At 48.1% G+C, this 64,677-nt stretch overlaps 1 protein-coding gene across 2 annotated transcripts; it reads right to left on the reverse strand.

Moving 5' to 3' along the window:
- Positions 1 to 9,601: 9,601 nt before the first annotated feature.
- Positions 9,602 to 35,684, reverse strand: LOC129856001 (protocadherin-18-like). Of its 2 annotated transcripts, none has more exons than XM_055924132.1 (4): positions 32,620 to 35,684; positions 31,861 to 31,949; positions 31,115 to 31,284; positions 9,602 to 11,446 (listed from the first exon to the last, which is right to left on the reverse strand). In XM_055924132.1, the coding sequence occupies exons 1-4, from the start codon at positions 35,113 to 35,115 to the stop codon at positions 10,659 to 10,661; spliced, it is 3,543 nt and encodes a 1,180-aa protein (XP_055780107.1). In that variant the 5' UTR covers positions 35,116 to 35,684; the 3' UTR covers positions 9,602 to 10,658. The 2 variants fall into 2 exon arrangements, with proteins under 2 accessions (XP_055780107.1, XP_055780108.1); XM_055924133.1 differs by having other exon boundaries at positions 31,861 to 31,916; positions 32,620 to 35,683.
- Positions 35,685 to 64,677: the final 28,993 nt, after the last annotated feature.

The raw sequence follows: 64,677 nt of genomic DNA on the forward strand, positions 1-64,677 counted from the left end.
CACTGTTGACCAGGGCCCTATTCCCTATATAGTGCACTACATTAGACCAGGGCCCTATTCCCTATATAGTGCACAGTGTCAGACCAGACCATTTAACTACAGGCCCCGGTCAAACCAGATCCTAATGGGTTTAACTACAGGCCCCGGTCAAACCAGATCCCAATGGGTTTAACTACAGGCCCCGGTCAAACCAGATCACAATGGGTTTAACTACAGGCCCCGGTCAAACCAGATCCCAATGGGTTTAACTACAGGCCCCGTTCAAACCAGATCCCAATGGGTTTAACTACAGGCCCTGGTCAAACCAGATCCCAATGGGTTTAACTACAGGCCCTGGTCAAACCAGATCCCAATGGGTTTAACTACATGCCCTGGTCATGCTGCATTATGTAAGACACAGGATGCCATGCATTATTTATATATAGGAGACAGGATAATATGTAGTATTTATATATAGGAGACAGGATAACATGTAGTATTTATATATAGGAGACAGGATAATATGTAGTATTTATATATAGGAGACATGATGCCATGTAGTATTTATATATAGGAGACAGGATAACATGTAGTATTTATATAGGAGACAGGATAACATGTAGTATTTATATATAGGAGACAGGATAACATGTAGTATTTATATAGGAGACAGGATAATATGTAGTATTTATATATAGGAGACAGGATAATATGTAGTATTTATATATAGGAGACATGATGCCATGTAGTATTTATATATAGAAGACAGGATAACATGTAGTATTTATATTTATTTATTCGTTATTCTACCAGGTAAGTTGACTGAGAACACGTTCTCATTTGCATCAACGACCTGGGGAATAGTTACATGGGAGAGGAGGGGGATGAATGAGCCAATTGTAAACTGGGGATTATTAGGTGACCGTGATGGTTGAGGGCCAGATTGGGAATTTAGCCAGGACACCGGGGTTAACACCCCTACTCTTACGATAAGTGCCATGGGATCTTTAAGGACCTCAGAGAGTCAGGACACCCGTTTAACGTCCCATCCGAAAGACGGCACCCTACACAGGGCAGTGTCCCCAATCACTGCCCTGGGGCATTGGGATATTTATTTAGACTAGAGGAAAGAGTGCCTCCTACTGGCCCTCCAACACCACTTCCAGCAGCATCTGGTCTCCCATCCAGGGACTGACCAAGATCAACCCTGCTTAGCTTCAGAAGCAAGCCAGCAGTGGTATGCAGGGTGGTATGCTGCTGGAGACAGGATAGCATGTAGTATTTATATATAGGAGACAGGATAACATGTAGTATTTTGATATAGGAGACAGGATTCCATGTAGTATTTATATATAGGAGACATGATGCCATGTAGTATTTATATATAGGAGACATGATGCCATGTAGTATTTATATATAGGAGACAGGATAATATGTAGTATTTATATATAGGAGACAGGATAACATGTAGTATTTTGATATAGGAGACAGGATTCCATGTAGTATTTATATATAGGAGACAGGATTCCATGTAGTATTTATATATAGGAGACATGATGCCATGTAGTATTTATATATAGGAGACAGGATAACATGTAGTATTTATATATAGGAGACATGATACCATGTAGTATTTATATATAGGAGACAGGATAATATGTAGTATTTATATATAGGAGACATGATACCCTGTAGTATTTATATATAGGAGACAGGATAATATGTAGAATTTATATATAGGAGACAGGATAACATGTAGTATTTGTATATAGGAGACATGATACCCTGTAGTATTTATATATAGGAGACAGGATAACATGTAGTATTTGTATATAGGAGACAGGATAACATGTAGTATTTGTATATAGGAGACATGATGCCTTGTAGTATTTATATATAGGAGACATGATACCCTGTAGTATTTGTATATAGGAGACATGATACCCTGTAGTATTTGTATATAGGAGACATGATGCCATGTAGTATTTATATATAGGAGACATGATACCCTGTAGTATTTGTATATAGGAGACAGGATAACATGTAGTATTTTGATATAGGAGACAGGATTCCATGTAGTATTTATATATAGGAGACAGGATAACATGTAGTATTTATATATAGGAGACAGGATAACATGTAGTATTTATATATAGGAGACATGATACCCTGTAGTATTTGTATACAGGAGACATGATACCCTGTAGTATTTGTATATAGGAGACAGGATAACATGTAGTATTTGTATATAGGAGACATGATACCCTGTAGTATTTATATATAGGGGACAGGATAACATGGAGTATTTGTATATAGGAGACAGGATGCCATGTAGTATTTATATATAGGAGACATGATACCCTGTAGTATTTGTATATAGGAGACAGGATGCCATGTAGTATTTGTATATAGGAGACAGGATAACATGTAGTATTTATATATAGGAGACATGATACCCTGTAGTATGTATATATAGGAGACAGGATACCCTGTAGTATTTGTATATAGGAGACAGGATAACATGTAGTATTTATATATAGGAGACATGATACCCTGTAGTATTTGTATATAGGAGACAGGATAACATGTAGTATTTATATATAGGAGACATGATACCCTGTAGTATTTATATATAGGAGACATGATACCCTGTAGTATTTATATATAGGAGACATGATACCCTGTAGTATTTGTATATAGGAGACATGATAACATGTAGTATTTGTATATAGGAGACAGGATAACATGTAGTATTTGTATATAGGAGACAGGATAACATGTAGTATTTGTATATAGGAGACATGATAACATGTAGTATTTGTATATAGGAGACAGGATAACATGTAGTATTTGTATATAGGAGACATGATAACATGTAGTATTTGTATATAGGAGACAGGATAACATGTAGTATTTGTATATAGGAGACATGATACCCTGTAGTATTTGTATATAGGAGACAGGATAACATGTAGTATTTGTATATAGGAGACAGGATAACATGTAGTATTTATATATAGGAGACAGGATAACATGTAGTATTTGTATATAGGAGACAGGATAACATGTAGTATTTATATATAGGAGACAGGATAACATGTAGTATTTGTATATAGGAGACAGGATAACATGTAGTATTTGTATATAGGAGACAGGATAACATGTAGTATTTGTATATAGGAGACAGGATAACATGTAGTATTTGTATATAGGAGACAGGATACCCTGTAGTATTTGTATATAGGAGACAGGATAACATGTAGTATTTGTATATAGGAGACAGGATAACATGTAGTATTTGTATATAGGAGACAGGATAACATGTAGTATTTGTATATAGGAGACAGGATAACATGTAGTATTTGTATATAGGAGACAGGATAACATGTAGTATTTGTATATAGGAGACAGGATAACATGTAGTATTTGTATATAGGAGACAGGATAACATGTAGTATTTGTATATAGGAGACAGGATAACATGTAGTATTTGTATATAGGAGACAGGATAACATGTAGTATTTGTATATAGGAGACAGGATAACATGTAGTATTTATACATGTTTATAAATGTGACAGGGGGCTTTAGTTGGGTCTTTGACTCTGTAATAATACTGAATAATTATGTTTTTATCTTTTTTTCATTAAAAATATTGCTTGCATGCATCTGTGTGTGTGTCTGTATGTGACACGTAATGTAAACCTCTGCTTCTGGTAGATGTTTCTTCCTTCCTCTGCTTCTGTTGGATGTTTCTTCCTTCCAGGTGTATTGTTCCTTCCTCTGCTTCTGGTAGATGTTTCTTCCTTCCTCTGCTTCTGTTGGATGTTTCTTCCTTCCTGTCACGTTCCTGACCTATTTATGTTAGTTGTTATGTGTGTTAGTTGGTCAGGACGTGAGGTTGGGTGGGCATTCTATGTTTTCTGTTTCTATGTTGGTTTATGGGTTGCCTGGTATGGCTCTTAATTAGAGGCAGGTGTTTGGCGTTCCTCTAATTAAGAGTCATATTTAGGTAGGTGTTTTCACAGTGTTCGTTGTGGGTAATTGTCTCCTGTGTTTGTGTATGTCGTTGCGCCACACGGGACTGGTTTCGGTTTGTTTGTTAAGTGTCATTTATGTGTAGGCTTTTTCCCTGTTCGTGCGTTCTCGTGTGTTATGTGAGTCCGTCGTTCAGATCTGTTCTACACCGTTTATTTGTTTTGTTAGTGTATAGTCAAGTTCGTGTTTTTTCGTCTTGTCAATAAATTCATTATGTATTCAAACTCCACTGCGCCTTGGTTCAATCCCTGCTCCTCTTCGGATGAAGAAGAGGAGGACAGCCGTAACAGAATCACCCACCACTCCAGAGCCAAGCAGCGGAGTCGACGGAGAAAGGGACGGGAAAACAAGGATTTCTGGACATGGGAGCAGATAATGAATGGAGAAGGTCCCTGGGCTAAGGCAGGAGAAAATCGCCGTTCTCAGGAAGAGAGGGAGGCAGCTAAAGCCCAGGAGCGGTGGTTTGAGGAGGCAGCAAGGAGACGTGGCTGGAAGCCCGAAAAGCCATGGGAGCAGCTGGAGGCACTGGGGAGTGCAGAGGCTACCGGAGAGAGGAACCGGAGCTATGAGGGAACGCGTCTGGCACGGAAGCCCGAAAAGCCCGTAAGTAATTCCCAAAAATTTCTAGGGGGGGGGCTAAGAGGTAGTGGGCCAAGGGCAGGTAGGAGACCTGCGCCCACTTCCCAGGCTTACCGTGGAGAGCGGGAGTACGGGCAGGCGCCGTGTTACGCAGTAGAGCGCACGGTGTCTCCTGTACGAGTGCATAGCCCAGTGCGGGTTATTCCACCTCCCCGCACTGGTAGGGCTAGATTGGGTATTGAGCCAGGTGTCATGAGGCCGGCTCAACGCGTCTGGTCTCCAGTGCGTCTCCTCGGGCCGGCATACATGGCACCTGCCTTACGCATGGTTTCCCCGGTTCGCCTACATAGGCCGGTGCGGGTTATTCCACCTCCCCGCACTGGTCGGGCAACCGGGAGCATTCAACCAGGTAAGGTTGGGCAGGCTCAATGCTCAAGAGTGCCAGTACGTCTCCACGGTCCGGTATTTCCGGCACCACCTCCCCGCCCCAGCCTAGTACCTACAGTGTCTACACTACGCACTAGGCTACCAGTGCGTATCCTGAGCCCTGTTCCTCCTCCACGCACTCTCCCTGTAGTGCGTGTATCTAGCCCGGTGCCTCCAGTTCCGGCCCCACGCACTAAGCTACCAGTGCGTCTCCAGAGCCCTGTACAAACTGTATCTTCTCCCCCTACTAATCCTGATGTGCTTGTCCTCAGCCCGGTGTCACCAGTGCCGGTACCTCGCATCAGGGATAGAGTAGGCTTTGAGAGTACAGTGTGCCCTGTCCCTGCTCCCCGCACTAGTAGGAAGGTGCTTATCCTTAGCCCGGTGCCTCCAGTTCCGGCACCACGCACCAGGTCTACAGTGCGCCGTATCCGGCCAGAGCCATCCGTCTCCCCAGCGCCATCTGAGCCATCCGTCTCCCCAGCGCCATCTGAGCCATCCGTCTCCCCAGCGCCATCTGAGCCATCCGTCTCCCCAGCGCCATCTGAGCCATCCGTCTCCCCAGCGCCGTCTGAGCCATCCGTCTGCCATGAGCCTGCAAAGCCGCCCGTCTGCCATGAGCCTGCAAAGCCGCCCGTCTGCCATGAGCCTACTGAGCCGTCCGCCAGACAGGAGCCGCTAGAGCTGCCAGCCAGACAGGAGCCGCTAGAGCCGTCCGTCAGACAGGATCTGCCAGAGCCGCCAACCAGACAGGATCTGCCAGAGCCGCCAACCAGACAGGATCTGCCAGAGCCGCCAACCAGACAGGATCTGCCAGAGCCGCCAACCAGACAGGATCTGCCAGAGCCGCCAACCAGACAGGATCTGCCAGAGCCGCCAATCAGACCGGATCTGCCAGATCAGTCAGCCAGCCATGAGCAGCCAGATCCGTCAGCTAGCCATGAGCAGCCAGATCCGTCAGCTAGCCATGAGCAGCCAGATCCGTCAGCTAGCCATGAGCAGCCAGATCCGTCAGCTAGCCATGAGCAGCCAGATCCGTCAGCTAGCCATGAGCAGCCAGATCCGTCAGCTAGCCATGAGCAGCCAGATCCGTCAGCCCGCCATGAGCGTCGAGAGCCGTCAGCCCGCCTTGAGCGTCGAGAGCCGTCAGCCCGCCATGAGCGTCGAGAGCCGTCAGCCCGCCATGAGCGTCGAGAGCCGTCAGCCCGCCATGAGCGTCGAGAGCCGTCAGCCCGCCATGAGCGTCGAGAGCCGTCAGCCCGCCATGAGCGTCCAGATTCGTCAGTCAGCCATGAGCTGCCCTTCAGCCTTAAACGGCTAGATACCCAGAACTGCCCATCAGTCCAGAGCTGTCTCTCTGTCCGGAGCTGCCTCTCAGTCCGGAGTTGCCCCTCTATCATTATCTCCCTCTCTATCTTGATCTACCTCTATATTCTTATCTATCCCTCTGTCTTGATCTATCTCTCTGTCCCGGTGCTGTCCCTATCAGTGATGTTATTAAGAGGATTTTGTGGGGGTAAAAGGAGGGTGGACATTCTTAGAGGGAGGAAGCTAGGATGGATTATGGTGGGGTGGGGACCTCGCCCGGAGCCTGAGCCACCACCGTGGTTAGATGCCCACCCAGACCCTCCGCTAGACTTTGTGCTGGTGCGCCCGGAGTTCGCACCTTATGGGGGGGGTAATGTCACGTTCCTGACCTATTTATGTTAGTTGTTATGTGTGTTAGTTGGTCAGGACGTGAGGTTGGGTGGGCATTCTATGTTTTCTGTTTCTGTGTTGGTTTTGGGTTGCCTGGTATGGCTCTTAATTAGAGGCAGGTGTTTGGCGTTCCTCTAATTAAGAGTCATATTTAGGTAGGCGTTGTCACAGTGTTCGTGGTGGGTAATTGTCTCCTGTGTTTGTGTATGTCGTTGCGCCACACGGGACTGGTTTCGGTTTGTTTGTTAAGTGTCATTTATGTGTAGGCTTTTTCCCTGTTCGTGCGTTCTCGTGTGTTATGTGAGTCCGTCGTTCAGATCTGTTCTACACCGTTTATTTGTTTTGTTAGTGTATAGTCAAGTTCGTGTTTTTTCGTCTTGTCAATAAATTCATTATGTATTCAAACTCCACTGCGCCTTGGTTCAATCCCTGCTCCTCTTCGGATGAAGAAGAGGAGGACAGCCGTTACATTCCTCTGCTTCTGGTAGATGTTTCTTCCTTCCTCTGCTTCTGGTAGATGTTTCTTCCTTCCTCTGCTTCTGGTAGATGTTTCTTCCTTCCTCTGCTTCTGTTGGATGTTTCTTCCTTCCAGGTGTATTGTTCCTTCCTCTGCTTCTGGTAGATGTTTCTTCCTTCCAGGTGTATTGTTCCTTCCTCTGCTTCTGTTGGATGTTTCTTCCTTCCTCTGCTTCTGTTGGATGTTTCTTCCTTCCAGGTGTATTGTTCCTTCCTCTGCTTCTGTTAGATGTTTCTTCCTTCCTCTGCTTCTGTTAGATGTTTCTTCCTTCCAGGTGTATTGTTCCTTCCTCTGCTTCTGTTAGATGTTTCTTCCTTCCAGGTGTATTGTTCCTTCCTCTGCTTCTGTTGGATGTTTCTTCCTTCCTCTGCTTCTGTTAGATGTTTCTTCCTTCCTCTGCTTCTGTTAGATGTTTCTTCCTTCCAGGTGTATTGTTCCTTCCTCTGCTTCTGGTAGATGTTTCATCCTTCCTCTGCTTCTGTTAGATGTTTCTTCCTTCCAGGTGTATTGTTCCTTCCTCTGCTTCTGTTGGATGTTTCTTCCTTCCTCTGCTTCTGTTAGATGTTTCTTCCTTCCAGGTGTATTGTTCCTTCCTCTGCTTCTGTTAGATGTTTCTTCCTTCCTCTGCTTCTGTTAGATGTTTCTTCCTTCCAGGTGTATTGTTCCTTCCTCTGCTTCTGTTGGATGTTTCTTCCTTCCAGGTGTATTGTTCCTTCCTCTGCTTCTGTTGGATGTTTCTTCCTTCCAGGTGTATTGTTCCTTCCTCTGCTTCTGTTGGATGTTTCTTCCTTCCTCTGCTTCTGTTGGATGTTTCTTCCTTCCAGGTGTATTGTTCCTTCCTCTGCTTCTGTTGGATGTTTCTTCCTTCCAGGTGTATTGTTCCTTCCTCTGCTTCTGTTGGATGTTTCTTCCTTCCAGGTGTATTGTTCCTTCCTCTGCTTCTGTTAGATGTTTCTTCCTTCCTCTGCTTCTGTTAGATGTTTCTTCCTTCCAGGTGTATTGTGTTGTCTTGTTCTCTATTTCATTTCTTGGTGCCACAAAATAAAGAAATCTGAAAGTTTTTTCTTGGTTTCCCTTCTTTTTAAAACGTTTTTCCCAACAGGCTGTGGTGGCTACCTGACGTAAAGAGTAGTGTGTGTGTGTGTGTGTGTGTGTGTGTGTGTGTGTGTGTGTGTGTGTGTGTGTGTGTGTGTGTGTGTGTGTGTGTGTGTGTGTGTGTGTGTGTGCGTGTGTGTGAGCTTAGCATATGGTTATTCGTGAAATAGCGCAATGTAGTTTCTCCTCTTTCGTCAATGAAATTAGCCTTTCCATATGGCATGAATGTTTTCATCATTATAATTTGATTAATCAAGACGTGGGACATTTTTGTGCGTGTGTTGTGTGTGCGTGTTGTATGTGAGTGTGTGTGTTTGTCATTATCCTGTGATATGTCTTGATGTGGAGCCGTGCATGTGGTAACTGACATCCACCATCTGGGATGTTCTCCGAGACAAGCGCCTTTTAATGCGTGAGAAAACCAAATCAACCCTGACTGCATGTTAATGTAAAGTGATGATTGTAAAATCAACAGACTGAAAGGCTTCTGTTCTCTGTCAGATTGAGTCATGATTAAACCCATCACATCTGGAGTGTGTTCATTAGCACAACACCGTAGCAAAACGTTTCATGTTTTCCATGTGTTGTGTTTTAAATATGAACCTGTTACATGAAGCTGCCGCTGCAGCTGGTCTAGTAGTTGACTGGGACTTGTAGTACCTACACTCGACAGTAGGAGGAGCCAACACTCAGAAGGGCAACTAGAATGACTGAGAAGCTGGTGTTGATTTCCACATGATGCTCTTTCTTCCATCACATTTGGATACAAATGTTGATTTAGAATTAATTCACTTTTGTAATAAGGAGTCGGAGAGAGAGAGAGAGAGAGAGAGTTGAGGGGGAGAGAGAGAGTTAGAGGGGGAGAGAGAGAAAGAGAGCGAGAGAGAGGGAGAAAGGGGGGTAGAGAAAGAGAGAAGGGGGAGAGAGAGAGAGAGGTGAGACAGAGGGAGGGAGAGAGAGAGAAGGGGGAGAGAGAGAGAGAGAAGGGGGAGAGAGAGAGAGAGGCGAGATAAAGGGAGAGTGAGAGAAAGAGAGAAGGGAGAGAGAGAGATAGAGGGAGAGAGAGAGAGAGAGAGACAGAGACAGAGACAGACAGAGAGAGAGACAGAGAGAGACAGAGAGAGAGAGAGAGAGAGAGAGAGAGAGAGAGAGAGAGAGAGAGAGAGAGAGAGATAGATAGAGAAATACATATTTCTTTGACTAGATAATTAGCGGGTGTCAGTTGATGAAGAACATCACCTGACATTGTTATGTAATAGGGACTGCGACACTTCATTGATTTCAGCTTTATTACGTCCAATCCGTTGGTCACAATGAAAACTGATACACTGACAGGTACCGTACAGACACACAGGCTACATCCCAAATGGAACCCCGTTCTCTAGATAGTGCACTAGGCTGCTAGGGAATAGGATGCCATGTTGGACGTGGGACACACACTGCCGACCTTACACCACGGCGACTTGTGGTTGATACACACACTTTCAATAAACAATAATTAAATATTTATCATTTACAACAAAAATAAAAAATACAAAAAAACGACGGAGTAAAGAAAAACGACATGGATTGATAATATTTGACAGATGCAGTGGAAAATATCCAAAAATATGTTGTTTTTCATTAGTTTTTCTTCTGTACAAACATACATATAAATATAGATAGAAAGAGAGCGTATAAAAGTGTGTATTTTTAAAATACAAAGGGGTTTGTACATGCACAATGAATGTACACCACAGTTATTATCACATGACAAGGAGACATCAGAACATTTTGAGGGCGTCGTTTCACAGTAACGTGGGCTGTACATTATAAACACTGTCCATAGTAATATCTCTGAGAGTTCTTTCACATCGTTATAAACATGAAGGAGTTTAGCATATTGTCTCTGGGCGTTGGTTCAAGCCTTGTTGATCTGTGGCCCAACCACAACGTCCAAACAACATCCACACGTCTCACCAACGGTTGAATAACGTCTTAAGATCCCAAACCATCAGTGCTTTAGGATCAGTTCATTTTCCTGTTGACTGGTCCGTGGCCTCTCATTGGGCACAGAGAAGACCTATGGAACAGTCAGTAGCATGACTTCAGTTTGAAGGGTCACTATGTGTTTCTCCTAACTCTCTAGCTCTCTAGACCAAATATGGACAAAGACTCTTAAGATTTGTTAGTTTGTAGGGTGTCCAGAAGAGCATTTCTCCCCTATCCCTCCCTTCCCATCTCTCTGTCTCTCTCTCCTCCCCCTCCCTCCCTCCCTTCTCTCCATCTCTCTCTCCTCCGCCTCCCTCCCCTCTCTCTCTCTCTCTCTCTCTCTCTCTCCGTCTCTCTCTAGGTCTGCCTGACGTCCTGCAGTAGTTTATTAATCTCGGTGACCAACTCACTAGCGTCCATCATGTCATCGTGGCTGTCACTGCGCTGCTTCCCCCCCAGGAACCCCATCCCTAGCATACTCTCCAGCTCATCCTCCTCATAGTTTTCTGGGATCTCCTCCATGGCAGGCAGCCATCTTAGGTGTGGCGGCTGGTTGGAGGAGGAAGAGGAGGTGGACGAGGCGGCCATATTGGTGAGGTTGTTGGTGTTGTGACTTGATGGGCTTTGGCCGACAGCTCCGCCTCCGGGGTTGAGATAGTGGGTGTTAGCTGCCCACGCCGCCACGCCCGCCGGGTAGGAGGCGGGGCCTTTGGTGTTGTTGCCGCCCGGTAACAGCCCCTTGGCGTGGCCACCCTTTCCACTTCCTCTTTCCGTTGCCGCGGCAGCAAGGTTGTTTTCGCTGCACTCGGCGTACGAGTCCAGTGACGGCGGGAGAAGGCGCTGGAAGATTCCGTTCATCTCCGAAAGCAAGGAACTCCCTTCACTGACCCCTCCCTCCTCAGAAGTCCCGGACTCCTTCCCGAAGGTGGAGAAGCTCTTCCTGCGCTCCGAGGAGTCGATGGAAGCCTGGTCGTCATCGAGGAGGTGGGGGGGCTGGTTGGAGGACTCCTCCCCTGGGATAAACATGTTGCTGCGGTAGTCAGAGGAGGAGGAGGCCGGGGAGGACAGGGAGAGGGCCAGGGGAGGCATCCAGCACTGGTCAGAATGGCCCAACACACGACACTCCTCAGTGCATAGGCGCATAGCTAGGGAACGAGAAGGGACAGGGTTAGCGTTGTGTTTGGTACACAGGTTCCTAGCTAGGGAGAGAGAAGGGACAGGGTTAGCGTTGTGTTTGGTACACAGGTTCCTAGCTAGGGAGAGAGAAGGGACAGGGTTAGAGTTGTGTTTGGTACACAGGTGCCTAGCTAGGGAGAGAGAAGGGACAGGGTTAGCGTTGTGTTTGGTACACAGGTTCCTAGCTAGGGAGAGAGAAGGGACAGGGTTAGAGTTGTGTTTGGTACACAGGTTCCTAGCTAGGGAGAGAGAAGGGACAGGGTTAGCGTTGTGTTTGGTACACAGGTTCCTAGCTAGGGAGAGAGAAGGGACAGGGTTAATGTAGTGTTTGGTACACAGGTTCCTAGCTAGGGAGAGAGAAGGGACAGGGTTAGCGTTGTGTTTGGTACACAGGTTCCTAGCTAGGGAGAGAGAAGGGACAGGGTTAATGTAGTGTTTGGTACACAGGTTCCTAGCTAGGGAGAGAGAAGGGACAGGGTTAATGTAGTGTTTGGTACACAGGTTCCTAGCTAGGGAGAGAGAAGGGACAGGGTTAGCGTTGTGTTTGGTACACAGGTTCCTAGCTAGGGAGAGAGAAGGGACAGGGTTAGAGTTGTGTTTGGTACACAGGTTCCTAGCTAGGGAGAGAGAAGGGACAGGGTTAGCGTTGTGTTTGGTACACAGGTTCCTAGCTAGGGAGAGAGAAGGGACAGGGTTAATGTAGTGTTTGGTACACAGGTTCCTAGCTAGGGAGAGAGAAGGGACAGGGTTAGCGTTGTGTTTGGTACACAGGTTCCTAGCTAGGGAGAGAGAAGGGACAGGGTTAATGTAGTGTTTGGTACACAGGTTCCTAGCTAGGGAGAGAGAAGGGACAGGGTTAGCGTTGTGTTTGGTACACAGGTTACTAGCTAGGGAGAGAGAAGGGACAGGGTTAGCGTTGAGTCTGGTACACAGGTTCCTAGCTAGGGAGAGAGAAGGGACAGGGTTAGCGTTGAGTTTGGTACACAGGTTCCTAGCTAGGGAGAGAGAAGGGACAGGGTTAGAGTTGTGTTTGGTACACAGGTTCCTAGCTAGGGAGAGAGAAGGGACAGGGTTAGCGTTGAGTCTGGTACACAGGTTCCTAGCTAGGGAGAGAGAAGGGACAGGGTTAATGTAGTGTTTGGTACACAGGTTCCTAGCTAGGGAGAGAGAAGGGACAGGGTTAGCGTTGTGTTTGGTACACAGGTTCCTAGCTAGGGAGAGAGAAGGGACAGGGTTAGCGTTGTGTTTGGTACACAGGTTCCTAGCTAGGGAGAGAGAAGGGACAGGGTTAGCGTTGTGTTTGGTACACAGGTTCCTAGCTAGGGAGAGAGAAGAAAGGGAGACAGGAGAAAGACACAGAGATTGGTGACAAATAACATGTTTGGTTTGAAATTGATGAAACGGTGTCATGGCTCGGAAGAGGAGAGAGATGACATAGTGTCAAGGTGTATGATTGGCATTGATATGCAGTAGCCTACAGAACTGTTGTCTGTCGACACTACTGAGCACATACACCGCTAGCTGGAAAATACAGTCTCAATGTTTTATCTGGTTTGACATTGAGGACACAGTCCCATAGCTATGGGAGAGAGGAGACCAGCGGAATTGATAACAATGGATGGTTTTTTAACTGATGCCTGTCTAATCACTCTGTTGCCTGTCTAACCCTGTACCTCTCTGTCTAGTCCTGTACCTCTCTGTCAAGTCCTGTACCTCTCTGTCTAACCCTGTACCTCTCTGTCTAACCCTGTACCTCTCTGTCTAAACCTGTACCTCTCTGTCTAACCCTGCACCTCTTTGTCTAACCCTGTACCTTTCTGTCTAACCCTGTACCTCTCTGTCTAACCCTGTACCTCTCTGTCTAACCCTGTACCTCTCTGTCTAGTCCTGTACCTCTCTGTCTAACCCTGCACCTCTCTGTCTAGTCCTGGACCTCTCTGTCTAACCCTGTACCTCTCTGTCTAGTCCTGGACCTCTCTGTCTAACCCTGCACCTCTTTGTCTAACCCTGTACCTCTCTGTCTAGTCCTGTACCTCTCTGTCTAACCCTGTACCTCTCTGTCTAGTCCTGGACCTCTCTGTCTAACCCTGCACCTCTTTGTCTAACCCTGTACCTCTCTGTCTAGTCATGTACCTCTCTGTCTAACCCTGTACCTCTCTGTCTAGTCCTGTACCTCTCTGTCTAACCCTGTACCTCTCTGTCTAGTCCTGTACCTCTCTGTCTAACCCTGTACCTCTCTGTCTAGTCCTGTACCTCTCTGTCTAACCCTGTACCTCTCTGTCTAGTCCTGTACCTCTCTGTCTAACCCTGTACCTCTCTGTCTAGTCCTGTACCTCTCTGTCTAACCCTGTACCTCTCTGTCTAGTCCTGTACCTCTCTGTCTAACCCTGTACCTCTCTGTCTAGTCCTGGACCTCTCTGTCTAACCCTGCACCTCTTTGTCTAACCCTGTACCTCTCTGTCTAACCCTGTACCTCTCTGTCTAGTCCTGTACCTCTCTGTCTAACCCTGTACCTCTCTGTCTAGTCCTGTACCTCTCTGTCTAACCCTGTACCTCTCTGTCTAGTCCTGGACCTCTCTGTCTAACCCTGCACCTCTTTGTCTAACCCTGTACCTCTCTGTCTAGTCCTGTACCTCTCTGTCTAACCCTGTACCTCTCTGTCTAGTCCTGTACCTCTCTGTCTAACCCTGTACCTCTCTGTCTAGTCCTGGACCTCTCTGTCTAACCCTGCACCTCTTTGTCTAACCCTGTACCTTTCTGTCTAACCCTGTACCTCTCTGTCTAACCCTGTACCTCTCTGTCTAGTCCTGTACCTCTCTGTCTAACCCTGCACCTCTCTGTCTAGGCCTGTACCTCTCTGTCTAACCCTGTACATCTCTGTCTAACCCTAAACCTCTCTGTCTAGTCCGGTACCTCTCTGTCTAACCCTGTACCTCTCTGTCTAGTCCTGTACCTCTCTGTCTAGTCCTGTACCTCTCTGTCTAACCCTGTACGTCTCTGTCTAACCCTACACCTCTCTGTCTAGTCCTGTACCTCTCTGTCTAGTCCTGTACCTCTCTGACTAGTCCTGTACCTCTCTGTCTAGTCCTGTACCTCTCTGTCTAACCCTACACCTCTCTGTCTAGTCCTGTACCTCTCTGTCTAACCCTGTACATCTCTGTCTAACCCTACACCTCTCTGTCTAGTCCTGTACCTCTCTGTCTAAACCTGTACCTCTCTGTCTAGTCCTGTACCTCTCTGTCTAGTCCTGTACTTCTCTGTCTGACCCTGTACGTCTCTGTCTAACCCTACACCTCTCTGTCTAGTCCTGTACCTCTCTGTCTAGTCCTGTACCTCTCTGTCTAGTCCTGTACCTCTCTGTCTAGTCCTGTACCTCTCTGTCTAACCCTACACCTCTCTGTCTAGTCCTGTACCTCTCTGACTAGTCCTGTACCTCTCTGTCTAGTCCTGTACCTCTCTGTCTAACCCTGTACCTCTCTGTCTAGTCCTGTACCTCTCTGTCTAACCCTGCACCTCTCTGTCTAGTCCTGTACCTCTCTGTCTAACCCTGTACATCTCTGTCTAACCCTACACCTCTCTGTCTAGTCCTGTACCTCTCTGTCTAACCCTGTACCTCTCTGTCTAGTCCTGTACCTCTCTGACTAGTCCTGTACCTCTCTGTCTAACCCTGAACCTCTCTGTCTAGTCCTTTACCTCTCTGTCTAGTCCTGTACCTCTCTGTCTAGTCCTGTACCTCTCTGTCTAGTCCTGTACCTCTCTGTCTAGTCCTGTACCTCTCTGTCGAGTCCTGTACCTCTCTGTCTAGTCCTGTATCTCTCTGTCTAACCCTACATCTCTCTGTCTAGTCCTGTACCTCTCTGACTAGTCCTGTACCTCTCTGTCTAGTCCTGTACCTCTCTGTCTAACCCTGTACCTTTCTGTCTAGTCCTGTACCTCTCTGACTAGTCCTACACCTCTCTGTCTAGTCCTGTACCTCTCTGTCTAACCCTGTACCTCTCTGTCTAGTCCTGTACCTCTCTGTCTAGTCCTGTACCTCTCTGTCTAACCCTGTACCTCTCTGTCTAGTCCTGTACCTCTCTGTCTAACCCTGTACCTCTCTGTCTAGTCCTGTACCTCTCTGTCTAACCCTGTACCTCTCTGTCTAGTCCTGGACCTCTCTGTCTAACCCTGCACCTCTTTGTCTAACCCTGTACCTCTCTGTCTAGTCCTGTACCTCTCTGTCTAACCCTGTACCTCTCTGTCTAGTCCTGTACCTCTCTGTCTAACCCTGTACCTCTCTGTCTAGTCCTGGACCTCTCTGTCTAACCCTGCACCTCTTTGTCTAACCCTGTACCTTTCTGTCTAACCCTGTACCTCTCTGTCTAACCCTGTACCTCTCTGTCTAACCCTGTACCTCTCTGTCTAGTCCTGTACCTCTCTGTCTAACCCTGCACCTCTCTGTCTAGTCCTGTACCTCTCTGTCTAACCCTGTACATCTCTGTCTAACCCTACACCTCTCTGTCTAGTCCGGTACCTCTCTGTCTAACCCTGTACCTCTCTGTCTAGTCCTGTACCTCTCTGTCTAGTCCTGTACCTCTCTGTCTAACCCTGTACGTCTCTGTCTAACCCTACACCTCTCTGTCTAGTCCTGTACCTCTCTGTCTAGTCCTGTACCTCTCTGTCTAGTCCTGTACCTCTCTGTCTAACCTTACACCTCTCTGTCTAGTCCTGTACCTCTCTGACTAGTCCTGTACCTCTCTGTCTAACCCTGTACATCTCTGTCTAACCCTACACCTCTCTGTCTAGTCCTGTACCTCTCTGTCTAACCCTGCACCTCTCTGTCTAGTCCTGTACCTCTCTGTCTAACCCTGTACATCTCTGTCTGACCCTGCACCTCTCTGTCTAGTCCTGTATCTCTCTGTCTAACCCTGTACCTCTCTGTCTAGTCCTGTACCTCTCTGACTAGTCCTGTACCTCTCTGTCTAACCCTGTACCTCTCTGTCTAGTCCTTTACCTCTCTGTCTAGTCCTGTACCTCTCTGTCTAGTCCTGTACGTCTCTGTCTGACCCTACACCTCTCTGTCTAGTCCTGTACCTCTCTGTCTAGTCCTGTACCTCTCTGTCGAGTCCTGTACCTCTCTGTCTAGTCCTGTATCTCTCTGTCTAACCCTACATCTCTCTGTCTAGTCCTGTACCTCTCTGACTAGTCCTGTACCTCTCTGTCTAGTCCTGTACCTCTCTGTCTAACCCTGTACCTTTCTGTCTAGTCCTGTACCTCTCTGTCTAACCCTGCACCTCTCTGTCCAGTCCTGTACCTCTCTGTCTAACCCTGTACATCTCTGTCTAACCCTACACCTCTCTGTCTAGTCCTGTACCTCTCTGTCTAACCCTGTACCTCTCTGTCTAGTCCTGTACCTCTCTGTCTAGTCCTGTACCTCTCTGTCTAACCCTGTACGTCTCTGTCTAACCCTACACCTCTCTGTCTAGTCCTGTAACTCTCTGTCTAGTCCTGTACCTCTCTGTCTAGTCCTGTACCTCTCTGTCTAACCCTGTACGTCTCTGTCTAACCCTACACCTCTCTGTCTAGTCCTGTACCTCTCTGACTAGTCCTGTACCTCTCTGTCTAGTCCTGTACCTCTCTGTCTAACCCTGTACCTCTCTGTCTAGTCATGTACCTCTCTGTCTAACTCTGTACCTCTCTGTCTAGTCCTGTACCTCTCTGTCTAGTCATGTACCTCTCTGTCTAGTCCTGTACCTCTCTGTCTAACCCTGTACCTCTCTGTCTAGTCCTGTACCTCTCTGTCTAACGCTGCACCTCTCTGTCTAGTCCAGTACCTCTCTGTTTAACCCTGTACCTCTCTGTCTAGTCCTGTACCTCTCTGTCTAACTCTGTACCTCTCTGTCTAGTCCTGTACCTCTCTGTCTAACTCTGTACCTCTCTGTCTAGTCCTGTACCTCTCTGTCTAACCCTGTACATCTCTGTCTAACCCTGTACCTCTCTGTCTAGTCCTGTACCTCTCTGTCTAGTCCTGTACCGCTCTGTCTAGTCATGTACCTCTCTGTCTAGTCCTGTACCTCTCTGTCTAACCCTCTACCTCTCTGTCTAGTCCTGTACCTCTCTGTCTAACCCTGTACCTCTCTGTGTAGTCCTGTACCTCTCTGTCTAACCCTGCACCTCTCTGACTAGTCCTGTACCTCTCTGTCTAGTCCTGTACCTCTCTGTCTAGTCCGGTACCTCTCTGTCTAACCATGTACCTCTCTGTCTAACCCTGTTTCTCTCTGTCTAGTCCGGTACCTCTCTGTTTAACCCTACACCTCTCTGTCTAACCCTGTACCTCTCTATCTAGTCCTGTACCTCTCTGTCTAACCCTGTACCTCTCTGTCTAACCCTGTACCTCTCTGTCTAGTCCTGTATCTCTCTGTCTAGTCCTGTACCTCTCTGTCTAGTCCTGTACCTCTCTGTCTAGTCCTGTACCTATCTTTCTAGTCCTGTACCTCTCTGTCTAACCCTGTATGTCTCTGTCTAACCCTACACCTCTCTGTCTAGTCCTGTACCTCTCTGACTAGTCCTGTACCTCTCTGTCTAGTCCTGGACCTCTCTGTCTAACCCTGTACCTCTATGTCTAGTCCTGTACCTCTCTGTCTACCCTGTACCTCTCTGTCTAGTCCTGTACCTCTCTGTCTAACTCTGTACCTCTCTGACTAGTCCTGTACCTCTCTGTCTAGTCCTGTACCTCTCTGTCTAACCCTGTACCTCTCTGTCTAGTCCTGTACCTCTCTGTCTAAACCTGTACCTCTCTGTCTAGTCCTGCACCTCTCTGTCTAACTCTGTACCTCTCTGTCTAGTCCTGTACCTCTCTGTCTAGTCCTGTACCTCTCTGTCTAGTCCTGTACCTCTCTGTCTAACCCTGTACCTCTCTGTCTAGTCCTGTACCTCTCTGTCTAGTCCTGTACCTCTCTGTCTAACCCTGCACCTCTCTGTCTAGTCCTGTACCTCTCTGTCTAACCCTGTACCTCTCTGTCTAACTCTGTACCTCTCTGTCTAGTCCTGTACCGCTCTGTCTAACTCTGTACCTCTCTGTCTAGTCCTGTACCTCTCTGTCTAACCCTGTACCTCTCTGTCTAGTCCTGTACCTCTCTGTCTAACTCTGTACCTCTCTGACTAGTCCTGTACCTCTCTGTCTAGTCCTGTACCTCTCTGTCTAACCCTGTACCTCTCTGTCTAGCCCTGTACCTCTCTGTCTAACCCTGTACCTCTCTGTATAGTCCTGTACCTCTCTGTCTAACTCTGTACCTCTCTGTCTAGTCCTGTACCTCTCTGTCTAGTCCTGTACCTCTCTGTCTAGAGTCTGTACCTCTCTGTCTAACCCTGTACCTCTCTGTCTAGTCCTGTACCTCTCTGTCTAGTCCTGTACCTCTCTGTCTAACCCTGCACCTCTCTGTCTAGTCCTGTACCTCTCTGTTTAACCCTGTACCTCTCTGTCTAGTCCTGTACCTCTCTGTCTAACCCTGTACCTCTCTGTGTAGTCCTGTACCTCTCTGTCTAACCCTGCACCTCTCTGACTAGTCCTGTACCTCTCTGTCTAGTCCTGTACCTCTCTGTCTAGTCCGGTACCTCTCTGTCTAACCCTGTACCTCTCTGTCTAACCCTGTTTCTCTCTGTCTAGTCCGGTACCTCTCTGTCTAACCCTACACCTCTCTGTCTAACCCTGTACCTCTCTATCTAGTCCTGTACCTCTCTGTCTAACCCTGTACCTCTCTGTCTAACCCTGTACCTCTCTGTCTAGTCCTGTATCTCTCTGTCTAGTCCTGTACCTCTCTGTCTAGTCCTGTACCTCTCTGTCTAGTCCTGTACCTATCTTTCTAGTCCTGTACCTCTCTGTCTAACCCTGTATGTCTCTGTCTAACCCTACACCTCTCTGTCTAGTCCTGTACCTCTCTGACTAGTCCTGTACCTCTCTGTCTAGTCCTGGACCTCTCTGTCTAACCCTGTACCTCTATGTCTAGTCCTGTACCTCTCTGTCTAACCCTGTACCTCTCTGTCTAGTCCTGTACCTCTCTGTCTAACTCTGTACCTCTCTGACTAGTCCTGTACCTCTCTGTCTAGTCCTGTACCTCTCTGTCTAACCCTGTACCTCTCTGTCTAGTCCTGTACCTTTCTGTCTAAACCTGTACCTCTCTGTCTAGTCCTGCACCTCTCTGTCTAACTCTGTACCTCTCTGTCTAGTCCTGTACCTCTCTGTCTAGTCCTGTACCTCTCTGTCTAGTCCTGTACCTCTCTGTCTAACCCTGTACCTCTCTGTCTAGTCCTGTACCTCTCTGTCTAGTCCTGTACCTCTCTGTCTAACCCTGTACCTCTCTGTCTAGTCCTGTACCTCTCTGTCTAACTCTGTACCTCTCTGACTAGTCCTGTACCTCTCTGTCTAGTCCTGTACCTCTCTGTCTAACCCTGTACCTCTCTGTCTAGTCCTGTACCTCTCTGTCTAAACCTGTACCTCTCTGTCTAGTCCTGCACCTCTCTGTCTAACTCTGTACCTCTCTGTCTAGTCCTGTACCGCTCTGTCTAACTCTGTACCTCTCTGTCTAGTCCTGTACCTCTCTGTCTAACCCTGTACCTCTCTGTCTAGTCCTGTACCTCTCTGTCTAACTCTGTACCTCTCTGACTAGTCCTGTACCTCTCTGTCTAGTCCTGTACCTATCTGTCTAACCCTGTACCTCTTTGTCTAGCCCTGTACCTCTCTGTCTAACCCTGTACCTCTCTGTCTAGTCCTGTACCTCTCTGTCTAACTCTGTACCTCCCTGTCTAGTCCTGTACCTCTCTGTCTAGTCCTGTACCTCTCTGTCTAGAGTCTGTACCTCTCTGTCTAGTCCTGCACCTCTCTGTCTAGTCCTGTACCTCTCTGTTTAACCCTGTACCTCTCTGTCTAACTCTGTACCTCTCTGTCTAGTCCTGTACCGCTCTGTCTAACTCTCTACCTCTCTGTCTAGTCCTGTACCTCTCTGTCTATCTCTGTACCTCTCTGTCTAGTCCTGTACCTTTCTGTCTAACCCTGTACCTCTCTGTCTAACCCTGTACCTCTCTGTCTAACCCTGTACCTCTCTGTCTAGTCCTGTACCTCTCTGTCTAACCCTGCACCTCTCTGTCTAGTCCTGTACCTCTCTGTCTAACCCTGTACATCTCTGTCTAACCCTACACCTCTCTGTCTAGTCCGGTACCTCTCTGTCTAACCCTGTACCTCTCTGTCTAGTCCTGTACCTCTCTGTCTAGTCCTGTACCTCTCTGTCTAACCCTGTACGTCTCTGTCTAACCCTACACCTCTCTGTCTAGTCCTGTACCTCTCTGTCTAGTCCTGTACCTCTCTTTCTAGTCCTGTACCTCTCTGTCTAACCCTACACCTCTCTGTCTAGTCCTGTACCTCTCTGACTAGTCCTGTACCTCTCTGTCTAACCCTGTACATCTCTGTCTAACCCTACACCTCTCTGTCTAGTCCTGTACCTCTCTGTCTAACCCTGCACCTCTCTGTCTAGTCCTGTACCGCTCTGTCTAACCCTGTACATCTCTGTCTGACCCTGCACCTCTCTGTCTGGTCCTGTATCTCTCTGTCTAACCCTGTACCTCTCTGTCTAGTCCTGTACCTCTCTGACTAGTCCTGTACCTCTCTGTCTAACCCTGTACCTCTCTGTCTAGTCCTTTACCTCTCTGTCTAGTCCTGTACCTCTCTGTCTAGTCCTGTACTTCTCTGTCTGACCCTACACCTCTCTGTCTAGTCCTGTACCTCTCTGTCTAGTCCTGTACCTCTCTGTCGAGTCCTGTACCTCTCTGTCTAGTCCTGTATCTCTCTGTCTAACCCTACATCTCTCTGTCTAGTCCTGTACCTCTCTGACTAGTCCTGTACCTCTCTGTCTAGTCCTGTACCTCTCTGTCTAACCCTGTACCTTTCTGTCTAGTCCTGTACCTCTCTGTCTAACCCTGTACCTCTCTGTCCAGTCCTGTACCTCTCTGTCTAACCCTGTACATCTCTGTCTAACCCTACACCTCTCTGTCTAGTCCTGTACCTCTCTGTCTAACCCTGTACCTCTCTGTCTAGTCCTGTACCTCTCTGTCTAGTCCTGTACCTCTCTGTCTAACCCTGTACGTCTCTGTCTAACCCTACACCTCTCTGTCTAGTCCTGTACCTCTCTGTCTAGTCCTGTACCTCTCTGTCTAGTCCTGTACCTCTCTGTCTAACCCTGTACGTCTCTGTCTAACCCTACACCTCTCTGTCTAGTCCTGTACCTCTCTGACTAGTCCTGTACCTCTCTGTCTAGTCCTGTACCTCTCTGTCTAACCCTGTACCTCTCTGTCTAGTCCTGTACCTCTCTGTCTAACCCTGTACCTCTCTGTCTAGTCATGTACCTCTCTGTCTAACTCTGTACCTCTCTGTCTAGTCCTGTACCTCTCTGTCTAGTCATGTACCTCTCTGTCTAGTCCTGTACCTCTCTGTCTAACCCTGTACCTCTCTGTCTAGTCCTGTACCTCTCTGTCTAACGCTGCACCTCTCTGTCTAGTCCAGTACCTCTCTGTTTAACCCTGTACCTCTCTGTCTAGTCCTGTACCTCTCTGTCTAACTCTGTACCTCTCTGTCTAGTCCTGTACCTCTCTGTCTAACTCTGTACCTCTCTGTCTAGTCCTGTACCTCTCTGTCTAACCCTGTACATCTCTGTCTAACCCTGTACCTCTCTGTCTAGTCCTGTACCTCTCTGTCTAGTCCTGTACCGCTCTGTCTAGTCATGTACCTCTCAGTCTAGTCCTGTACCTCTCTGTCTAACCCTCTACCTCTCTGTCTAGTCCTGTACCTCTCTGTCTAACCCTGTACCTCTCTGTGTAGTCCTGTACCTCTCTGTCTAACCCTGCACCTCTCTGACTAGTCCTGTACCTCTCTGTCTAGTCCTGTACCTCTCTGTCTAGTCCGGTACCTCTCTGTCTAACCATGTACCTCTCTGTCTAACCCTGTTTCTCTCTGTCTAGTCCGGTACCTCTCTGTTTAACCCTACACCTCTCTGTCTAACCCTGTACCTCTCTATCTAGTCCTGTACCTCTCTGTCTAACCCTGTACCTCTCTGTCTAACCCTGTACCTCTCTGTCTAGTCCTGTATCTCTCTGTCTAGTCCTGTACCTCTCTGTCTAGTCCTGTACCTCTCTGTCTAGTCCTGTACCTATCTTTCTAGTCCTGTACCTCTCTGTCTAACCCTGTATGTCTCTGTCTAACCCTACACCTCTCTGTCTAGTCCTGTACCTCTCTGACTAGTCCTGTACCTCTCTGTCTAGTCCTGGACCTCTCTGTCTAACCCTGTACCTCTATGTCTAGTCCTGTACCTCTCTGTCTACCCTGTACCTCTCTGTCTAGTCCTGTACCTCTCTGTCTAACTCTGTACCTCTCTGACTAGTCCTGTACCTCTCTGTCTAGTCTTGTACCTCTCTGTCTAACCCTGTCCCTCTGCTGCCTGTCTAACCCTGTCCCTCTGTTGTCTGTCTAACCCTGTCCCTCTCTGTCTAACCCTGTACCTCTCTGTCTAACCCTGTACCTCTCTGTCTAACCATGTACCTCTCTGTCTAACCATGTACCTCTGTTGTCTGTCTAACCCTGTCCCTCTGTTGTCTGTCTAACCCTGTACCTCTCTGTCTAACCCTGTACCTCTCTGTCTAACCCTGTACCTCTCTGTCTAACCCTGTACCTCTCTGTCTAACCCTGTCCCTCTGTTGTCTGTCTAACCCTGTCCCTCTGTTGCCTGTCTAACCCTGTCCCTCTGTTGTCTGCCTAACCCTGTCCCTCTGTTGTCTCTCTAACCCTGTCCCTCTGTTGACTGTCTAACCCTGTACCTCTCTGTCTAACCCTGTCCCTCTGTTGTCTGTCTAACCCTGTCCCTCTGTTGTCTGTCTAACCCTGTCCCTCTGTTGTCTGTCTAACCCTGTCCCTCTGTTGTCTCTCTAACCCTGTCCCTCTGTTGACTGTCTAACCCTGTACCTCTCTGTCTAACCCTGTCCCTCTGTTGCCTGTCTAACCCTGTCCCTCTGTTGTCTGTCTAACCCTGTCCCTCTGTTGTCTGTCTAACCCTGTCCCTCTGTTGCCTGTCTAACCCTGTCCCTCTCTGTCTAACCCTGTACCTCTCTGTCTAACCCTGTACCTCTCTGTCTAACCCTGTACCTCTCTGTCTGTCTAACCCTGTCCCTCTGTTGTCTGTCTAACCCTGTCCCTCTCTGTCTAACCCTGTCCCTCTCTGTCTAACCCTGTACCTCTCTGTAACCCTCTCCCTCTGTTGTCTGTCTAACCCTGTCCCTCTGTTGTCTGTCTAACCCTGTCCCTCTGTTGCCTGTCTAACCCTGTCCCTCTTTTGTCTGTCTAACCCTGTCCCTCTGTTGTCTCTCTAACCCTGTCCCTCTGTTGACTGTCTAACCCTGTACCTCTCTGTCTAACCCTGTCCCTCTGTTGTCTGTCTAACCCTGTCCCTCTGTTGTCTGTCTAACCCTGTCCCTCTGTTGTCTGTCTAACCCTGTCCCTCTGTTGTCTCTCTAACCCTGTCCCTCTGTTGACTGTCTAACCCTGTACCTCTCTGTCTAACCCTGTCCCTCTGTTGCCTGTCTAACCCTGTCCCTCTGTTGTCTGTCTAACCCTGTACCTCTCTGTCTAACCCTGTACCTCTCTGTCTAACCCTGTACCTCTCTGTCTAACCCTGTACCTCTCTGTCTAACCCTGTCCCTCTGTTGTCTCTCTAACCCTGTCCCTCTGTTGACTGTCTAACCCTGTCCCTCTGTTGTCTCTCTAACCCTATCCCTCTGTTGACTGTCTAACCCTGTACCTCTCTGTCTAACCCTGTCCCTCTGTTGCCTGTCTAACCCTGTACCTCTGTTGTCTGTCTAACCCTGTACCTCTCTGTCTAACCATGTACCTCTCTGTCTAACCCTGTACCTCTCTGTCTAACCCTGTACCTCTCTGTCTAACCCTGTACCTCTCTGTCTAACCCTGTACCTCTCTGTCTAACCCTGTACCTCTCTGTCTAACCATGTACCTCTGTTGTCTGTCTAACCCTGTCCCTCTGTTGTCTGTCTAACCCTGTACCTCTCTGTCTAACCCTGTACCTCTCTGTCTAACCCTGTACCTCTCTGTCTAACCCTGTACCTCTCTGTCTAACCCTGTACCTCTCTGTCTAACCATGTACCTCTGTTGTCTGTCTAACCCTGTCCCTCTGCTGCCTGTCTAACCCTGTCCCTCTGTTGTCTGTCTAACCCTGTCCTTCTCTGTCTAACCCTGTACCTCTCTGTCTAACCCTGTACCTCTCTGTCTAACCATGTACCTCTCTGTCTAACCCTGTCCCTCTGTTGCCTGTCTAACCCTGTCCCTCTGTTGTCTGCCTAACCCTGTCCCTCTGTTGTCTCTCTAACCCTGTCCCTCTGTTGACTGTCTAACCCTGTACCTCTCTGTCTAACCCTGTCCCTCTGTTGTCTGTCTAACCCTGTCCCTCTGTTGTCTGTCTAACCCTGTCCCTCTGTTGTCTGTCTAACCCTGTCCCTCTGTTGTCTCTCTAACCCTGTCCCTCTGTTGACTGTCTAACCCTGTACCTCTCTGTCTAACCCTGTCCCTCTGTTGCCTGTCTAACCCTGTCCCTCTGTTGTCTGTCTAACCCTGTCCCTCTGTTGTCTGTCTAACCCTGTCCCTCTGTTGCCTGTCTAACCCTGTCCCTCTCTGTCTAACCCTGTACCTCTCTGTCTAACCCTGTACCTCTCTGTCTAACCCTGTCCCTCTGTTGTCTCTCTAACCCTGTCCCTCTGTTGACTGTCTAACCCTGTCCCTCTGTTGTCTCTCTAACCCTGTCCCTCTGTTGACTGTCTAACCCTGTACCTCTCTGTCTAACCCTGTCCCTCTGTTGCCTGACTAACCCTGTACCTCTGTTGTCTGTCTAACCCTGTACCTCTCTGTCTAACCATGTACCTCTCTGTCTAACCCTGTACCTCTCTGTCTAACCCTGTACCTCTCTGTCTAACCCTGTACCTCTCTGTCTAACCCTGTACCTCTCTGTCTAACCATGTACCTCTGTTGTCTGTCTAACCCTATCCCTCTGTTGTCTGTCTAACCCTGTACCTCTCTGTCTAACCCTGTACCTCTCTGTCTAACCCTGTACCTCTCTGTCTAACCCTGTACCTCTCTGTCTAACCCTGTACCTCTCTGTCTAATCATGTACCTCTGTTGTCTGTCTAACCCTGTCCCTCTGCTGCCTGTCTAACCCTGTCCCTCTGTTGTCTGTCTAACCCTGTCCCTCTCTGTCTAACCCTGTACCTCTCTGTCTAACCCTGTACCTCTCTGTCTAACCCTGTACCTCTCTGTCTAACCCTGTACCTCTCTGTCTAACCCTGTACCTCTCTGTCTAACCCTGTACCTCTCTGTCTAACCCTGTCCCTCTGTTGTCTGTCTAACCCTGTACCTCTCTGTCTAACCCTGTACCTCTCTGTCTAACCATGTACCTCTGTTGCCTGTCTAATCCTGTCCCTCTGCTGCCTGTCTAACCCTGTCCCTCTGTTGTCTGTCTAACCCTGTCCCTCTGTTGTCTGTCTAACCCTGTCCCTCTGTTGTCTGTCTAACCCTGTCCCTCTGTTGCCTGTCTAATCCTGTCCCTCTGTTTCCTGTCTAACCCTGTCCCTCTGTTGTCTGTCTAACCCTGTCCCTCTGTTGTCTGTCTAACCCTGTCCATCTGTTGCCTGTCTAACCCTGTCCTTCTGTTGCCTGTCTAATCCTGTCCCTCTGTTGTCTGTGTAACCCAGTCCCTCTGTTGTCTGTCTAACCCTGTCCCTCTGTTGTCTGTCTAACCCTGTCCCTCTGTTGTCTGTCTAACCCTGTCCCTCTGTTGTCTGTCTAACCCTGTACCTCTCTGTCTAACCCTGTACCTCTCTGTCTAACCATGTACCTCTGTTGTCTGTCTAACCCTGTCCCTCTGTTGTCTGTCTAACCCTGTACCTCTCTGTCTAACCCTGTACCTCTCTGTCTAACCCTGTACCTCTCTGTCTAACCCTGTACCTCTCTGTCTAACCCTGTACCTCTCTGTCTAACCATGTACCTCTGTTGTCTGTCTAACCCTGTCCCTCTGCTGCCTGTCTAACCCTGTCCCTCTGTTGTCTGTCTAACCCTGTCCCTCTCTGTCTAACCCTGTACCTCTCTGTCTAACCCTGTACCTCTCTGTCTAACCATGTACCTCTCTGTCTAACCCTGTCCCTCTGTTGTCTCTCTAACCCTGTCCCTCTGTTGACTGTCTAACCCTGTCCCTCTGTTGTCTCTCTAACCCTGTCCCTCTGTTGACTGTCTAACCCTGTACCTCTCTGTCTAACCCTGTCCCTCTGTTGCCTGACTAACCCTGTACCTCTGTTGTCTGTCTAACCCTGTACCTCTCTGTCTAACCATGTACCTCTCTGTCTAACCCTGTACCTCTCTGTCTAACCCTGTACCTCTCTGTCTAACCCTGTACCTCTCTGTCTAACCCTGTACCTCTCTGTCTAACCATGTACCTCTGTTGTCTGTCTAACCCTATCCCTCTGTTGTCTGTCTAACCCTGTACCTCTCTGTCTAACCCTGTACCTCTCTGTCTAACCCTGTACCTCTCTGTCTAACCCTGTACCTCTCTGTCTAACCCTGTACCTCTCTGTCTAATCATGTACCTCTGTTGTCTGTCTAACCCTGTCCCTCTGCTGCCTGTCTAACCCTGTCCCTCTGTTGTCTGTCTAACCCTGTCCCTCTCTGTCTAACCCTGTACCTCTCTGTCTAACCCTGTACCTCTCTGTCTAACCCTGTACCTCTCTGTCTAACCCTGTCCCTCTGTTGTCTGTCTAACCCTGTACCTCTCTGTCTAACCCTGTACCTCTCTGTCTAACCATGTACCTCTGTTGCCTGTCTAATCCTGTCCCTCTGCTGCCTGTCTAACCCTGTCCCTCTGTTGTCTGTCTAACCCTGTCCCTCTGTTGTCTGTCTAACCCTGTCCCTCTGTTGTCTGTCTAACCCTGTCCCTCTGTTGCCTGTCTAATCCTGTCCCTCTGTTTCCTGTCTAACCCTGTACCTCTGTTGTCTGTCTAACCCTGTCCCTCTGTTGTCTGTCTAACCCTGTCCATCTGTTGCCTGTCTAACCCTGTCCTTCTGTTGCCTGTCTAATCCTGTCCCTCTGTTGTCTGTGTAACCCAGTCCCTCTGTTGTCTGTGTAACCCTGTCCCTCTGTTGTCTGTCTAACCCTGTCCCTCTGTTGTCTGTCTAACCCTGTCCCTCTGTTGTCTGTCTAACCCTGTCCCTCTCTGTCTAACCCTGTACCTCTGATGTCTGTCTAATCATGTCCCTCTGTTGTCTGTCTAACCCTGTCCATCTGTTGTCTGTCTAACCCTGTACCTCTGTTGTCTGTCTAACCATGTCCCTCTGTTGTCTGTCTAACCCTGTCCCTCTGTTGTCTCTCTAACCCTGTCCCTCTGTTGTCTGTCTAACCCTGTCCTTCTGTTGTCTGTCTAACCCTGTCCCTCTGTTGTCTGTCTAACACTTTCCCTCATGTCACTCTCTGTAAACTCTAGATATCTGAACCAATCATTTTTGTGAGAAAGATAGATGTTGTTTTGGTATCGAAAAGGTCAACCGATTTTTACTGGGAAAGTAAACAAATTAAATCACTCCATTCAATCAGGCTCGACAACAGTTAATCCCCCCTCTTTCAATCCCTCCCTCCCTAGCTCCATCCATCTCCTCTCCCTCTCTCACTCACTCCATGTCCCCTCCCTCCCTCCCTATCTCCATCCTTCTGTCCTCCCTCCATCTCCTCCCTCCCTCCCTAGCTCCATCCTTCTCTGCTCCTTCCCTCCCTCACTCCCTCCATGTCCCCTCCCTCCCTCCTTCCCTAGCTCCATCCTTCTCCCCTCCCTCCCTCCCTCCGTCCCTCCCTCCCTCCCTCCCTCCATCTAGCCTTCTTCCTCACCTCTGCCATCTCTCCTTCTTCCCTCCCTCCTCCATCTCTCCTTCTTCCCTCCCTTCTCCATCTCTCCTTCTTCCCTTCCCTCCTTCATCTCTCCTTCTTCCCTCCCTCCTCCATCTCTCCTTCTTCCCTCCCTCCTCCATCTCTCCTTCTTCCCTCCCTCCTCCATCTCTCCTTCTTCCCTCCCTCCTTCATCTCTCCTTCTTCCCTCCCTCCTCCATCTCTCCTTCTTCCCTCCCTCCTCCATCTCTCCTTCTTCCCTCCCTCCTCCATCTCTCCTTCTTCCCTCCCTCCTCCATCTCTCCTTCTTCCCTCCCTCCTCCGTCTCTCCTTCTTCCCTCCCTCCTCCATCTCTCCTTCTTCCCTCCCTCCTCCATCTCTCCTTCTTCCCTCCCTTCTCCATCTCTCCTTCTTCCCTTCCCTCCTTCATCTCTCCTTCTTCCCTCCCTCCTCCATCTCTCCTTCTTCCCTCCCTCCTCCATCTCTCCTTCTTCCCTCCCTCCTCCGTCTCTCCTTCTTCCCTCCCTCCTCCATCTCTCCTTCTTCCCTCCCTCCTCCATCTCTCCTTCTTCCCTCCCTTCTCCATCTCTCCTTCTTCCCTTCCCTCCTTCATCTCTCCTTCTTCCCTCCCTCCTCCATCTCTCCTTCTTCCCTCCCTCCTCCATCTCTCCTTCTTCCCTCCCTCCTTCATCTCTCCTTCTTCCCTCCCTCCTCCATCTCTCCTTCTTCCCTCCCTCATCCATCTCTCCTTCTTCCCTCCCTCCTCCATCTCTCCTTCTTCCCTCCCTCCTCCATCTCTCCTTCTTCCCTCCCTCCTCCATCTCTCCTTCTTCCCTCTGTCCTCCTTCTCTCCTTCTTCCCTCCCTCCTCCATCTCTCCTTCTTCCCTCCGTCCTCCTTCTCTCCTTCTTCCCTCCCTCCTCCATCTCTCCTTCTTCCCTCCCTCCTCCATCTCTCCTTCTTCCCTCCCTCCTCCATCTCTCCTTCTTCCCTCCCTCCTCCTTCTCTCCTTCTTCCCTCCCTCCTTCATCTCTCCTTCTTCCCTCCCTCCTCCATCTCTCCTTCTTCCCTCCCTCCTTCATCTCTCCGGAAAGAGAAGAATAACAGACTGACGAGAAGAGACAGAAGAGACAGAAGAGAGAGCAGAGAGAGAAGAGGAGAGACTGTGGCTCTCAGGGGGGAGAACAACATAATTTTAAAAGCAATTACTGTGAATTCTCCTCAGCACAGACATGAAAGGGCCGGGCTGTCACTCAAACAGCCGACACAGACACACGCGTATACACCACACACAATACACCACACACACGCACGCACGCACGCACGCACGCACGCACGCACGCACACACACACACACACACACACACACACACACACACACACACACACACACACACACACACACACACACACACACCTGACACAGTGACAGACAGAGAGAGTCACAGTCTAAATCGGGGAGGCGTTTGCCGACTCTATCTGAGTTCCAGATATCAGGAGGCTGGTAATGGAGGACTCTATCTGAGCGCCAGATATCAGGAGGCTGGTAATGGAGGACTCTATCTGAGTTCCAGATATCAGGAGGCTGGTAATGGAGGACTCTATCTGAGTTCCAGATATCAGGAGGCTGGTAATGGAGGACTCTATCTGAGTTCCAGATATCAGGAGGCTGGTAATGGAGGACTCTATCTGAGTTCCAGATATCAGGAGGCTGGTAATGGAGGACTCTATCTGAGCGCCAGATATCAGGAGGCTGGTAATGGAGGACTCTATCTGAGCGCCAGATATCAGGAGGCTGGTAATGGAGGACTCTATCTGAGCGCCAGATATCAGGAGGCTGGTAATGGAGGAAAATGTCTGCCTGATAAAACCCCTGGAAATTAAAGGGGGAAGAATAGAGCTGAAGCACAAGTGTGCTACTGAGTGAATGGGCTGTTATATAATAGTGTGTGTGTCCCAAATCGCACCCTATTCCCTATATAGTGAACCATTTGTGAGTACCCTACATAGGGAAAGTAGTCCACTAGTAAGAAAATAGGGTGCCATTTGTGAGTCCGCCATACAATGTGGTGTTACAAGTCAGCGTTTGACTATTCAGGCGAGACGTGTGTTGTTGAAGCCGGGGAAGATGGGAAAACGTGGTGAGCAGCTGTCCATGGTGCTGAGCTGAATAGAGGATTTATTAAAGTGGTGGGGAGAACCTGGTGTGAGCAGACTAGTGTGCTGTGTATGACGGTGGGTATGACTGTGTCGTGTTCTATATCTAGTGAAAACGGGACTGTCTTACTATAGCGGGTGATGTCATCTGGCTTGGTTTTTCTATTCTGTGACATCACTGCCCTGCACCCAAAGACTTTTACACAATGAGTATAAAGCTCGTTTTTTGGACACAGAACCCAAGTCCTTTGTTTGTGTCTGTAAACTGGCCCATGGAAATGACGGCAATTGTAAGATGGCTGTCTCATGTCTCTATGTAACTGACCTGGGTGTAGTCTGGGGTGTATGTCCAGGTGGTAGAGCTCAGAGAAGCACTATAGTCTATCCTGCCTCTACCAAGATGGCTGTCTCATGTCTCTATGTAACTGACCTGGGTGTAGTCTGTGGTGTATGTCCAGGTGGTAGAGCTCAGAGAAGCACTATAGTCTATCCTGCCTCTACCAAGATGGCTGTCTCATGTCTCTATGTAACTGACCTGGGTGTAGTCTGTGGAGCATGTCCAGGTGGTAGAGCTCAGAGAAGCCATCCCCCAGCAGACGGTCGATGGGGGACTCTCGTCCCATGTCATAGTCGCTGTCCCCCGCATCGCTGTCCCCACGACCACTGTCCTTCAAGCTGAACTTGTCCATGTCCTGCAATGCATACCTAGAGAGAGAGAGAGAGACAGAGACAAAGGCAGAGAGAGAGAGAGAGACAGAGAGAGAGAGAGACAGATATATATATATATATATATATATATATAGAGAGAGAGAGAGAGAGAGACAGAGAGAGAGACAGAGAGAGGGAGAGCGAGAGAGGTAGAGAGAGGGAGAGAGGGAGAGAGAGAGAGAGAGAGAGAGAGAGAGAGGTGAAAATACAATTTAGTTAATTAACATGAATTGAATTGCTGTTTCTTTGTGGTAAAAGCTGTTGTAGCCATTCTATAATGCTCACCATAGATAGGTAGACAGAAGTACAAAACAAACAGCTCACAATACTACAGTTGAAACATAGACACGTGATCCACATACTTTTGGATTGAATGATATTGATATGATTCAAACTCAAAACATGATAAACAAAAGAGCCATCTTAGAAAAAGGGCCAAACAAATATAGATCCATAGTGTCATTATATATGTTTTTATTGATGCTACTAATGAAACGCACGGTGGACACAAGGGAGTTTAACAACTCAAAAGAGCAAAACGTTTAAATATTTTGGGGGGAATGGTTTGTTTACCTGTAGCTTCTGGAGTATTTGTTGCCACGGAAACAGGGTCTAGGCTGGTACTGGCCCTGATGGAGCATGGACAGAAGCTGTGAGACTTGCTATATCCAAAATAAACAAATAAAAATAACAGAAAAAAGGGAGGATGAATAACAGAATGGATGGAAACAGACGACAGGGAAAAAAGCCGACAACAATGAGGAACAAAACAAGATGGATGACACACAGTGATTCTGATGGTGGTGACACACTGAGGAGGGTGAGGAGACAAATATGATGATTCCAAAATGGATGACAGAAAGTGGATGAGAGTGGGGTGTGGGTGGGTGACGGTGCTAAATCAATACGGAGTGAATAACGGTCATATAATGGCTTGAGGGTAAAGACACAAAGACAAACCGGCTCCATGATTATATCTGGATTCATTTCTACTAGTTTTAAATGGACAGTCATTTCACTATTGATTTCCTGACAGTCAGGAACTGTTTACCAAGAGAAGAGGACTTATGACGGATTATTCTATAATGGTGGAGTGGAGGTGTGTGTGTGTGTTTATGAAGTGGCAGTGTGTGTGTGTGTGTGTGTGTGTGTGTGTATGTGTGTGTGTGTGTGTGTGTGTGTGTGTGTGTGTGTGTGTGTGTGTGTGTGTGTGTGTGTGTGTGTGTGTGTGTGTGTGTGTGTGTGTGTGTGTGTGTGTGTGTGTGTGTGTGTGTGTGTGTGTGAGAGAGAGAGAGAGAGAGAGAGAGAACTGTGTGTTCTGTAGTATCTCACCTCGACGGGTGGCGTAGCGTGGGCCAACTCCAGGGCAAAGCTCTCCGGGATATGATTGGACGATATCGTCACCAGGCTATTCAGCGACTGGTGGCTGTGGTGGCTCTGCCGGCTTCCCATTGGCGCCCGGTCCATGGGGGGCGTGGCCGAGGGTGAGCGGTGGTGCGCTCTGATTGGTAGAGTCCCATTCACCGTGGGAACAAGTGTGATGTCTCCCTTGTGGATCTGCCGTGAGGGTTTCTTAGGGTGGGTCAGGTGGTTGCTCTCTGCCAGCCTGCAGTTGTACGAGTTCCTGATATCTTTCTTCTCTCGGTTGCAGCGGGCAGCGAACATCACCATGATGACTAGGAGCAGAGTGCAGATGGCCCCCAGGGACACGATGATGATGAGGGAGGCGTCGAGCGGCGTCTCCCCCTGGTCCAGCACCTGCACGTGGCCCTCCATGTTCTCATAGAGGCTGATCTTTAGGACGGCCTTGGTGGTCTGGGGCGAGGACCCGTGGTCACTGACCAGGACGGTGAGCTCCGCAAACTCGTGGGGAAACGTGTCGAGGCTAACGTTGGCGCTGATCTCGCACGTTCTAGGATCCATGGAAAAGAAGCCTTCCTCGTTGCCGGCAGTGATTGAACATGCGAGTTCTGCGTTGACGCCGGTGTCTCGGTCGGTCGCCCTGACGACCGTAACCAGGCTACCGGCCTCGGTGTACTTGGAGATGGGGACGTCGGCCGTGAGGTTCCAGAGCTGCGGAACCACGATGACCGGCGGGTTGTCGTTTTCGTCCAGGATTGTCAGGACGACGGTGGCGTTGCTCAGCAACGAGGGTTCCCCGGCGTCCTTGGCCTGGACTACGAAGGATATCCGGCTGACGTCCTCGCGGTCGAACGTGCGGAGGGCGTAAACAGCGCCGTTGGACGGGTCGATGGTGACAAAGGTGGAGATAGAGCTCCCGTGAACGGTGTTCTCCACCAGGAAGTAGCTCACCTGGCTGTTGGCGTCCAGGTCGGGGTCGGTTGCCAATAGCGACGTCAGGTAGGCACCAGGGGCGTTGTTCTCTGACCTGAAGACCTCGTAGCGCCCCTTCTGGAAGCGCGGAGCGTTGTCGTTTTCATCCAGCACGTGCACGGTGAAGTGCTTGATGGTCGAGAGGCTGGGCGTGCCGCGGTCCTCGGCGATGACCGTCAAGCTGAACTCTGACCTCTTCTCCCGATCCAGCGAGACGTTAGTGAGGATCATGTAGTTGTTCTCGTAGGTCTTCTGTAGTTTAAAACTCCCCTGGCCATGGAGTTTACACACAACCTCTCCATTGAGAGCGGAATCTAGGTCCTCCACTCTTACTAAGGCCACGAAGGAATCCAATGGAGCGGCCTCGGAGATATAGGCCGAGTCCTCTTTGCCTCTGTCCCCTTGGGACATGAGATTGATGCTGATGTCTGGTTTGTTGTCGTTTATGTCCACTACCTTGATGAGGATGGTGCAGTGTGCTGGCATAGAGTTGGGGCCCATATCCTGGGCTTGGACAACGATGTCATATGATGTTGCGCTTTCAAAGTCCACGCGCTTCATGAGCGTCAGGTGGCCGTTATCCGAGTTGATCTTGAACGTTTCCACGATTTTCGGGGACACGTGACTGCTAAAGGAGTAGATGATTTTGGCGTTGGAACCTTCGTCTGCATCAGTCGCATTCAGATCAATAAGAAGAGATCCAACAGGTGAATTCTCCAATAGATGAATCACATATGAAGACTGTTCGAAAATAGGACTGTTGTCGTTTGAATCTGCCACGCTAATTCTGAGGAGAGTAGAACCAGTTTTAGGGGGAACGCCCTTATCGGAGGCCGTCAGCTGAAGTTCATAACCCGGCTGCATCTCCCTGTCGAGCTCCCTAAGCACCACCAACTCCGAGTACTTAGCCCCGTCCGTTCTGCTCTGAATGTCAATCTTGAAGTAGTTGTTGGGCTCGAGGGAGTAAGTATCGAGGCAGTTCTCCCCGACGTCGGGGTCACTCGCGCTGTCCAGGGGAATGCGCGCCCCCACTGCCGCGCTCTCGGAGATCTCGATGGGGATTACGGCGCGGGTGAACTGGGGCGCGTTATCATTAATGTCCAACACTTCCACCTCAACGTGGAAGAGCTGCAGGTGTTCTGTCGGAAGAGTCAGAACGTCGAATTCAATGGAACAGTTGAGGTTCTTCTCGCAGAGCTTCTCTCGGTCTATTTTGGAACGGATGCTGATCTCTCCGTCCTGCTCGCGCACGGATAGCAAAGACGTGCTTCCTCTCTGCATGGCTCGGAAGCGCAAAGACACAGAACTTGGAAGTTTGACCAAAACATCAGCCACGTCATCTTTAAGCCGTGCAATAACAGTCCCCACCTTCTGTTCCTCGTAAACTTGATATTTTATTGTTTTACCGTTGACGTTTTGCGTGGTCAGTGCCATAACAGCGAGAAGTATCCATTTTCGGATATAAAATACACGGATTATTTTACCAGGTTCCATCTTTGAAGTAATCCCTTTGGGTGATTCTGAAAGTAATTCCAAAATAGCTCCTTTACGCAGCCAGTCCTGATTCCGTTATTGTCGCCTAATGAACTTAACGAATCCCTCGCGTCCCGACGACAGTCATTAGACTAATTGCAGCGCATTCTCCAAAGGCTAGATATCCCCATTTAAACACGTCTGAGCATTAAAAAAGGCAGGTTGCGTTCCGCAGTCATTTCTACTGGAAAACACAACATTCAAACTGAGAGTGAGTTATCTAAGATCCCTTCCACGCATACAAATCTGTTGCGCGAGTCTCAGAGTAGACTCCTATAGAGTACCGCTTACATCTGTGCTTCTCTCTGTGTGCGGTGCCGTGCTCTCTCTCTCTCTCCGTCTGATGGCTCCCCCAAAATAGCCCGCCTCAATCTAACCAGCCCTACAACGGAACAGCGGCCCCTTTCTCTTCTCCCCAGCAAGACAAAATGCTTCCTAAATAAAATGCTAACCCGGTGACCACACAAAACAGAGGCGAGGCGAGAGGGGGGAGAAAGAGGGAGGGGAGGAAAGATCGAGTCGGGGCAAACTCCACCCTCTCGGGTTCTTTATCCACTTTATTTCTTCACTTTCACCACCGAAAAGAGGAGAGAGAGAGAGAGAGAGAGAGAGAGAGGGAGAGAGAGAGAGAGAGAGAGAGAGAGCATGCCACAACAATAGGGAATGGTAAAATAACTCAAGAGGAACTTTCATTGGTGACGTTAGATTTTTTGTAGTCGCCGTTAGAAGATGTCAGGTTTCTTTATAAGTGTAGTAGTCTCTCGTTTTAGGTCTGTTGCAGCAGACAGACAGGAGACAGGGCTGGGCTAATGTAGGACATACATTATTCCTCCTAAAGTATTGTTTCGAATTGTGCTAGGCACAGAGAGACTGGAGACAGGGACAGCCTATACATGTGGAGGCTGCGTTCTTATTTACATCGTTTAGAATTATGAGCTGTCACAAGTGTGTTGGCCTAACAAGCGAATGGAGAATTATCTTCACCAGTCTCACCAATTAGTTATTATAGCAACTGGCATATAGGCTATACCCAAATTAGACACAGAGAGCGAGAGAGAGAGAGAGATAGAGAGAGAGAGAGAGAGAGAGAGAGAGAGAGAGAGAGAGACTGCTAGCTTGCATGGACACTGCATACATTAATTTCCTCCCTGATCTTTTTATTCAGTGTCATTTGAGTCGCCTTCCCCCCTCCTCTCTCTCCCTCTCTTGGATGTTTTTGAGCAAATTTTTCACATGCGCCTCTTCTAATCTGTGGCAGGTTGTGGTAGAGGGTAAGCCGGCTAAATCAGTGTGAAGAATTGTGGTGAAAAGGAGCCGGGTACTAATGAATGGGTTTAGGAGTCAGTCACGCCGCGGTACATCTCTGTCCCCGTGCATAATACTGTTTAACATTCTTCAACTTCACAGACACACACACACACGCACACACACACACACACACAAACAGTATCCCATTCTCTGTCATCAAACATGTACATCCATGCATGCTAAATATTTTAAAAAACAAGACGAACATGCGCAACTGGGACTGCGCAAACCCACGACCATCTGGCACGGTCTGGCTGACACCCCAACCCCAGTCATTACACCCGACCAAACACGTTTCTAAGGCGCTGCGTACTGAATGGCAGCCTACATCGTGCACTACTTTTACCCAGAGACATGTGGGAGCGATCAAAAGAAGTGCACTGTAAAGGGAGTAGGGTGCTATTCAGGACACGGATCCAACTCACTCCCCTCCATCCATGCATTCATATAACCGGGTGAAATTAGCCTGTCACCGCATGACTCCGAGACAGACAACAACAATTGGCCTTTTTTTAAGGTTTTATGCATTTTAATCTTTAAACGGGGGCTAAGCTAATTATTTAGGCTAACCGTGCACATCATGTTTGGGAACGTATCCAACATCTTTTAGCCTGTCTTGTAAGATTACGCAATCATCTGTTGACTGTGGCCGTTTTAAATCTCTGCATCTCTTTCACGCAGTCTTCTAAACGCACACAATACTTACACAATACATACGGGCACTTATCCAAAATCGTCTGTTTAAGAGCAGAGACCGACAAGCTCTCACATTCTCACGTCAGAATTCGACTTCCATCCATGTTTCTCAAACATCAACATCTCGAAGTTGTTCCTAAAACATGGGCTCATCTGTGGATTTGTAACCCTGCATGGAATAGCTCACCTACTTGCATTCCATCTCCCCACACATGTAGCCCATACATAATGGAGTTTGATGATTGGGTAAAAAGTGGTGCAACTTTATGCATGGCCTACATGGCTCCGTGTAAGACAAGACGGTACAAGTCCACCAGGCGGACAAGAATGAAACAAAGCTACACACATATATGAATAAAGTATATCCCGCTTCCTCCCAATTATTGTCAACATGATATATGGCGGATAAACATTCACTGACAGTCGTGAATATCAACGTTTTACTAGGTCAATTGGTTTAAGTTGGGTGGACGTTCTATTTGATTCCCGACGCATCTGCAAACGTTCTATAGTGTTCCATGAATTTGCATGAGGAGTTATCGGATTCCCAAAACGTGCACTGACATCGACAGAAGGTGCACATGTTACCCCTCTCAATCTTACATTGGCTCAAAAACGTTTCTCTTAATCTTAATTATTCTATTCATAGCTCTGACTGTGTTTGCAAAACGTTCCCTTTGAATTGCTTATTCTCTCTTCCATTGCACATTTTGCCGACCGAGTCTCTGTCTCGTTGACTATTTAACCAGTGCTGATACCGGACCGGTGCTTTCCATAGAGCCCGAGCGCCCACAAAGACCGTAATGCAATTATACCTCGCGCGCCAGGGTGCTAATCACATTTTCGTGAACAAAAGAAGCGAAAGTCTTCCCGAGTTCACGGAAAGAGGAGAATAAAAAGAGAAAAGAAACAGAATAAAGAGAGAGGGAATGTTTTAAACTCCGGGTGAGAAATAAAACAATTGATGTAGCCATGAAGAAAAGGCTTGCAGGCTATAATTCATGTTAAAGCTGAAGTGAGTTTAATACGTTCACGCACGCTACCTCATCAAAATAATCGAAACACTTTTTTGATAATTTATGTGGCGAATGAAGTATTAATGGAAGAATAGAAGCAATGTAGTAAAGACAATTTAAGAAAGTTATTCCTACAAAGCACGTGAAGTGAGATTTTTTCTGTTGTGGAAAATGTGTTTTTATAATCAGTCAAACAAAAGACTAATTTAGTTGGAAGGCCAGTCGAGGGTGTAGAACGCATAATCAATGGTATAGAAGGATAATCAATGGTATAGAAGGATAATCAATGGTAGTCAATGAATCGATGAAGTGACAAAACAGAACAATCAGACAACACATAATCTGGTCACTATTTCTCATGTAATCATGGGGCGTCCAACAAAAGACCTGTGGTGTAGTTATCTCGTTGCCGTAAAGTCGTAGAGCGAATTCAACTTCTGTCATTGATATTCATCCCTATTCTCTCCCGTAGTCTCCCTCCCCATAGGGACAATGGGAGCAGCAGGTGGAGCGTTTTCCATAGCAACGGCGTTCGGATCGAATCTGTCGGTCTGGTTTCTCTGTGTTCTAGAATGGTAGAGACAAACGGAATGCGCCACCAGTTGACTACGTCGTGCCAACCAATACGGCTGCTGTTGGGTTGTAAAGGCACGCGAGCATCTGTCGGCTCGTCTGTCCGTATTGTCATTCATTCAATTAGCGCCCAGCGCAGATTCCAGAAGGGGTGCCTGTCTTTCTCTCTCCGGGTGCGTGTGCGTGCGTGCGTGTGCGTGCACCCCCAATTCATTCAGAGGTGCTGATCCGAAGACCCCTGCCTGGTTGACCCACCCCCATCCAAACAATACCAAATTGTTATTCATCCGTGACCCCCAACACTGTCTATCTATCCATCCCCTCTCCCTTTCTTTCATTGACCATTTTATAGGACTTTATTGCTTTATGACTCGTTGGCCATGAATGTGTCTGTCTATCTACCCGGATATAATAGTCCGTTGGCTTGTATTCGCAGGCTTTTCGGGGCAGCTTATTGCCAGTCAGGCGACAAATGTATTTCACCTCAGATTTACTTGAAAGGCCTCTTCTGCTCTTGGTGATGAGGGCCAATTACTGTATGGCAGTGGTGTTTCCAGACACTCAAAACACATGACGTTAATTAGGTTGGTATTGCCGCTTACACACACACACACACACACACACACACACACACACACACACACACACACACACACACACACACACACACACACACACACACACACACACACACACACACACACACACACACACACACACACACCATACCACACATTTAGGCTGGTATTGCTACCACACAATTAGAGTTAAATTACCCCTTGCCCTTTTATACACTAGGCTACTATACTCGCCCACTACTACATCCCTCCTCTAATGGTTGTCTTCCTCTTCCTACACTGCAGCTATGTGATTATATTAGATAGGCATCATGTGAGATTCATGCTTAATCTAGTTTGGACATGATGAGATTTTACTTGCAGTAATGTTGTTACCATCTCCATTCTTAAACGGTTATATGTGTGTCCAGCTATGCTGGTCTTATGTGAGCATCTTTTTCAAGTGTCAGACATTAGTCTGGTCCGTCAGTTTGAATTTCAAGATCATCATGAATTTACCCCCTATCCTTATCCATAGCAACTCCTATTCTGTTCTATTCTGTCCTATTCTATTCTATCCTATTCTATTATATTCTGTCCTACGTTCCATTCTATTCTATTCTGTCCCATTCTATTATATTCTGTCATATTCTATTTTGGTTCTATTCTGTTCTATTTTATTCTACTCTATTATGTCCTATTCTATTCTATTCTATTCTATTCTGTTCTATTCTGTCCTATTCTGTCCTATTCTATTATATTCTGTCATATTCTATTTTGATTCTATTCTGTCCTATTCTATTCTACTCTATGATGTCATATTCTATTCTATTCTATTCTGTCCTATTCTATTCTACTCTATTTATGTCCTATTCTATTCTATTCTGTCCTGTCCTATTCTATTCTATTCTGTCCTATTCTATTCTATTCTGTCATATTCTATTCTATTCTGTCCTATTCTATTCTATTCTGTCCTATTCTATTCTATTCTGTCCTATTCTATTCTATTCTGTCATATTCTATTCTGTCATATTCTATTCTATTCTGTCCTATTCTATTCTACTCTATTATGTCCTATTATATCCTATTATATTATATTCCAATTATATTGTATTCCTATTCTAGTCTAGTCATGAGGTCTATGGGATTCAGTCAGTCAGCTGTAGTGGTCGTCATGATGGCTATGGGATTCAGTCAGTCAGCTGTAGTGGTAGTCATGATGTCTATGGGATTCAGTCAGTCAGCTGTAGTGGTAGTCATGAGGTCTATGGGATTCAGTCAGTCAGCTGTAGTGGTAGTCATGATGTCTATGGGATTCAGTCAGTCAGCTGTAGTGGTAGTCATGATGTCTATGGGATTCAGTCAGTCAGCTGTAGTGGTAGTCATGATGTCTATGGGATTCAGTCAGTCAGCTGTAGTGGTAGTCATGATGTCTATGGGATTCAGTCAGTCAGCTGTAGTGGTAGTCATGATGTCTATGGGATTCAGTCAGTCAGCTGTAGTGGTAGTCATGATGTCTATGGGATTCAGTCAGTCAGCTGTAGTGGTAGTCATGAGGTCTATGGGATTCAGTCAGTCAGCTGTAGTGGTAGTCATGAGGTCTATGGGATTCAGTCAGTCAGCTGTAGTGGTAGTCATGAGGTCTATGGGATTCAGTCAGTCAGCTGTAGTGGTAGTCATGATGTCTATGGGATTCAGTCAGTCAGCTGTAGTGGTAGTCATGATGTCTATGGGATTCAGTCAGTCAGCTGCAGTGGTAGTCATGATGTCTATGGGATTCAGTCAGTCAGCTGTAGTGGTAGTCATGAGGTCTATGGGATTCAGTCAGTCAGCTGTAGTGGTAGTCATGATGTCTATGGGATTCAGTCAGTCAGCTGTAGTGGTAGTCATGAGGTCTATGGGATTCAGTCAGTCAGCTGTAGTGGTAGTCATGAGGTCTATGGGATTCAGTCAGTCAGCTGTAGTGGTAGTCATGAGGTCTATGGGATTCAGTCAGTCAGCTGTAGTGGTAGTCATGATGTCTATGGGATTCAGTCAGTCAGCTGTAGTGGTAGTCATGAGGTCTATGGGATTCAGTCAGTCAGCTGTAGTGGTAGTCATGATGTCTATGGGATTCAGTCAGTCAGCTGTAGTGGTAGTCATGATGTCTATGGGATTCAGTCAGTCAGCTGTAGTGGTAGTCATGATGTCTATGGGATTCAGTCAGTCAGCTGTAGTGGTAGTCATGATGTCTATGGGATTCAGTCAGTCAGCTGTAGTGGTAGTCATGAGATCTATGGGATTCAGTCAGTCAGCTGTAGTGGTAGTCATGATGTCTATGGGATTCAGTCAGTCAGCTGTAGTGGTAGTCATGATGTCTATGGGATTCAGTCAGTCAGCTGTAGTGGTAGTCATGATGTCTATGGGATTCAGTCAGTCAGCTGTAGTGGTAGTCATGATGTCTATGGGATTCAGTCAGTCAGCTGTAGTGGTAGTCATGATGTCTATGGGATTCAGTCAGTCAGCTGTAGTGGTAGTCATGATGTCTATGGGATTCAGTCAGTCAGCTGTAGTGGTAGTCATGAGGTCTATGGGATTCAGTCAGTCAGCTGTAGTGGCAGTCATGATGTCTGTGGTTTATTGGTTTCTTTGTTATTCTATGTTGTCATGTTAGTGTGTGTGTGTGTGAGAGACAGAGCTAGTGTTCTGCCATCTCTCTCTCTGGCCTTGTTTCTATGTATGATTCACATCGGTCTGGCCATCTCCTGATGATTCAACCCCACACACACACACACACACACACACACACACACACACACACACACACACACACACACACACACACACACACACACACACACACACACACACACACACACACACACACACACACACACACACACACACACACACACACACACACAGTCAGGACCCTTCACAGAGCTGTCTCACTGGGACGTTGTCTGGGAAATTATCAGTAGACCGTGCAATCAAACATTCAAAGAAGCACATACAGTACCAGCCAAAAGTTTGGACACACCTACTAATTCAAGGGCAAAGGGTGGCTAATTTGAAGAATCTCAAGTATACAATATATTTTGATTTGTTTAACACTTTTTTTTGGTTACTACGTGATTCCATATGTGTTTTTCATAGTTTTGACATGTTCAGTATTATTCTACAATGTAGAAAATAGTCAAAATGAAGAAAAACCCTGGAATGAGTAGGTGTGTCCGGACTTTTGACTGAGACTGTAGCTTTCTGAAAACAGATCCAAAGACCTGGTTTTGATTCACCAGCAGCACAAACATGTCCTCATCAGGATCTGATTACAATAGTGAACAGCCCAGACACACACAGAGACATCCAAAGACGTTTAGAAGTCACCTTGCCATGAAAGAGGAAACATCATGAGGTTAGTTAGCTGTTTATTAGACGGAGGATGAAATGCAATTGGATGTTAGACATATTCCAACAATGACTGGCATGTTGTTGATTTGTGAGGGACTCACTCACTCCCCCATCGTCCCCGACCAAGTCTGGTGATTGACAGCTAATTTGTCTGAGGCAGATTAGAATGCAGCCGAGGACAATATTCTGAAATGGAACCCAATCCCGAGGAATGTTCTATCTGAGAATTCTAAGTCCGCTCCATTATACTGTACTGGTTTAACAGGGGACACAATGGATGTTGCTGGAAGTGGAAGAGGTTGATTGGTGGATTTTCTAAAGTCATTATAAAAAGACACTAGTTATAAATAGTAGTATGACTTGTGACACTTTAATGGAAATATCTAGTGTAATGTGAGCTAAACATATACAAACATATCTACAAGTCAATTTGTTTGTTTATAGTTGTTTTATTTAACCTTTATTTAACTAGGCAAGCCAGTTAACAACAAATTCTTATTTACAATGACTGCCTGACGGGCTGAAATGCAGTTGACTCCTAGCTGTGGTAAGTAACTGATGTAAGTGGGTGGTTCGTGAGTAGGTAGGTTGCTGAGCATCGACATGTGTTTGGATGTTACAAAGGGTTTCACCCATCTTGTTTCAGTTATGACAAGTTAGCTGACTGGTATGTACCAGTGTATAGAAGACAGAACAAATAAGGTCTAGCCACAGCTACACATACAGACAAACTAAATACACACACACACACACACACAGACACACACACACACACACACACACACACACACACACACACACACACACACACACACACAGACACACACACACACACACACACACACACACACACACACACACACACAGACACACACACACACACACACACACACACACACACACACACACACACACACACACACACACACACACACACACACACACACCTTAAGTTCAATAAAAAAGAACGTATTTATTTGCTCAATCTGGTTTGTCTTTTTTTAAATGTTGTATTGCATTTGATAATATTATGCACCTTAACACAGCACTTAATCCCTTCATCCCTTGGGGGGATTTCCAGTTATGTACTTATTTAATTATTTATTTAATTATTTAATTAATTATTTAATTGCTCCAGTTTGCATGTTTTATTGTGATTTTATATACAATTTGTTTTAAAGTTAAGCCTTTTTATCCTCAGCACAATTAATAATTGTCTTCCTCCTGTTGTTGAACTGTGATGGTTGACCCCTATCGACCTTTCATGTTCACCCACCCTCTCCAGACCGGTCCGATGTACAGTATAGAAACAGGGCAGAAAGTTGCAATAGGCCCGTGCAACCCAAGGTTTTACAACAACATGAACAGAAACCCTCCTAACCCTAACCCTAACCCTAACCCTAAACCTAACCCTAACACTAACCCTAATCCTAGCTCCTAACCCTAAAACTATCCCTAGCTCCTAACCCTAAAACTAACCCTAAATGTAATTCTAACCCTAACCCTAATTCTAAACATTACCCTAAACCCTCTAGAAATAGCATTTGACCTCGTGGACACACACACACCCACATGCACAAACACATACACACACATATAGACACACACACACTGACACACACACTGACACACACACGCACACACGCACGTACGCACACACACACACACACACACACACACACACACACACACACACACACACACACACACACACACACACACACACACACACACACACACACACACACTGACACACACACACACACGCACACACACACACACACACACACACAGGCACCCACAATACAACTGTTGTTCTCTCTCTGTCTGAACCCCGTGATTCAATGTAACTGTTGTTCTCTCCTCTTTTCCACTCCTCCTCCTGTCCCAGTTCTCTCCCAGTCCTCTCCCAGTCCTTCCCAGTCCTCTCCCAGTCCTCTCCCAGTCCTCTCCCAGTCCTCTCCCAGTCCTCTCCCAGTTCTCTCCCAGTCCTCTCCCAGTCCTTCCCAGTCCTCTCCCAGTCCTCTCGCAGTCCTCTCCCAGTTCTCTCCCAGTTCTCTCCCAGTTCTCTCCCAGTTCTCTCCCAGTTCTCTCCCAGTCCTCTCCCAGTTCTCTCCCAGTTCTCTCCCCGTCCTCTCCCAGTCCTCTCCCAGTTCTCTCCTAGTCCTCTCCCAGTCCTCTCCCAGTTCTCTCCCAGTCCTCTCCCAGTTCTCTCCCAGTCCTCTCCCAGGCCTCTCCCAGTCCTCTCCCAGTTCTCTCCCAGCAACATGGATGATTAGTGGTGAAAAAACACGAGCTGTAATAACATGGTGTGTAAACACGAGCTGTAATAACATGGTGTGTAAACACGAGCTGTAATAACATGGTGTTTGTGTGTGTAAACGTGAGCTGTAATAACATGGTGTGTGTGTAAACGTGAGCTGTAATAACATGGTGTGTGTGTAAACGTGAGCTGTAATAACATGGTGTGTGTGTAAACGTGAGCTGTAATAACATGGTGTGTGTGTAAACGTGAGCTGTAATAACATGGTGTGTGTGTAAACGTGAGCTGTAATTACTTGGTGTGTGTGTGTAAACTTGAGCTGTAATAACATGGTGTGTGTGTGTGTAAACGTGAGCTGTAATTACATGGTGTGTGTGTGTGTAAACGTGAGCTGTAATTACATGGTGTGTGTGTAAACGTGAGCTGTAATTACATGGTGTGTGTGTAAACGTGAGCTGTAACTACTTGGTGTGTGTGTAAACGTGAGCTGTAATTACATGGTGTGTGTGTGTAAACGTGAGCTGTAATTACTTGGTGTGTGTGTGTAAACGTGAGCTGTAATTACATGGTGTGTGTGTGTGTAAACATGAGCTGTAATTACATGGTGTGTGTGTGTGTGTGTGTAAACGTGAGCTGTAATTACATGGTGTGTGTGTGTAAACGTGAGCTGTAATTACATGGTGTGTGTGTGTAAACGTGAGCTGTAATTACATGGTGTGTGTGTAGAAACGTGAGCTGTAATTACATGGTGTGTGTGTAGAAACGTGAGCTGTAATTACATGGTGTGTGTGTAGAAACGTGAGCTGTAATTACATGGTGTGTGTGTGTAAACGTGAGCTGTAATTACGTGGTGTGTGTGTCGAAACGTGAGCTGTAATTACATGGTGTGTGTGTAAACGTGAGCTGTAATTACATGGTGTGTGTGTAGAAACGTGAGCTGTAATTACATGGTGTGTGTGTAAACGTGAGCTGTAATTACATGGTGTTCGTGTAGAAACGTGAGCTGTAATTACTTGGTGTGTTTATAAACGTGAGCTGTAATTACATGGTGTGTGTGTAGAAACGTGAGCTGTAATTACATGGTGTGTGTGTCGAAACGTGAGCTGTAATTACATGGTGTGTGTGTAGAAACGTGAGCTGTAATTACATGGTGTTCGTGTAGAAACGTGAGCTGTAATTACTTGGTGTGTTTATAAACGTGAGCTGTAATTACTTGGTGTGTTTATAAACGTGAGCTGTAATTACATGGTGTGTGTGTAGAAACGTGAGCTGTAATTACATGGTGTGTGTGTCGAAACGTGAGCTGTAATTACATGGTGTGTGTGTAGAAACGTGAGCTGTAAATACTTGGTGTTCGTGAGCTGCTCTGTTTCTGTCAGACCCAATAAAGCATCTGGGAGGGGAGGAGTCCACATGCCTCCTACTACAGGGTGTTACATATTTAACTGTCCCCCAGTGACCCACTTCCTGGCGGTTTCTGTGTGATTCATGGTTCTTCATTGCCAGCTGTGGAGTGGAGGAGTGGAGAGGTTGATTAATGAAAGAGAGGAGGGGTGGAGAAATGGATGTAGAGAGGGAAAGGAGAGTTGGACAGAGGAGAGGAGGAGAGTTGGAGAGCAGGAGGGAGAGTTGGACAGAGGAGAGGAGGAGAGTTGGAGAGGAGGAGAGGAGGAGAGGAGGAGAGGAGGAGAGGAAGAGAGGAGGAAAGGAGGAGAGGAGGAGAGTTGGAGAGGAGGAGAGTTGGAGAGCAGGAGAGGAGGAAAGGAGGAGAGCAGGAGAGGAGGAAAGGAGGAGAGCAGGAGAGGAAGAAGAGTGGGAAAGGAGAGTTGGAGAGGGGAAAGGAGGAGAGGAGGAGAGGAAGGAGAGTTGGAGAGGCGAGAGGAGAAGAGGAGAGGAGGAGGAGAGGAGAGGAGGAGAGAGGGAAAGGAGAGTTGGAGAGAGGCTAGAGGAGAGGAGGAGAGGAGGAGGAGAGGAGGAGGAGAGGAGGAGTGGAAGTTGAAAGGGAAAGGACAGTTGGAGAGAGGAGGAGTGGATGGCGTAGATGAGTGAAAGAGTGAAGAGATTGATGTGTGGAGGATGGGTGGAAGGGAGAGACGGAAGGTGGAGGTGTAGAGAGGTTGAGCGATGGAGAGAGGGAGGGATAAAGGACAGCAGAAGGTGATTTACCCTGTCTGGTCTGGATCCTGTCTGGTCTGGCTGCCCTGGTGGTTCTCATGTTTCATATGTTTCTGGAGGTCAGCCTGTTTCCTTGGAGACCAGACACTCTTGACCTTTCACCTCCCTGTAATGTAACTCTGATGCCTCTAGATCACATGTTCAGGGTCCTTCCCAAATGGCACCCTGTTCAGTTTACCGAATAGTGCACTAGTTTTGAACATAGCCCATTGCGTCAAAAGTAGTGCACTATATAGGGAATATGGTGCCAATTGGGACTAACACTTCTCAGAAAAACTCAGTGTCCCTTTACAAGTGAGAGGAGACAAAACATCCCATCATAACAGTGATTCATGGATGGGTGGAGGACATGAGGAGAAGAAGTTCCAAAAGAGGAGAGAGGAGAGGAGGGGAGATGGAGAAATGAGAGAGGAGAGGAGGAGAGATGAAGAGGAGAGATGTAGAGATGGAGAGGAGGAGAGGAGGAGAGGAGGAGAGATGGAGAGGAGTAGGAGAGGAGAGGAGGAGAGATGGATAGGAGGAGAGGAGGAGAGGAGAGATGGGGAGGAGGAGAGGAGAGGAGGAGAGATGGATAGGAGGAGAGGAGGAGAGATGGAGAGATGGGGAGGAGGAGAGATGGAGAGGAGGAGAGATTAAGAAAGGAGAGAGGAGAGGAGGAGAGGAGGAGAGGAGGAGAGATGGAGAGGAGAGATGGAGAGGAGAGATGGAGAGGAGAGATGGAGAGGAGAGATGGAGAGGAGAGATGGAGAGGAGAGATGGAGAGGAGAGATGGAGAGGAGAGATGGAGAGTAGAGATGGAGAGGAGAGATGGAGAGGAGAGATGGCGAGTAGAGATGGAGAGGAGAGATGGCGAGTAGAGATGGAGAGGAGAGATGGGAAAACTCCAGACCCCCTTTAAACACAGACAAAAGATCCTTCATTGTACCCTGACAACTAAGTTCAGACACAGGTCTGCAAACCACAAGACTGTGTTAGCCCACTGAGCTTAAAGCCTAGATATATACATTCTGGGAGCGAACAAACTGATTTAGGATCAGTTTAGCCTTTTAGATCACAATGAATGAGATTAAATGGACAGAGGGGGGGACCTGATCCTAGATCAGCACTCCTAACCTGAGACGCTTCATTTAATATGGGCCCTGGTCTCAGGTTAATCATCACATGACTGTAGGTAGTTCAGGCTAATCACACAGCATGTTGTGGAGACAGAATTACACTGACAGGCTCTGTCCTGAAAGGCACCCTACTCCTTACATAGTGCACTGCTTTTTACCAGAACAGGGTGCCACAGGGTGCCATTTGAAACACAGAGACATATAGTATTGCCTCTCTGCTAATGAGAAATGAATTCAAGTCCAGTGTGGAATAAACAGAAAATAAGTTTCAGACACTTTCATGATTTTACCAGAGAGAAACTACAGGCTTCAAAGGGTTGGAGCACACTGTTCCCCCTGGGGAAGAAGCACATGGACACAGAGTGATGCACACACACACACACCACACACCAAACACACACACACACACTCATAAACAACAACTACTACCAGTCATAAAACTATGCTTAGTGTGTGTGTGTGTGTGTGTGTGTGTGTGTGTGTGTGTGTGTGTGTGTGTGTGTGTGTGTGTGTGTGTGTGTGTGTGTGTGTGTGTGTGTGTGTGTGTGTGTGTGTTACCATGACAGCATGCAGTTCAAACCAAAGTAGTCCTGTTAGGCTGCAGGTCTGGGTGGAGCTGGAGGCGTGTCCAACTCCAGGTGCCGTCTAGAATGAGGAGGAGAGTCTAGCGTTGCTACCGAGATGGTTTCAGGCCTCTGTTCTTCCATATTACTCACTGCTTTGGTTGAGATGAGACCTTGTGTAGTTCACAGTCTTCCATTTCCACTGGACCTTTTTGGATTTCTGTTGGATTAGTGACTTGAACCTGGACTTTCAAATCTGCTGCTGTGCCCTTGAACAAGGCACTTCGCCTTAATTGCTCCTGGGCCACTGTACAACGGCGACCCTGGCCGTGACCCCACTCCCTGAGAGTTTCTCAGGGGGAGAGAGGACCCTGGCCGTGACCCCGCTCCCTGAGAGTGTCTCGGGGGGAGAGAGGACCCTGGCCGTGACCCCGCTCCCTGAGAGTGTCTCAGGGGGAGAGAGGACCCTGGCCGTGACCCCGCTCCCTGAGAGTGTCTCGGGGGGAGAGAGGACCCTGGCCGTGACCCCGCTCCCTGAGAGTGTCTCGGGGGGAGAGAGGACCCTGGCCGTGACCCCACTCCCTGAGAGTGTCTCGGGGGGAGAGAGGACCCTGGCCGTGACCCCGCTCCCTGAGAGTGTCTCAGGGGGAGAGAGGACATGCAACACCATATCAAAGACATTCAATGACACTCTTGTGTGTAACAGGACGAGTATGTAATTATTGTTATTATTGTTAATATTAATACTTGGACAAGGTTCAGGTTTTCATTTATATTGTGGATTTGCTCTTTGGACTTTTGGTTCTGACAGGTCGAGTCATTGTTGATTATGGAGTCATTATGTTGTTGCTTATGCAGCTATTCCTATACATACACCATTATTGCAGCGACCAAGTTCCCCCAACTGTTACTACGAGCAAGTTCCCCCAACTGTTACTACAAGCAAGCTGGTGGTTTATGGACGTTTGCTACAACTGGCATTAGGAGAGAAAGTTCTACAGTATTACTGAAGAAAAAATCTATTTCCTGTTTTGTTAAATGACGGCAACGTTCATTCTAGAAACATTGTCTGCACCCCAAATACCCCCCCCCCCCCCCATTCCCTTTAGAGTGAAATACTTTTTAACAGGGCCCATATGGAAGAGGGTTCCATTTGTGAAGCTTCCAATGACCCCCCGTGACCTCTGACAGAAGACAGTGATGTCTGAGAGTGACTCGTTACTGACTAGAGGGAATCAGGAAGTAGAGTGGAAATAATAGTCTCCAATGAATGTGTTTTAACAGATTCATCTCAATTCTAAATCACTGGGCAGAATGTTCCTCCAATGGTATTATGTGGTTGGTGTCCAGACTGTTCCTCTAATGGTATTATGTGGTTGGTGTCCAGACTGTTCCTCTAATGGTATTATGTGGTTGGTGTCCAGACTGTTCCTCCAATGGTATTATGTGGTTGGTGTCCAGACTGTTCCTCTAATGGTATTATGTGGTTGGTGTCCAGACTGTTCCTCTAATGGTATTATGTGGTTGGTGTCCAGACTGTTCCTCTAATGGTGTTATGTGGTTGGTGTCCAGACTGTTCCTCTAATGGTGTTATGTGGTTGGTGTCCAGACTATTCCTCTAATGGTGTTATGTGGTTGGTGTCCAGACTGTTCCTCTAATGGTATTATGTGGTTGGTATTAGGTACAGTATCTGATACTATGGATCTTGTTTTTCTACTCTTACCATCTGTCTTCCATCTGCCTCGTCTCTCTGTCTCTCTATCTCTCTGTCTCTCTATCTCTCTCTCTCTATCTCTGTCTCTCTCTCTCTCTCTGTCTCTCTCTCTCTCTCTCTCTCTCTCTCTGTCTGTCTGTCTGTCTGTCTGTCTGTCTGTCTGTCTGTCTCTCTGTCTCTCTGTCTCTCTGTCTCTCTGTCTCTCTGTCTCTCTGTCTCTCTCTATCTATCTATCTATCTATCTATCTATCTCTCTCTCTCTCTCTCTCTCTCTCTCTCTCTCTCTCCTCTCTCTCTCTCTCTCTCTCTCTCTCTCTCTCTCTGTCTCTCTCTGTCTCTGTCTCTCTCTCTCTGTCTCTCTCTCTCTCTCTCTCTCTCTCTCTCTCTCGCTCTCTCTCTCTCTCTCTCTCTCTCTCTCTCTCTCTTTCTCTCTCTCTAGCCAGTGGAATGGAAGTTGTCTACCACCACTCAGCTATGTGTCTGTCAGATTCCAGTTAGTTTCTAGCTATTAGAAAGTAGTTTAGCAGATTAGATGGAGCTGATACAGGGCCCGGTTACTGTTATCTCTATCCTACACCTGTCAACCCCCCCCCCCCCACACACACACACACACACACACACACACACACACACACACACACACACACACACACACACACACTAACACACACACACACACACACACACAGCTAGCCAGAGTGACTGCCTCTCTCTCCAGATGCAGCAGGCTGATAGCTACAGCAGGATAACAAGTGCTGGACATGTATGGTAATCAAAACATCCAGGGCTGACACACTTTGTGTGAGACTGGCGGTTGTGTGTGTGTGTGTGCTAACATTCCACAGTGTGTGTGTGTGTGCTCATATGTGTGTTTGTACAGTATGAGTGTGTGTGCGCTGAATATCTGTCTCTCTCTCTCTCTGTCAGTGTGTGTCAGTCTGTGTGTGTGTGTGTTTAAGTTGTCACTGCATGGTGGCCCTGGTGACCCAGCCAGGCTGTTGAATAATAACAGATAATAAAGGTCTTTCACACGCTCCTACACTGAGACAGGGAGGGAAAGACATGGAGGGGAGAGCGGACAGCCCAACACTGAGACAGGGAGGGAAAGAGATGGAGGGGAGAGCGGACAGCCCAACACCGAGACAGGGAGGGAAGGAGATGGGTGAGGGGAGAGAGGACAGCCCAACACTGAGACAGGGAGGGAAAGAGATGGAGGGGAGAGAGGACAGCCCAACACCGAGACAGGGAGGGAAGAGATGGGGGAGGGGAGAGAGGACAGCCCAACACCGAGACAGGGAGGGAAAGAGATGGGGGAGGGGAGAGGACAGCCCAACACCGAGACAGGGAGGGAAAGAGATGGGGGAGGGAAGAGGACAGCCCAACACTGAGACAGGGAGGGAAAGAGATGGGGGGGGGGAGAGGACAGGCCAACACCGAGACAGGGAGGGAAGAGATGGGGAGAGAGGACAGCCCAACACCGAGACCGGGAGGGAAAGAGATGGGGGAGGGGAGAGAGGACAGCCCAACACTGAGACAGGGAGGGAAAGAGATGGAGGGGAGAGAGGACAGCCCAACACTGAGACAGGGAGGGAAAGAGATGGAGGGGAGAGGACAGCCCAACACCGAGACAGGGAGGGAAAGAGATGGGGAGGGGAGAGGACAGCCCAACACCGAGACAGGGAGGGAAAGAGATGGGGAGGGGAGAGGACAGCCCAACACCGAGACAGGGAGGGAAAGAGATGGGGAGAGAGGACAGCCCAACACCGAGACAGGGAGGGAAAGAGATGGAGGGGAGAGAGGACAGGCCAACACCGAGACCGGGAGGGAAAGAGATGGGGGAGGGGAGAGAGGACAGCCCAACACTGAGACAGGGAGGGAAAAAGATGGGGGAGGGGAGAGAGGACAGCCCAACACCGAGACAGGGAGGGAAAGAGATGGAGGGGAGAGAGGACAGCCCAACACTGAGACAGGGAGGGAAAGAGATGGAGGGGAGAGAGGACAGCCCAACACTGAGACAGGGAGTGAAAGAGATGGAGGGGAGAGAGGACAGCCCAACACCGAGACAGGGAGGGAAAGAGATGGAGGGGAGAGGACAGCCCAACACCGAGACCGGGAGGGAAAGAGATGGAGAGGGGAGAGCGGACAGCCCAACACCGAGACAGGGAGGGAAAGAGATGGAGGGGAGAGAGGACAACCCAACACCGAGACAGGGAGGGAAAGAGATGGGGGGGGAGAGCGGACAGCCCAACACTGAGACAGGGAGGGAAAGAGATGGGGGAGGGGAGAGAGGACAGCCCAACACCGAGACAGGGAGGGAAAGAGATGGGGGGGAGAGCGGACAGCCCAACACTGAGATAGGGAGGGAAAGAGATGGGGGAGGGGAGAGAGGACAGCCCAACACCGAGACAGGGAGGGAAAGAGATGGAGGGGAGAGAGGACAGCCCAACACTGAGACAGGGAGGGAAAGAGATGGGGGGGAGAGCGGACAGCCCAACACTGAGACAGGGAGGGAAAGAGATGGGGGAGGGGAGAGAGGACAGCCCAACACCGAGACAGGGAGGGAAAGAGATGGAGGGGAGAGAGGACAGCCCAACACTGAGACAGGGAGGGAAAGAGATGGAGGGGAGAGAGGACAGCCCAACACTGAGACAGGGAGGGAAAGAGATGGAGGGGAGAGAGGACAGCCCAACACCGAGACAGGGAGGGAAAGAGATGGAGGGGAGAGGACAGCCCAACACCGAGACCGGGAGGGAAAGAGATGGAGAGGGGAGAGCGGACAGCCCAACACCGAGACAGGGAGGGAAAGAGATGGAGGGGAGAGGACAGCCCAACACCGAGACAGGGAGGGAAAGAGATGGGGGAGGGGAGAGGACAGCCCAACACCGAGACAGGGAGGGAAAGAGATGGGGGAGGGGAGAGGACAGCCCAACACCGAGACAGGGAGGGAAAGAGATGGAGGGGAGAGAGGACAGCCCAACACCGAGACAGGGAGGGAAAGAGATGGAGGAGGGGAGAGAGGACAGCCCAACACTGAGACAGGGAGGGAAAGAGATGGGGAGAGAGGACAGCCCAACACCGAGACAGGGAGGGAAAGAGATGGAGGGGAGAGGACAGCCCAACACCGAGACCGGGAGGGAAAGAGATGGGGACGGGAGAGAGGACAGCCCAACACCGAGACAGGGAGGGAAAGAGATGGGGGAGGGGAGAGAGGACAGCCCAACACCGAGACAGGGAGGGAAAGAGATGGAGGGGAGAGAGGACAACCCAACACCGAGACAGGGAGGGAAAGAGATGGGGGGGAGAGCGGACAGCCCAACACTGAGACAGGGAGGGAAAGAGATGGGGGAGGGGAGAGAGGACAGCCCAACACCGAGACAGGGAGGGAAAGAGATGGGGGGGAGAGCGGACAGCCCAACACTGAGACAGGGAGGGAAAGAGATGGGGGAGGGGAGAGAGGACAGCCCAACACCGAGACAGGGAGGGAAAGAGATGGAGGGGAGAGAGGACAGCCCAACACCGAGACAGGGAGGGAAAGAGATGGAGGGGAGAGAGGACAGCCCAACACTGAGACAGGGAGGGAAAGAGATGGGGGGGAGAGCGGACAGCCCAACACTGAGACAGGGAGGGAAAGAGATGGGGGAGGGGAGAGAGGACAGCCCAACACCGAGACAGGGAGGGAAAGAGATGGAGGGGAGAGAGGACAGCCCAACACCGAGACAGGGAGGGAAAGAGATGGGGGGGAGAGCGGACAGCCCAACACTGAGACAGGGAGGGAAAGAGATGGGCGAGGGGAGAGAGGACAGCCCAACACCGAGACAGGGAGGGAAAGAGATGGAGGGGAGAGAGGACAGCCCAAAACTGAGACAGGGAGGGAAAGAGATGGGGGGGAGAGCGGACAGCCCAACACTGAGACAGGGAGGGAAAGAGATGGGGGAGGGGAGAGAGGACAGCCCAACACCGAGACAGGGAGGGAAAGAGATGGAGGGGAGAGAGGACAGCCCAACACTGAGACAGGGAGGGAAAGAGATGGAGGGGAGAGAGGACAGCCCAACACTGAGACAGGGAGGGAAAGAGATGGAGGGGAGAGAGGACAGCCCAACACCGAGACAGGGAGGGAAAGAGATGGAGGGGAGAGGACAGCCCAACACCGAGACCGGGAGGGAAAGAGATGGAGTGGGGAGAGCGAACAGCCCAACACCGAGACAGGGAGGGAAAGAGATGGAGGGGAGAGGACAGCCCAACACCGAGACAGGGAGGGAAAGAGATGGGGGAGGGGAGAGGACAACCCAACACCGAGACAGGGAGGGAAAGAGATGGGGGGGAGAGCGGACAGCCCAACACTGAGACAGGGAGGGAAAGAGATGGGGGAGGGGAGAGAGGACAGCCCAACACCGAGACAGGGAGGGAAAGAGATGGGGGGGAGAGCGGACAGCCCAACACTGAGACAGGGAGGGAAAGAGATGGGGGAGGGGAGAGAGGACAGCCCAACACCGAGACAGGGAGGGAAAGAGATGGAGGGGAGAGGACAGCCCAACACCGAGACAGGGAGGGAAAGAGATGGGGGAGGGGAGAGGACAGCCCAACACCGAGACAGGGAGGGAAAGAGATGGGGGAGGGGAGAGGACAGCCCAACACCGAGACAGGGAGGGAAAGAGATGGAGGGGAGAGAGGACAGCCCAACACCGAGACAGGGAGGGAAAGAGATGGGGAGAGAGGACAGCCCAACACCGAGACAGGGAGGGAAAGAGATGGAGGGGAGAGGACAGCCCAACACCGAGACCGGGAGGGAAAGAGATGGGGACGGGAGAGAGGACAGCCCAACACCGAGACAGGGAGGGAAAGAGATGGGGGAGGGGAGAGAGGACAGCCCAACACCGAGACAGGGAGGGAAAGAGATGGAGGGGAGAGAGGACAACCCAACACCGAGACAGGGAGGGAAAGAGATGGGGGGGAGAGCGGATAGCCCAACACTGAGACAGGGAGGGAAAGAGATGGGGGAGGGGAGAGAGGACAGCCCAACACCGAGACAGGGAGGAAAAGAGATGGGGGGGAGAGCGGACAGCCCAACACTGAGACAGGGAGGGAAAGAGATGGGGGAGGGGAGAGAGGACAGCCCAACACCGAGACAAGGAGGGAAAGAGATGGAGGGGAGAGAGGACAGCCCAACACTGAGACAGGGAGGGAAAGAGATGGGTGGGAGAGCGGACAGCCCAACACTGAGACAGGGAGGGAAAGAGATGGGGGGGAGAGCGGACAGCCCAACACTGAGACAGGGAGGGAAAGAGATGGGGGAGGGGAGAGAGGACAGCCCAACACCGAGACAGGGAGGGAAAGAGATGGAGGGGAGAGAGGACAGCCCAACACTGAGACAGGGAGGGAAAGAGATGGGGGGGAGAGCGGACAGCCCAACACTGAGACAGGGAGGGAAAGAGATGGGGGAGGGGAGAGAGGACAGCCCAACACCGAGACAGGGAGGGAAAGAGATGGAGGGGAGAGAGGACAGCCCAACACTGAGACAGGGAGGGAAAGAGATGGAGGGGAGAGAGGACAGCCCAACACTGAGACAGGGAGGGAAAGAGATGGAGGGGAGAGAGGACAGCCCAACACCGAGACAGGGAGGGAAAGAGATGGAGGGGAGAGGACAGCCCAACACCGAGACCGGGAGGGAAAGAGATGGAGTGGGGAGAGCGGACAGCCCAACACCGAGACAGGGAGGGAAAGAGATGGAGGGGAGAGGACAGCCCAACACCGAGACAGGGAGGGAAAGAGATGGGGGAGGGGAGAGGACAGCCCAACACCGAGACAGGGAGGGAAAGAGATGGGGGAGGGGAGAGGACAGCCCAACACCGAGACAGGGAGGGAAAGAGATGGAGGGGAGAGAGGACAGCCCAACACCGAGACAGGGAGGGAAAGAGATGGAGGAGGGGAGAGAGGACAGCCCAACACCGAGACAGGGAGGGAAAGAGATGGGGAGAGAGGACAGCCCAACACCGAGACAGGGAGGGAAAGAGATGGAGGGGAGAGGACAGCCCAACACCGAGACCGGGAGGGAAAGAGATGGGGAGGGGAGAGAGGACAGCCCAACACCGAGACAGGGAGGGAAAGAGATGGGGGAGGGGAGAGAGGACAGCCCAACACCGAGACAGGGAGGGAAAGAGATGGGGAGAGAGGACAGCCCAACACCGAGACAGGGAGGGAAAGAGATGGAGGGGAGAGGACAGCCCAACACCGAGACAGGGAGGGAAAGGTTTTCTAGTGTCTATCCTCAATTTAGGATATTTAAAAAACACAGGAAATTTACAGTACCAGTCACAAGTTTGGACTCACCTACACATTCAAGGGTTTTTCTTTACTTTAACTTTTTTCTACATTCTAGAATATTAGTGAAGACATCACATCTATGAAATAACACATATGGAATCATGTAGTGACCAAAAAAGTATTAAACAAATCTAAATATATTTAAATGTTAGAGAATCTTCAAAGTAGCCACCCTTTGCCTTGATGACAACTTTGCACACTCTTGGCATTCTCTCAACCAGCTTCACGAGGAAAGATTTACCAACCCTTCTTGAAGGAGTTCCCACATATGCTGAGCACTTGTTGTCTGCTATTCCTTCACTCTGCGGTCCAACTCATCCCAAACCATCTCAATTGGGTTAAAGTTGGGTGGTTGTGGATGCCATGTCATCTGATGCAGCACTCCATCCCTCTCCTTCTTTGTCAAACAGCGCTTACACAGCCTGGAGGTGTGTTGGGTCATTGTTCTGATGATGATGATAGTCCCACTAAGCCCAATCCAGATGGGAAGGCGTATCGCTGCAGAATGCTGTGGTAGCCATGCTGGTTAAGTGTGCCTTGAATTCTAAGTAAATCACTGACATTGTCAACTGCAAAGCACCATTACACCTCCTCCTCCATGCTTCACGGTGGGAACCACACATGCAGAGATCATCCGTTCACCTACTGCATCTCACCATAAATCTCAAATTTGGACTCATCAGACCAAAGGACAGACATCAAGCTGTCTAATGTCCATTGCTCGTGTGTCTTGGCCCAAGCAAGTCTCTTCTTATTTTTTGTGTCCTTTAGTAGTGGTTTCTTTGCAGCAATTCAACCATGAAGACCTGATTCACGCAGTCTCCTCTGAACCGTGGATGTTGAGATTTGTCTGTTACTTGAACTCTGTGAAGCTTTTATTTGTGCTGCAATCCGAGGTGCAGTTAACTCTAATGAACTTATCCTCTGTAGCAGAGGTAACTCTGGTCTTCCTTCCCTGTGGCGGTCCTCATGAGAGCCAGTTTCATCATAGCGCTTGATGGTTTTTCGACTGCACTTAACAAAACTTTAAAAGTTCTTGAAAGTTTCTGACTGACCTTCATGTCTTAAAGTAATGATGGAGTGTTGTTTCTCTTTTCTCATTTGAGCTGTTCTTGCCGTTATATGGACTTGGTATTTTACCAAATAGGGCTATCTTCTGTACACCACCGCTACCTTGTCACAACACAACTGATTGGCTCAATCGCATTAAGAAGGAAATACATTCCACAAATTAACTTTTAACAAGGCACACCTGGTAATGAAAATGCATTCCAGGTGACTACCTCATGAAGCTGGTTGAGACAATGCCAAGAGTGGGCAAAGCTGTCATCAAAGCAAGGGTGGCAACTATAAAGATTCTCAAATTTGTTATATATTTAGATTTGTTGAATACTTTTAGCACATGATTCCATGTGTGTTATTTCATAGTTCTGATGTCTTTAATATGAGTAGAGATCCTGTCTGATAGGAATGTGTCGGACTAGAGAACCTGTCTGCTAAGGATGTGTCTGACTAGAGAACCTGTCTGCTAAGGATGCGTCTGACTAGAGAACCTGTCTGCTAAGGATGTGTCTGAGTAGAGAACTTGTCAGATAAGGATGTGTCTGACTAGAGAACCTGTCTGATAAGGATGTGTCTGAGTAGAGAACCTGTCTGATAAGGATGTGTCTGAGTAGAGAACCTGTCTGATAAGGATGTGTCTGAGTAGAGAACCTGTCTGATAAGGATGTGTCTGAGTAGAGAACCTGTCTGATAAGGATGTGTCTGAGTAGAGAACATGTCTGCTAAGGATGTGTCTGAGTAGAGAACCAGTCTGATAAGGATGTGTCTGAGTAGAGAACCTGTCTGATAAGGATGTGTCTGAGTAGAGAACCTGTCTGAAAAGGATGTGTCTGAGTAGAGAACCTGTCTGATAAAGATGTGTCTGAGTAGAGAACCTGTCTGATAAGGATGTGTCTGACTAGAGAACCTGTCTGAAAAGGATGTGTCTGAGTAGAGAACCTTTCTGATAAGGATGTGTCTGAGTAGAGAACCTGTATGATAAGGATGTGTCTGAGTAGAGAACCTGTCTGATAAGGATGTGTCTGAGTAGAGAACCTGTCTGATAAGGATGTGTCTGAGTAGAGAACCTGTCTGATAAGGATGTGTCTGAGTGGAGAACGTGTCTGATAAGGATGTGTCTGAGTAGATAACCTGTCTGATAAGGATGTGTCTGAGTAGAGATCCTGTCTGTCTGATAAGGATGTGTCTGAGTAGAGAACCTGTCTGATAAGGATGTGTCTGAGTAGAGAACCTGTCTGATAAGGATGTGTCTGAGTAGAGATCCTGTCTGTCTGATAAGGATGTGTCTGAGTAGAGAACCTGTCTGTCTGCTAAGGATGTGTCTGAGTAGAGAACCTGTCTGATAAGGATGTTTCTGAGTAGAGAACCTGTCTGATAAGGATGTGTCTGAGTAGAGAACCTGTCTGATAAGGATGTGTCTGAGTAGAGAACCTGTCTGATAAGGAAGTGTCTGAGTAGAGAACCTGTCTGATAAGGATGTGTCTGAGTGGAGAACGTGTCTGATAAGGATGTGTCTGAGTAGATAACCTGTCTGATAAGGATGTGTCTGAGTAGAGATCCTGTCTGTCTGATAAGGATGTGTCTGAGTAGAGAACCTGTCTGATAAGGATGTGTCTGAGTAGAGAACCTGTCTGATAAGGATGTGTCTGAGTAGAGATCCTGTCTGTCTGATAAGGATGTGTCTGAGTAGAGAACCTGTCTGTCTGCTAAGGATGTGTCTGAGTAGAGAACCTGTCTGATAAGGATGTTTCTGAGTAGAGAACCTGTCTGATAAGGATGTGTCTGAGTAGAGAACCTGTCTGATAAGGATGTGTCTGAGTAGGGAACCTGTCTGATAAAGAAGTGTCTGAGTAGAGAACCAGTCTGATAAGGATGTGTCTGAGTAGAGAACCTGTCTGATAAGGATGTGTCTGAGTAGAGAACCTGTCTGAAAAGGATGTGTCTGAGTAGAGAACCTGTATGATAAGGATGTGTATGAGTAGAGAACCTGTCTGATAAGGATGTGTCTGAGTAGAGAACCACTCTGATAAGGATGTGTCTGAGTAGAGATCCTGTCTGTCTGATAAGGATGTGTCTGAGTAGAGAACCTGTCTGTCTGCTAAGGATGTGTCTGAGTAGAGAACCTGTCTGATAAGGATGTGTCTGAGTAGAGAACCTGTCTGAAAAGGATGTGTCTGAGTAGAGAACCTGTCTGATAAAGATGTGTCTGAGTAGAGAACCTGTATGATAAGGATGTGTCTGAGTAGAGAACCTGTCTGAAAAGGATGTGTCTGAGTAGAGAACCTGTCTGATAAGGATGTGTCTGAGTGGAGAACGTGTCTGATAAGGATGTGTCTGAGTAGATAACCTGTCTGATAAGGATGTGTCTGAGTAGAGATCCTGTCTGTCTGATAAGGATGTGTCTGACTAGAGAACCTGTCTGAAAAGGATGTGTCTGAGTAGAGAACCTGTCTGATAGGGATTTGTCTGAGTAGAGAACCCGTCTGCTAAGAATGTGTCTGAGTAGAGAACCTGTCAGATAAGGATGTGTCTGAGTAGAGAACCTGTCTGATAAGGATGTGTCTGACTAGAGAACCTGTCTGATAAGGATGTGTCTGAGTAGAGAACCTGTCTGATAAGGATGTGTCTGAGTAGAGAACCTGTCTGATAAGGATGTGTCTGAGTAGAGAACCTGTCTGATAAGGATGTGTCTGACTAGAGAACCTGTCTGATAAGGATGTGTCTGAGTAGAGAACCTGTCTGTTAAAGATGTGTCTGAGTAGAGAACCAGTCTGATAAGGATGTGTCTGACTAGAGAACCTGTCTGATAAGGATGTGTCTGAGTAGAGAACCTGTCTGTTAAAGATGTGTCTGAGTAGAGAACCAGTCTGATAAGGATGTGTCTGAGTAGAGAACCTGTCTGATAAGGATGTGTCTGAGTAGAGAACCTGTCTGAAAAGGATGTGTCTGAGTAGAGAACCTGTCTGAAAAGGATGTGTCTGAGTAGAGAACCTGTCTGATAAGGATGTGTCTGAGTAGAGAACCTGTCTGAAAAGGATGTGTCTGAGTAGAGAACCTGTCTGATAAAGATGTGTCTGAGTAGAGAACCTGTCTGATAAGGATGTGTCTGACTAGAGAACCTGTCTGAAAAGGATGTGTCTGAGTAGAGAACCTTTCTGATAAGGATGTGTCTGAGTAGAGAACCTGTATGATAAGGATGTGTCTGAGTAGAGAACCTGTCTGATAAGGATGTGTCTGAGTAGAGAACCTGTCTGATAAGGATGTGTCTGAGTAGAGAACCTGTCTGATAAGGATGTGTCTGCGTGGAGAACGTGTCTGATAAGGATGTGTCTGAGTAGATAACCTGTCTGATAAGGATGTGTCTGAGTAGAGATCCTGTCTGTCTGATAAGGATGTGTCTGAGTAGAGATCCTGTCTGATAAGGATGTGTCTGAGTAGAGAACCTGTCTGATAAGGATGTGTCTGAGTAGAGATCCTGTCTGTCTGATAAGGATGTGTCTGAGTAGAGAACCTGTCTGTCTGCTAAGGATGTGTCTGAGTAGAGAACCTGTCTGATAAGGATGTTTCTGAGTAGAGAACCTGTCTGATAAGGATGTGTCTGAGTAGAGAACCTGTATGATAAGGATGTGTCTGAGTAGAGAACCTGTCTGATAAGGAAGTGTCTGAGTAGAGAACCTGTCTGATAAGGATGTGTCTGAGTGGAGAACGTGTCTGATAAGGATGTGTCTGAGTAGATAACCTGTCTGATAAGGATGTGTCTGAGTAGAGATCCTGTCTGTCTGATAAGGATGTGTCTGAGTAGAGAACCTGTCTGATAAGGATGTGTCTGAGTAGAGAACCTGTCTGATAAGGATGTGTCTGAGTAGAGATCCTGTCTGTCTGATAAGGATGTGTCTGAGTAGAGAACCTGTCTGTCTGCTAAGGATGTGTCTGAGTAGAGAACCTGTCTGATAAGGATGTTTCTGAGTAGAGAACCTGTCTGATAAGGATGTGTCTGAGTAGAGAACCTGTCTGATAAGGATGTGTCTGAGTAGGGAACCTGTCTGATAAAGAAGTGTCTGAGTAGAGAACCAGTCTGATAAGGATGTGTCTGAGTAGAGAACCTGTCTGATAAGGATGTGTCTGAGTAGAGAACCTGTCTGAAAAGGATGTGTCTGAGTAGAGAACCTGTATGATAAGGATGTGTATGAGTAGAGAACCTGTCTGATAAGGATGTGTCTGAGTAGAGAACCTGTCTGATAAGGATGTGTCTGAGTAGAGATCCTGTCTGTCTGATAAGGATGTGTCTGAGTAGAGAACCTGTCTGTCTGCTAAGGATGTGTCTGAGTAGAGAACCTGTCTGATAAGGATGTGTCTGAGTAGAGAACCTGTCTGATAAGGATGTGTCTGAGTAGAGATCCTGTCTGTCTGATAAGGATGTGTCTGAGTAGAGAACCTGTCTGTCTGCTAAGGATGTGTCTGAGTAGAGAACCTGTCTGATAAGGATGTTTCTGAGTAGAGAACCTGTCTGATAAGGATGTGTCTGAGTAGAGAACCTGTCTGATAAGGATGTGTCTGAGTAGGGAACCTGTCTGATAAAGAAGTGTCTGAGTAGAGAACCAGTCTGATAAGGATGTGTCTGAGTAGAGAACCTGTCTGATAAGGATGTGTCTGAGTAGAGAACCTGTCTGAAAAGGATGTGTCTGAGTAGAGAACCTGTATGATAAGGATGTGTATGAGTAGAGAACCTGTCTGATAAGGATGTGTCTGAGTAGAGAACCTGTCTGATAAGGATGTGTCTGAGTAGAGATCCTGTCTGTCTGATAAGGATGTGTCTGAGTAGAGAACCTGTCTGTCTGCTAAGGATGTGTCTGAGTAGAGAACCTGTCTGATAAGGATGTGTCTGAGTAGAGAACCTGTCTGATAAAGGATGTGTCTGAGTAGAGAACCTGTATGATAAGGATGTGTCTGAGTAGAGAACCTGTCTGAAAAGGATGTGTCTGAGTAGAGAACCTGTCTGATAAAGATGTGTCTGAGTAGAGAACCTGTATGATAAGGATGTGTCTGAGTAGAGAACCTGTCTGAAAAGGATGTGTCTGAGTAGAGAACCTGTCTGATAAGGATGTGTCTGAGTGGAGAACGTGTCTGATAAGGATGTGTCTGAGTAGATAACCTGTCTGATAAGGATGTGTCTGAGTAGAGATCCTGTCTGTCTGATAAGGATGTGTCTGACTAGAGAACCTGTCTGAAAAGGATGTGTCTGAGTAGAGAACCTGTCTGATAGGGATTTGTCTGAGTAGAGAACCCGTCTGCTAAGAATGTGTCTGAGTAGAGAACCTGTCAGATAAGGATGTGTCTGAGTAGAGAACCTGTCTGATAAGGATGTGTCTGACTAGAGAACCTGTCTGATAAGGATGTGTCTGAGTAGAGAACCTGTCTGATAAGGATGTGTCTGAGTAGAGAACCTGTCTGATAAGGATGTGTCTGAGTAGAGAACCTGTCTGATAAGGATGTGTCTGACTAGAGAACCTGTCTGATAAGGATGTGTCTGAGTAGAGAACCTGTCTGTTAAAGATGTGTCTGAGTAGAGAACCAGTCTGATAAGGATGTGTCTGAGTAGAGAACCTGTCTGATAAGGATGTGTCTGAGTAGAGAACCTGTCTGAAAAGGATGTGTCTGAGTAGAGAACCTGTCTGAAAAGGATGTGTCTGAGTAGAGAACCTGTCTGATAAGGATGTGTCTGAGTAGAGAACCTGTCTGATAAGGATGTGTCTGAGTAGAGAACCTGTCTGATAAGGATGTGTCTGACTAGAGAACCTGTCTGATAAGGATGTGTCTGAGTAGAGAACCTGTCTGTTAAAGATGTGTCTGAGTAGAGAACCAGTCTGATAAGGATGTGTCTGAGTAGAGAACCTGTCTGATAAGGATGTGTCTGAGTAGAGAACCTGTCTGAAAAGGATGTGTCTGAGTAGAGAACCTGTCTGAAAAGGATGTGTCTGAGTAGAGAACCTGTCTGATAAGGATGTGTCTGAGTAGAGAACCTGTCTGAAAAGGATGTGTCTGAGTAGAGAACCTGTCTGATAAAGATGTGTCTGAGTAGAGAACCTGTCTGATAAGGATGTGTCTGACTAGAGAACCTGTCTGAAAAGGATGTGTCTGAGTAGAGAACCTTTCTGATAAGGATGTGTCTGAGTAGAGAACCTGTATGATAAGGATGTGTCTGAGTAGAGAACCTGTCTGATAAGGATGTGTCTGAGTAGAGAACCTGTCTGATAAGGATGTGTCTGAGTAGAGAACCTGTCTGATAAGGATGTGTCTGCGTGGAGAACGTGTCTGATAAGGATGTGTCTGAGTAGAGAACCTGTCTGTCTGCTAAGGATGTGTCTGAGTAGAGAACCTGTCTGATAAGGATGTGTCTGAGTAGAGAACCTGTCTGATAAAGGATGTGTCTGAGTAGAGAACCTGTATGATAAGGATGTGTCTGAGTAGAGAACCTGTCTGAAAAGGATGTGTCTGAGTAGAGAACCTGTCTGATAAAGATGTGTCTGAGTAGAGAACCTGTATGATAAGGATGTGTCTGAGTAGAGAACCTGTCTGAAAAGGATGTGTCTGAGTAGAGAACCTGTCTGATAAGGATGTGTCTGAGTGGAGAACGTGTCTGATAAGGATGTGTCTGAGTAGATAACCTGTCTGATAAGGATGTGTCTGAGTAGAGATCCTGTCTGTCTGATAAGGATGTGTCTGACTAGAGAACCTGTCTGAAAAGGATGTGTCTGAGTAGAGAACCTGT

This window comes from Salvelinus fontinalis, chromosome 5 (genome assembly GCF_029448725.1).
Source record: "Salvelinus fontinalis isolate EN_2023a chromosome 5, ASM2944872v1, whole genome shotgun sequence".
NCBI classification, from domain to species: Eukaryota; Metazoa; Chordata; class Actinopteri; order Salmoniformes; family Salmonidae; genus Salvelinus; species Salvelinus fontinalis.

Bases quoted from the DNA above. Each gene is read 5' to 3' on its own strand.
- LOC129856001 (XM_055924132.1), bottom strand. From the start codon at position 35,115: ATGGAACCTGGTAAAATAATCCGTGTATTTTATATCCGAAAATGGATA. The intron at 31,950-32,619 runs GTGAGATACTAC...TTTTGGATATAG, and splicing joins ACGCTACGCCACCCGTCGAG to CAAGTCTCACAGCTTCTGTC. The intron at 31,285-31,860 runs GTAAACAAACCA...CTCTCTCTCTAG, and splicing joins AAATACTCCAGAAGCTACAG to GTATGCATTGCAGGACATGG.